Source organism: Callorhinchus milii, unplaced genomic scaffold (genome assembly GCF_018977255.1).
Source record: "Callorhinchus milii isolate IMCB2004 unplaced genomic scaffold, IMCB_Cmil_1.0 Scaffold1, whole genome shotgun sequence".
NCBI lineage: Eukaryota > Metazoa > Chordata > Chondrichthyes > Chimaeriformes > Callorhinchidae > Callorhinchus > Callorhinchus milii.
In genome coordinates this window covers 79559845-79631933 of record NW_024704742.1, presented here as the reverse complement: position 1 = coordinate 79631933, position 72089 = coordinate 79559845, and the positions used below count along the sequence as shown (strand labels likewise).

The following is a 72089-nucleotide window of genomic DNA, read 5'->3' as shown; positions in this document are numbered from 1 at the left end:
GGAGTGCTTAGATAATTGGAGCCCTCGGAATACTGAGAGCGCTCATATAGATTCAAGTTGATCTTATTGTAGTTCAGCAAATGGGATTCAATATGTAATGAATGATAACACGAGTGATTAATAGTGACTGAATTCCAAATAGTATGTCCCAAGTTCTGTTATTCGTGACTTCTGTTTCTAATAGATTATTAAGACCAATATAATTGTGATTTGCATTCTGTCCTTCTGCTCCTGAAACTCAGTTCCTCATAGGCCATTTTGCATTGCTTCAAAGTACTGGACTGATAGTGTAATCGATTTATGTACTATAATACCTAGGTCAGCACGTTGTAACAATGCTCTATTTAACACATAATCCTTCATTTGGTTCCCAGCTCCCATACTAATTATTTTACACTCAGTCACATTGAATCACATCTGCCAGCCATCAGTTCATTTTCCCCAAAGATTCAAATCTTCCAGATCCAAGGACATTAATTTCCTCTGCTTTCTATTTTGCAGCCTGTGAACGGAACACCTAATGATGTTCAATTACACCAAAGTGATGTTATTACAACTTACTCAGTGACAGTAGCATATTCCTTAATTAACTTGTGTCAAAGTGTTTAAAGAGGATTATGATGAGAAAATGGAAACAAACAGTTATCAAATTGCTCATATCTGTTGTGTCAAACCTTTCGACTTTCAATACTCAAGCCAAGCATTTGTGTGCTTCAGAACTAATGGCTTCAAAAAGACTTGGCTTGACACAGAGAGCCTGAAGAAATGCAAGAAGAATGTAAATGGAAATATTGTTTAGCACAAAGTATTATGGCCACTGTGAGTACACAGAGGCTTGGCCAGTAATCAACCCTCTCATCAGCCTGGAATCTGGTTCAAAGTAACTTGAGTTTAGAGATGTTAGCACTTGCTGAGCACATATTAATGTTACCCGTTTCTTATTTTTCTCAGTTTGACTCCATTGAGATCTCTGTGGAGTCCAGTAGTTCAGTGGTTAGAGCACTCGCTGGAGTCTAGCAACAACTAACCAGATAAAACGGCATAGCTTGACATTGATATTCTGTGAAGCCATTGTGGGATGTATTGGTAAAACACATCATTAACCTAACCTCCGGGGGAAATGCATGTTGCAGGTTCAAGTTCAAAAAGGATGGTTTTCCACAACAGGATGATAAACCTGGCTGCAGATCTGCATTATTAAGGAGGATGAAATTTAACACGGTTCAAGCAATCCTGATCAAGTCTACGTTTCTGCCATGAGCAGTGGGGTTTACTATGCAGCTGCCAACAGAAGGCTTGGATTTCCTATTACTGGATGGATGTAGGCTTAGTGAAACCTGCATATTGCTGAAAGTGGGACTCACTCACACTGCCAGCAAATACAATGCGTGGAAATTTCTTATTGATTTCATCTGTACCAGTAAGGTCATTTTTTCCCCCACTTTTCAGCAAAGCTGATGCCCGCACAACTTTTGCATACTCCAGTTGCAACATTTTCATACCACTCCTTAATAGCCGTTCTCAACATAATTTCAGACGAATAGATATGAATAAGGCAATGACCTCTGATTGGCAACTTGGTGAATTTAGTATTTCTGCAGGCATCACTGAACAACAACAAATAACAACTGATCTTATAAACAATCTCTTAATTCTGAAACTTGACATGTATTATTGAAGCCCTTACTAAAAATAATAGTTCAACTCTCCTCTGCGATATCACAGACCACAGCAAGAGTGGTATGAATTATTAGAGCAACTCCATTCTATTTGGTGGGCCCCGATTGGCAGTTAATCTGAGGTCCCATGTGTCCGGAATATACATGGACTGGCAAGTATTCAGAAAATATCCTATTTAAAACAGGACAGTCAAAGGCAACATTGGCTTGAGAAAAAGGTGAAATACCAAATGTATCTCAATCTGCAAAAGTGAGAAATTAAAGCATTAATTCACATTGAGTGAGTGTTTTACGAATTAGCTATTCAAGGCTATAAACACAAGCACACATTATTCTTGCTGCATTTATGCGCTTAATAGAAATTGAATGTAGAATTAATGCAGGCTGTGTGAAATCTCTATATTTAGCAAGTGCACATATTTGTCTTTCCCTGGATTCTGAAATTGAATAAAATGTACTTTGGAGTGAGGAATCAGACAAATCTACTGTTTGTTGATGAAAATGCATTACTCTGTGAATGGAAAGTGAAACAAAGACTAGGAAATGTTAAATTCCCTGTTGATATTTATTTAGGGCTTCAAATCTCCACAAATCGATAGATTAATACAAAATGGAATTACTGTGTGCCTTTGGACTGGGTAAAATAAAATAGCTTCAGTATTGCTCTTTAAAAGTAGGACAGTCTTTATTGAATGAGGTCAACAAGTAGCAGAACAAAGACTAGACCCATAAACATCACAGAATTTAGACTGCAACCTGCACAATGGGTCTAAAGAAAGAAACTAGTCTGAAATGCATTAGAATAGAAAAATCCTGATCTGGAGTCTCAATTGTTGACTTCAGCTTTTTACATTATCACACACTAGCTGTATCTATTGCAGCTTCGCTTGCAACCCAAGTATCTAATATGGAATGTAGATTGACACACAGACAGACATTTTATCTTTATTTATACTCATCTGGGAGGACTCTTGTGGGAGGACTTCGCTCTGGAGTTTCGTTTAATGGTCCTTCTCTCTTTTTTCTAGCATTACTTATCCTTTTTGATTTTCACTTAACTGTCTTTATAATGGTAAATAAAGATGTATAATTTATAATCACCGGAACGTCCTCCCGACGTGAAAGGCACTTTAAAAATTTAATTTTGTCTTTGTTGCCATGGCTTAGCTTTGTCTGTGTTCTTTGTTTTGTTCCCACTGCTTGGCTACATGCGTGCTCTGGGCTGCAGGATGCCACAGCACAACTTTGACTTGGCAGCCACCAGGTGTAACTGCAGCAAAAAATACAAAACTGAAATAACTCAAATAATAGGAGATGCCTGAAACAAATATGCCCATGTCACTCTCAGTTGCAAGACCTTTCCGATGAGGTATAAATCATGACTCTTATGTCAATCAGTTATTGAGATCCTTCTTGAAGCACAGACAGAAAAAAAAGATAGGTAGAAGAAAATATATAGTTACTGTTAGCCTCTTAGAGAAGGAGGTAAATAGGGTCATATTGGGGCTGAATTGGCTCCAAGATGACAATTCTAGCAACGAAAGATTAGAATTGAGTCAAGCCTCTATGGCAATCTTGCCAGTCTCATACCTCAGTCAGGCAGGTCCACAGAGGAACCAACACATTATCTTCAGTGTGTGGGGTTGCCAGTAGGCTATACTTGATGCGTTAACCTTTTTCAGTGTAAGTCATTTCATAGTTGAATCTGTACAGCCTCTTGTTACACTGGTTCTAAAGGCACAACATTTGTGCCATGGTGTGAATTGGAATTTGAATTCCGCTGGTTATTTTAAAGTGTAGAAGGAGTGGAGTCAAATCCAATGTGTGAACATTTCATCACAAATTGAGCACCGCTTATGAGTTCAAATCAGTTTCTGCCACTTCTCGCCTAATTTGTAAAATCTGCACTTAAAGGGTAGCTGTTGAACCACGAGAATTGAAAAGCAAAATTAAAATAGATTTGACAGTAGGACTGGGTGCTAAATGCACTATGAAAGACATGGATACAGGCAAGCAGATAGATAGATAAATAGGGAGAGAGCACAGCATAGCACAACAGATTGCAAACAGAAAGAATCAGGTTACGTATACAATTACAATATGAGATGTGTTTCAAAGCTACTGCTATGTAGCTTGTTGATGTCTTGAAAAATACATTTCAGATGCTTCTGTTCTATAATATGGTTGTTTAAAGAGGATTGAACAGGGACTGTAAAGCATAGAGCCATGTGTTTGTGTTTTATAGCTGTTAATAAACTGTGCCTTAAAAACAAAATCTGTGTCTATTTTTCCATTCTTGCTGCTGCATAAATGAATCCCCTTAGACATTGGTAGTAACATTTCTTTATAAAATCCAGCAACCATTCAAAATTATAAATATATTTTGTCACAACACCTTACACTTATATAGCGACCTCCACACAGGATAACATCTCAGAGCGCTTAACAGTGGCGAAGCTTGACTCTGAGCTGGAGATGGAGAGGTGACAATAAGCACAGTCGAAAAGGAGGGTTCTCAGGTGGGACTGGATAAAGGGGAGAGAGAGGGCAAGGCAAAGGGCTTGAGGGAAGAGTGTTCCACAGTTTCAGACATACTTGCTGAAATTGCGATCTCCAATGGTGGAAAGGAAGGTGCGAGGGACAAGCAAGAGGCTGGTGCCAGTCAAGTGGAGGGCAGGATGGTGGATTGGGAGTGAGGAGGTCGGAGAGGTAGGAAGGTGCCAGGGTGTGAATGGATTTGAACACGAATGTGAGGATCTGGAAGTTGATCCATTCGGTAATGGGGAAACAGTGGAGCCTGGCCAGAACTGGTGAGATGTGGGTACGGAGTTTGTTCCGGGTCAGTATGCGGGCAGCAGAGTTCAGAATGAGCTGGAATTTTTGAATAGTGGAGCTGGGGAGACCAGCGAGGAGTGCATTTGAGTAATCCAGGCGGGAGGTGACAAACGCAAATACGAGGATTTCAGCTGAGTTTAGGGTAAGGTATGGTTGAAGGGGGGCAATATGGCGGAGGTGGAGGAAGGCTGTCCTGGTCAGGGACCGGATGTGGGGAAGGGGGGGAATCTAGCCGCCTAGATTGCGCATTGGTCTGGTGAGTGTGAAGGAGAGCCCACGGAGGTTAAGGAGTTCAGAACCACAGGAGTGAAGAAGTTATCCAAGGAGTATTGTTTCTGTCTTGTGCACATTCAGCTGCAGGAAGTTTACACTCATCCAGGCCCTGTTGTATGCCAGACGAGCTGATAGAACATCGGCAGACCTGAAGTCGATGGTGGTGTAGGCGAAGTAGATTTGTATGTCATTCGCATACATGTAAAAGTTTACCCAGTGTCTGTGGATGACATTACTAAGAGGAATCATATAGTTGAGAAAAAGAAGAGGGCCAAAGATGGAGCCCTGGAGTACCCCAGTGACTGAGTGGGGTCGGGAGGATAAACCATTTGCCAAGGAGAAGTGGGGATGGTTGGTTAAGTAGGATTCAAACCATCTGAATGTGGTCCCATTAAGGTGGATGAGGGAAGAGAGGCGGTGAAGGAGGATGGCGTGGTTGACTGTGTCAAATGCGGCAGAGAGATCCAGGAGGATGAGCAGGCAGAGGGAGCCCTGATCACAGATAAAGCCCTGGTCACAACACTAAGTAACTGACAGTTCTCATGTATTATTTGGAGTCCCACATTAGGGTATTGATCAATATTATAATTTCCCTCAGATTTTACAAATTAGGTGTTAATAGAGACTCACTGTATTAATGATCCTGCGATAAAAAAACACTACAGGTGGATATAGATGATTTTATAGCATGACCAAAAGGATAAATAGAAACAGTAAGGGGAAACCTGGCAAATCTGGAAAGTTTTGCAAGACATGGGTGCTAACTTAGAACATGCTTTGTATATGTTACAGAAAAACATGTCCTTAATTTCCCTCTTAAGTTGATCCTGAAAAAATAAGATACACGGCACGTAGGGGAACATAGGGAGCTCATTGAAACAAAAAATTGCTAGACTTTCCAAGCATAGCAGAATAGACCCGTATCCCATATTAACAAATTACTACATGGAACACACTGAGTAACAGAGTCCCATTTTGCCCTGCCCTCCTCCCTCCCCTCTTCCCCATCTCCCCACAAGCTCCACCCACCTCCCTCCGCCCCCGCATAACCGCAGACAATCCTCCCGATCACTTCAGTGTGATTTTTCTGTCTTCTATCTCTACCGTTCACTTGACCTTTCTGAATGCTGGGCTAGATGATGGGTAATTTTGTGCTTTCAGACCTAAATCCATTGGGACCTGGATTGAGTCCTCCCCAACTCAATGCATGTAGAACTCTTAAAACATACAGGTAAAAAGGTGCCTTTTATTCCATCACATCTTAACTGGATTAGAACCAGGGCCCAGAAGAAAAAAGGCAGTGTGCAAATCCATGCCACAGAAACACATTATGAAATCAAAAATATGAACTTAAATACAAAACACATTGTAATGAATATTTTTGAAGGACATAAACTGAAGCCCAAACCACTGAGCATTAGCAATTTAAAAATTAAGTAACATTTCTGTAGGTTGTATTAGTTAATGTGACCTATGCAATATAGAAGCCTTTCTAAGTATGAATGATTCTAGATATATTGACAATGAAGGAGCTGCTGTTTCAAATAAAATTCATTAAAATAATAATGTAACCATCTTAGGTCTCACAAAGTTCATTGTCACAGACGTCCTTTAGAGCATAGAAACTGGCGGTTACAGCCAGCGATTCAATAAAAGCTGATTTTACTTCCACACAATAGTCCAAGTTGTAAGTATGTTATTTATATATGACCATATAAAATGGACAAGGGCATGGAATATTGTGGCTTTTACAGACTTTGAGTAAGGTGGAGAAAGGAAGGAAGGGAACTGGTGTTATCATAATCTATTAAACAACTTAATTACTAACTCAAAATTAGTGACCCCTTAGGTTCAGAAATAGATATATTGGGGTAAATGTGCAATATTCTTAGAGTGTTCATTATGATCATTACTCAAATTTAGCACAAGGACCAGACATTAAGAAACACCACAGATGTTCCTCCACTCATGGAATGAAATGTTTTCATTTATTTATATGTGGAGCAATAACAAATCATGTGAAAACACATGATTTGGTTATCTGCATGTTATGAATTTGTGATCACAATGATGTAGATCTCCAAAGGCTCTTCTGCCTCCTCAAACCAAATAATAATAATAATAATAATAATAATAATAATCCTTGCATTTGATATAGCTCTTTTCACATTGGGAGGACGTCCCAAAGCGCTTCACAGAACACACTGTAAAGTGAATTGACTATATTTGTGGGCGAACGCGGCAGCCAATTGCGCACAGCAATGTCCCACAAACAGTCGTAGATTGAAAATGACCAATTTATTATTGTTTTGGAGGGATTATTATTAGGCTCTGTGTGGAGTAAGAAAACTTGCCCAAGGTTTCGCCCTCTGCCTGGAATTGAACTCAGGACTCTCGCTTACAAAGCGAGTGCTCTAACCACTGAGCTACAGGACTCCAAAGAATCTGAGTTAGAGCAATATCTCATGAATCAGCTTGGAAAGGCTCTTTTTACCATAGTCAGCCTTCTTTTAAAGACTAGCTTTTTATTATAATAATAATTGAGAGGACATTTCAAAGAAGTGCAAAATACCTATTTCAGAAATTGAAATCTGAAAATCTGCACATTGCACAAAATACAAATTACTCTTCTTGAAAAAGAGACCTCAGCTTGCAACTCAGAACTCTTCAAAAGAATTTTGAGAGGATTTTGTAGTGTGGGGGTCACTTTGTCATTCTGTGTCATTGTGGGAAGTTTGAAAGTTACACAATTCAGGTAGCAGGGCAACTTTCCTGCAATTTGATTCAGAGGCTGTGTGTGCATGGCGGGGCTGGAATTGAAACAGAAAAAAAATGAAGTGTGTCCATAAGTCAAATATTGATAACTTCTAGCTTATTATGTTATGGGGGATAATGTCCAACATTGCAAAAGCGCTTCACAAAGTTCTTTGTAAAGTAGTTATTTTGTAAGTGAACCAGACAGCTAATTTGAACACAGTAATGTCCCAGAAACAACAATAAAGTGAATGACCAATTTTAGCTCAAGTTTTGTTGTCCAGGATGTCGGGAGAGACTGCTTCTTTGTTTTGAATAGTGCCATGGGATTCACTTGCACAGAAAATCTCAAATTAAGAAAACAGGCAGTTCTTTACAGGTCAAGAAAAGTGTGCGTGTGCTGCAGCTATTAAACTCATGACAGGATATTTGTTCACTTAAGGAAGATATGTGCTATTTTTGCTGTTTTTGTGCCTGTATATTCGGTTGATGTAGCATATGGTGACTATCCACATAGCATACTAGAGTCTTAATATAAATCTCTTTTCCATTAATGTTACCAAGTAGTTCCCAGTTAGCTGGTGCTCTGCACCATGCTTAGCTCCATACCCATTGTATTACCCCAATAGTTCCTGTGTTCTGCATTATGATACTTGCATTTGATGGCACACCTTATTACATCGTTGAGATGACTTAAAGCGCTTCACAGAATATATTGTAAAGTGGATTGACTGTGTATTTTGTGGGCGATTCACTGCAGCCAATTGCACACAGCAGTGTCCCACAAACACGAGTGGATTGAGTGACCACATTTTTTTTTCCAGGGATTATTACCCCTGGAAAGCGATCTGACAAACGACTAACAACCGGGTTCCTGCTTGCTGGTAAACAGAGGTGTGTGGAGCAAGGAAACTTGGCTAAGGTTTCACCCTGCCCGGCAATCTAATCTGTGTCCTCTCACTTGCGAAGCGAGCGTGCTAACCACTACACCATAGGATTCTGTATTACTGCAGCACCTCTGAAACAGAAAGATTTTAGGGGAAAAGCAATGTGATATATAAGTACTAATAATTCCAGCCCAGAGCTGTCTTTACTTATTAACTGATTTCCAGTGAGAAACTCTTTCTCGCTAACACCCCTGCTTAATGGCCCAATAGTGTGGAGTCCTGTAGCTCAGTGGTTAGAGCCCTCGCCTTGCAAACGAGACACCTGGGTTCAATTCCAGGCAGGGCAAAACCTTGGACAAGTTTCCTTACTCCACACACCTAATAATAATCCCTCCAAAAAAACAATAATAAATTGGTCATTTTCAATCCACGACTGTTTGTGGGACACTGCTGTGCACAATTGGCTGCCGCGTTTCCCCCACAAATATACAATCAATTCACTTTACAACATATTCTGTAAAGCGCTTTGAGACGTCGAGAAGAAGTGAAAAGCGCTATATCAAATGCAAGGATTATTATTATTATTATAGTTTGGCCTATAGCCAGTTTAACCAACCGACCTCTGCTATTATCGTTAACATTGTGTGACCTGAATCTGAAGCAGGTATAATTTTTGGTGATGTGATAATTAAAACTGATGTTATTTTTCTCATCTCAAATTGTATTTCTCACCCCATTCAAAGTAAGCACAGCTGATTCTCAATCAGCATCAATCGATTTGCTCTGAAAAGTCGTCAGATCTACCAGAAAACCATCTGTCTCATTTGATTCAGTGCCATTGACCTCCTTCAGAGCCGAGAGCAGGCGAGACCACCGTCCTACCTGTCTGAGTTGCTTCAAGATGAAACATCGGAACAAATCGGAAACTTTTTGACAAAATACTTTCACTTTATTTCAACATGCGGTGAACAGAATTATTCCAACATGTTATAAGCCCAAATACACTTGAGGTTCACTTAATTGGTGAATTTTACATTTCCACATCTATTTCATCTGCACTGAAATCATCTGCAGATGATCCATACTTTCACGCAAACAAGCTTCCTCTCAACGGATTTAGACTAATATACAAAAATAACCAACTGCATAACAGACTCGGAAGCAATCTTGACAGCCAGTAGGAATTTCAAAAGTGTTTTTTTTTAATTTTCTGCTAGATCATCTTATTGTTTATCTTGAGTTGGATCTTAATTGTAATGCAACCCTTTCTGAACTGGTGCCACACACCAAACCCACCGTATGTTTTAAGGAGATTTCTATGTGGTCTACATTTGCACACACCCTTTCTGAAATTGAATGACACGTTGAGGTGGATAGACATTTATAATAATAATAGTAATAATAATATATAATAATCCTTGCATTTGATATAGCGCCTTATCACGTCTTCGAGACGTCTCAAACCGCTTCACAGAATATATTGTAAAGTAAATTAACTGGATATTTTCTGGGCAAAACACGGCAGCTAATTGCGAACAGGAGTGTCCCACAGCAGTCGTGGTTTGAGTGACCAAATTATTATTATTATTTTAAAGGTATTAAGGGGTTTGGGAAAAGGAAGGGAAATTAGGTTAAAAGATCTGATAGGATCTAATAATCACAAATTGTCTTCTTCTGTTTCTATCAGTACCCATTACAGGTGATTCCAAATAAGCACCTTTATTTTTCTCAATCCAACTGGTTGGCTGATGATTAAAATAACCTTTAAGATGGACTGTACCACTTCATGAAACAAATAGATGAGATGAACGATGTAAGGCAGCGGTTTTATGTTGAAAGATTTGATCTTTTAACATTTCTCCCCCTCTTATTCTACTGGTGTCAATTTATGCTGTCTACATTTCAACAGGCACCATCTGTCTACTGGTGATTTTCATGCAAAACAATGAATTTTAACAGGCTAAAAAAAAAGTGTTTTTTTGTGGGGGTAAGAGAGAATATCAGTTATATTCTGTCCTCATCCATGTCAATTTTCCAGTGAGATTACTGGATAACATAACAATCAGGTGTGAGAATGTTGGCTGAATGTTAGATAACCTTGAGCACAGTGATGGGTTTCCATAAGTCTCAGACACCTGACTGACCAAAAGAAAGGCGTTGATGAGGCCTAATGTAATCTGTTCCCAACCCAGTTCTTATTCACTAATCAGCACGGACCAGAAAGTAAATGTACAATGTGCACCCAAGGAAGCATCTTTACTCAATGAGCAGATCTCTGGCTCACTCTCCATAAAACTATACCTGACTAAGGGTGACTCAAGTCTAAATTGACAAGTCTTACCTCTTGTATCTTTTAATGTGTTAGTGACCAGCGCAATCTGTCTGTCTCATTTTCAATGACATTTTGGAAGGAACTTTTCAGATCAAGAATGTTTTAATTACTTGTTACAGAGCTTGACGAAGAATTTGTGCTATGGATTAAGTTTGGCAAAGGTCTAATTTTAAACAATGATTGAGTCTCCAATTTTGTTTTACAAATTATAGTGCTGTTCACATTGGGAGGACATCTCAAAGTGCTTCACATTGCTGGATAGACATCTGAGCTATAGGTAGGATCCAAAAGGTATGGGAAGGGGAAAGAAGGGGAACTGAAAGTGTGATCACAGAACTATGTTTTGAAAGGTGCATTGAAAGAGGGAACGAGTCGGAGGGACTCCAGGATAAAATTCCAGAGAGCGGGGGCAGAATAAAGAGAGGTGGCTGTTTCTGTAATGAATCTTTGATACAGATGGCTGCTGAAAGAGACTAACTTACATAACTGTTTTATACCAGATTAATTTTTAATGTATGGTAGTTGAAAGGCAGTTGTTTTTTTTTAAAAAATTGGATAGAATTTGAATCTTAGTTGTGGTTCTCAACTTAACTAGCAGGTGACTGTTGGCTGGGGTCATGGTTAGTTAACTCACAGGATAACAGCAACCACAAAATTACATTTGTATAGTGCTTTTCACGTCAGGAGGATGTCCTAAGGCACTGGATATAAAAGGTATCTCATAAAGTTTATTGGGGAAGCACATGGCTATCATATTGAACTGCTTCATAGTGTAGTTGAGACTTTGTTATTAACATCTTGAAGTAATGGAATGGATCAAACCATTGCAGATTCTTTTTGTTTTCCAAACCATTTTAAAACGTTATTTGAAATGAGATTGCATTTGACTTGGGGAGTGGTGGGGGTTGAGAAGTTATTTCCTCTAAAGATCTAGGATTAAACCATTCTTTACATTCTGTATGAGTAAATAATCAACAGTGCAAGCACTGATAGAGTGAATTGCAACTGGCTCATCACTTTGGTGGGATGGAGTGTAATTCAATCAGCAGCGGCAAAGATTGGATTCAATTAAGATTGTATTATTCCAAATTGAATTCAATCTCCTTAGTGTTTACACTTTGCCATTTTTCCTCACAAAGCATTTGATGTGATGGACATTGCATGATAACTAAGCCCATCCATGACCTCCGAGAACAGCAAGGATGTTTCCACTAGCTTAAAGCACTAAGAGTAATCTCACATAGCAGTCTAGGGATGTTTGATGATGATGTGTGGAGAGCAGGAGGGTGTTGTGGAGAGGTGTGGCAGACACTTGGATTCTGCTTTCCTTATAGTTTTTAGTATGTTCCTGATGGAAGATTAAAATTTATTTTAAGTGTTTCCAAAACAAGCTGAAAATTCCATGCATCCCACCTACACCATGGAAAGGTTGCAGGGTTAACAAAAGTCGAGTGGGATTAGTCCCTGCCCTACCCCGTGACTGGTTTGCCCTTCCAGGATCTGCTGATGAGCCCAGCTGACTGTGCTGTTATGAGCAGTCCCCTGGAATACTGTGGATCTGCCTGGCTCAGGAACTGGACTACTGAGTCCACCCCAGAGGGTTGGCTCGATTCCACCATTCCATTGCCAGGCATGTCACCTTGGAGCCAATTCAGCTCCAAGGTGACCCCGCTTACCACTGCTCCCCTAGGAGGGAATAAAAATGAAGGTTAAGTGGTACTCTGCATCCACTACACAATACATTTTTTAATTCAAGGTGTACAGATTGAGAAAGAACAAGTATTCAATTCCACTGCAAGTGGAACTAAGTAGACAGTAAGTAATGGTACTTTAAATCATAAATTTGCATTCTAAACATTGTTGCTATATTTGATTCTCTCCCTTCCAATTTTATTGTATTTGTTTTGAAGCAATTCGAGAAAAGATTCATATTGGTCATTAAATATATTACAGTGAATTTTATTTCCCAATAACGTTCCTGACTTGTACTTAACATACCAGTTCATTGTTCTGGAAGAACAGGTACTAGGCAAAAATCAAATTGTCGCTGGTCATGGCATGATAACATGGTGTGGCTCCCTTGTACAGGAGAATACAATACAAGATATTAGCTCTACGTATGCAGAGAGAATCCCTGCTCTACATCTTCTCCAGAACTTGTGTGTGATGGGTGTCAGCTACATAAGTGTAGTCGTTTCTAGTGACAGCAAGGAGAGTGAGAAGCAGACATACTTCTCAGAAGATACAAGGTTTGCATAGTGTGCTCCACATGTAATCCACTTAAAACGTGGACATGAGAATGACAGAGAAACATTTGCCAGAAATTGACAAGGAATCAAATGGTTGATGGATGATGATGGAGTAGTGGAAATAATAGATCATAAAGATAGAAAAACTACAGCAAGGAGATATTTAGATATAGGGTTCATTTTTAGTTCAGTTTGTTTCTGTATCCAGGTCTAGACCCTTTAATTGTAATTTAAATTAAGAAATACCTGACCCTCTGAGACCTAAAAATTGTTGCTGCGCGAGAGGAAGCTTTCTCTGTATACTAGTCACATTAGCATCAGAAATATTTTTATATCGCAGAACAGCATTTTATGGTGACAACTAATAGCCACATTGCCCATTCCTCATAAACTCAAATCACTCTTTATGTCACCTGCGGGCACAGCATCTAGGTAGATGGCTTGGGTTTTGCAGGAAATAGAAATGCAGCAAAATATATAATGATGTTTGGTAGTGTGCAATTCATTTTCATGTTTGCTGTAATGACCATAATAGCTAGGAACATATTGCAAATTTATATCCCATTTTGAAAAGGTTGTTGTTGTTCAAAGTGCAATTGAAAGAGAATTGAAATTGAATCTTTTTGTTTCCCCATTTGCTATCGGAACAGAACAGTTATCCAGAAAATATATAAAATGCAGGAAATGAATTAAGATTTCAATGTGTTTGATGGTGACTACAACAACAATGCACAGTTGAATTGGGAAAATCCTGTTTATTGAAAAAGAAAGCCACCTCATATTATGAACAGGCATATCTAATGGGATTGGCAATATTTTACTCACATACATTTGCTATTTGAACAAACAGGTCTGCTGGCCGACGTACTTAAGACTAGCAAAACAAATTAATGTCTCAAAGAACCAAAGTGATGGCCTCACCAATTTATTGGGGTAGAAAAACACAACACTTTTTCAATGTGATGATTAGCATACTAAAATCTGTTCGGAAAAGTCACATTTTTCACCTCCTTCGATTTGACATTCAGAAAACAGACTGAGGTTTTCTAATTATTCAGGAATTGAATTTATGAACATAGGGATGGGAAAACAGGAGAAGACCATTGCTGCTTAAAGTGTTACATTTAAAAGAAAATGTTTCCTTTGTCAACTGAGTTTCAATGCACCAACAGAAGTGCAGTAATTCAGGCTCATATACATCCACATTTACATTCCATGGCTCTGGACAAATCTCATCAACAACATACCCTTTATTCGTATCCTTTTTTTTGGAGAAGCAGCTGGTTGAATCTCCCCACCTTAACTCCTTCTCTTATAACATTGCACCAGACTTGGATTTGCTATTACCATTTCTCAGGACTGATAAACATGTAGTTTCCATTTGGGTAGAATTCAGGCTTTTTTAACCCACCTCTCTATTTCTGATACACCAGTAGATTTACTAGTTATATCATTTGTTAGCCTTTCTGGTTTATCTTAAGTTGTGAAATGGAAACGGCAATTTCGGTCCTGTCAGCAGAATCATTTGGCTCATATATGGGTCATATTCAAAGAGGGAGCACACCGTTTCCTCATGCCTGCCACTTGGAGTCATTGATCTTGGTTGAAGATAACAAGGAATGAACTTGTAAAACATTATTCTGATTGTTCTTTGAATATTGCTGACCTCTGAGTTGCCCATTTGGCAGCCAATTCTTTCACCTTCATTCGCCCACCTCTACATTTCCTCTCACTCTTGAAGTGCTAACTCATGCTGCAATACGGTCTACCAAAGCAGTCGTCGTCTGGCGACTCACTGAACACCTTTTTGTGCTGTGTTTGCCAGGGCAATGGTAATGTTATTCATAGTGGGCAGGGGCATTTCAAAACCAAGCCCAATATGTCTCAGCTAGGGTAAAAGAAACCAATACCCCACAAATTAATCTCAGAGACCCTCCTTCACATTAAATAGTAGAAAAGGATCATTAAAACACTTCCCAGAAAGTAACTATTCAGAAAGGGGTTGACTAAGGGGACACTGACAAGACCCAAGTGAGTGTTCTCCTTGTTTACATATTTTATACCTTTTCGGTTTGGATGACTCAAAAGGTTACTGGTCATTTACAGATTAACAGTGTTTATGCTACTGCACACAAATTCAATGCAGAAAATAAATCAGCAATAATACCTTTTAACTCAAATCAGGTTTTGAGTTGATTTTTACCCCTGTTTTCAGTTTTTGTCTTGTATTTGGATAGGAAAGTTTTCTTTGTGTTTAAAATATAATCAATATTAGGACCAAACCTGTAGGTGTACAAAGCATATACTATGAGTATCAGCACTGCTTCTTCTGAAAGAACTAATGATGGCATATGTTTATTGTACACCAATTAATCACAACATTATTCATATTGCTTAAAAAAAATCCTTTTCGTTAAAACAAATTCCCCCCACCCTCCACACACAAACATATATGCCTTTCTCTCCACAACTTTATCATACCTCCCCTCTCCACTAAGTAATCTGCAACATTGAATTTTTACTGGTGCAATCCTTCTCAAATCATTGTCATTCCAGTACAAATTCACTGGCATGTAATGAAGAAGACTTGAATCCTCCTATTCATTCCTATCGGAGGGTTGTGTTGGGAGGGAGGGAGGGAGGGAGTGGGGAGGAAGAGGGCAGTTGAAATATAAAATGTAGAATGATTTTCTCTTGACTTGAGCAAGCGGTTCACTTGTGAGATTGGTCACATTTGAATGTCTGAAATACTGGCCGTCATTCAAGCCGGGTCTGTGAAGACATCCAGTGTCCTATGCCACCTTTTCCATTACCTCAAGGCACAGGCACTGTGAAAGCAACTCCACTTCTTGCCCACTGCTGCAATAAATCTAGTAGTTGTTTTTGTTTATTTTGTACCATCGGCTGTAATCAGGTATATCCCCTGGCAGTCTGTCGAGCCAGGCCGCATCATCACACTGTAGATGTAGCCCCATAACCAGCAAGAGACAACCTGATGGGTGATTTAAACAAAAACACCATGTTGCTGCTGACGTTATATCATTTTCATGTTGAACCTCCTCGGGCCTCCTTGATCTGCATCAGACATGGCCCCGTTCGTCTTACGGGGGATGTACTCAATATCAATGTTGTTCTTGTGCTTGCCCTTCCCCCGACTCCATACGAAAAGGAGCAGGAAGCAAAACAAGACGACTCCCAGAAAAGTGAAGCAGCCCATGGCAGTGGACACCAGGATGGTCTTAAGGTCCAGCGCCACCGTCATGTACACATGAGTACCATTTGAGTGGGTGTTGTTCAGATCAATCATGTACTGAGAGGTGCTGTTTCCGTGCAGATGCTCGGAAAATCCCTTGACGAACAGCGTGGCCGACAAAGTGTCATTACCGGCAGCATTGCTGGCGATGCAGAGGTACAGCCCGCTATCCTGAACCTGGGCAAACCTGATCTCCAAGGTGCCATCACCCAGGACTGTGGCTCTCCCATTAGATTTTACTGTGATCATCCTTCTGCGCGGGGACTGCCAGGAAATAATTGGGAGAGGGTCCCCATCTGCCCGACAAATGAACTGAGCCACCTGGCCCTCCTCAATCAACAGGTGTTGAAGCTTCTTCTCTTGGATGTGGGGCTTCTGGCAAGTGAAGTAGCTGGAGAGGAAAACGTCAGCAATCTCCTTGAAGGGTTTGCCCTTCAAGCTCTCCGGTGATGTGCAGACGGGCTGCTCCTCCGCAAACCTCAATGCCTTCCTTCTCTGCATGATCCACAGGAGGCGGCAGTCACAAGCCAGTGGGTTGTTGTCAATGGCCAGCACCTGTAGGCTCTTGAGCGACTGGAAGGCGCTCTCCTCCATTGTGTCCAGCAGGTTGTGTGAGACATTCAGCACCCGCAGGGCACGCAGCCCTTGAAAGGAACGGGGCTCGATGGTCAGCAACTGCGCTCTGACCAGGTGCAGCTCCTGCAGCCGCACCAAGTCCTGCAACAAGCCCGATTCCACCATGCTGATGGGATTGAAGGACAGGTTCAAGTACACAAGATGGTACAAATGTCTGAATGCCGTGTAGGGCACTGCGGTGAGGTTGGTGTGGGTGATGGACAGGAAGGTGAGGTTCAGACCATGGAGGCTGTTGGTGGGCAGGACATCCAGTAGGGGCCAGTGGTCGATTTCCAAGCGTTTGAGTCGGTAGAGTTTCTTAAAGGCGTAGGTGTGGACGGAGCTGACGTGGAGGTGGGAGAGCCGGAGGCTTACCAGATTGTGGAGGTGAGAGAGGGCTTCTGTTGGTACTGCTGTAAGGTTGCACTTCTCAAGGGTAAGTTGCTCCAGTCCGAGCAGGCCATTGAAGGCTCGGTGCGAAATGTAAACCAGATCATTGTCTCCCACTTCAAGAAACTTCAAATTGTGTAAATCCTGAAACATGTAATCCAACAAAATGACTATTTTGTTCTCACTGATATCCAACCTGGTCAAATTAGACAACCCTGTGAAAACACCCAGGGGGATTAGTTTTAGACGATTGCTCTTGAGACGAAGGGAACGCAAGTTAAAAAGGTTATTGAAAGAGCCAGGTTCCACAGTTGTTATTATATTCTCACTGAGATCGATTTCTTCCAGTAAAGAGTATGAGAAGAACTCGTCCGGGTTGATGGACTTTAGCTTGTTCTTGCTCAGGTCCAAGATTTTGGTTTCGATGGGAATGCCCTCAGGAATCACAGTCAATCGTTTGCGGTGGCAAGTGACGGATTTGTTCTGAGCAGCACACTCGCAGCGAGCTGGGCAGCCCATGGTGGAGCCCACGAGAGCAACAATGAGAGCCAAGCTTAGGATCGGCTGCCAGCACGAGATGGCTGTGTGAAGCATGTCTACCATTCGGTAAAGGGCCTGCAACAGAAGGAAGCAAGGCATGAAAGGCCTTTAATTATTTTAACATCAATGAACATCAAGGTGTTTAATTGCTAATCCCACAACAGGAGATCTGCACACAGTCTGGAGATCCAAAAATTGCTAGAGGTTTTCCTTGACAGACAGCAACATTGCACAAGTACCAGGAACCAATAATCTCCATGTTGAAAGAAATGCGTTGCCTTGAATTTATTGAGGTGTAAAATATACTAAATGGATTAAGTAAACCAAGAAAAATAGGTTCAGAAACACCAAGCCAGCAAGGCAAGAGGGCACAGATTCAAGATTGTGAGGGTTATTTTGGAACAGCGACAAGGTAGTGTTTCTTAGCGCAACAACAACAACAAGATTACATTTGTATAGCACCTTTCACATTGGGAGGACATCCCAAGACACTGGACAGTGTACAGCATTTCAGATGATTCACAGATGATGGTTAACAGCTGGACCAGGTTATTGGTTCTTCAGGACAGAGTGTTTTTGTGGATTTATTTTTAACAGAAAATGACTATTATGTGTGTTTTATCTGTATGTTTGCAAGCCTCTTTGCTTGTGGAAGGAATGTTTGGGAATTTCTTTGCGGTGGGAATATTTGGGAATTAGTTTGCTGAGGGAACACCACAAATCTCTGTTTGTGGTGGGAATGTTTGGGAATCTCTTTGTTTACGGAGGCAATGTTTGGAAGCCTCTTTGGGGTGAGAGGAGAGCCTGACAAAGCATGACTGATTTTTAAGGGGTTGAGATCAGGTATTTTAATGTCATTGAAATATTTTTTTTAATACGTGGGAAACTTATTTGCCAGAATGATCAGCAACTCTTGTTAATCTTCAGTGCTACGTGTTATTTCCCTCTCAAATCCTTTCTTTGCCTCTCTTTGTTAATACAGTGCTCTGAGACATTCTACATGAAGGTCTCTATACAAATGCAAGTCTGTGTAGTTGTTGTAACACTGCCATTGTCATTGCTTCCTCTGAACCTTCCTCTCTTGTTTCCAATTTACAAAATACAGTCACCACACTATACAGTGGATCCTGTGAAATGCTGACACGAGAGGGACTATATCAAATACATGTTATCAAGTACTATGAGATGCTATCCTGTGTGAAGAGCACACATAAATGCAAGTTGTTGTTACATGTCATGACTTTGAACTCATAAAGTCTAAGCTAACACTCCAATACAATGCTGGGGATGTGGTGCATTTTTAGAAATGTCATTCTTCAGGTGAGACCTTGAACTGAGGTCCTCTCTGCATGTTCAAGTGGACGTAGAGATCGCTTGACACTATTCAAAAAAGAATGGGGAGATTTTTCCGGTGCCTTGACCAACAATTCTCCAAATAAATGTGATCATTTACTTCGTCTAATTTGGGGAAAGAGCTATGCGCAAATTGCTTCTGAGTACTCCTTGAAAATAAGGAGTCTACACTTCACATATATCCTATGAAATATTTTGAGACATCCTCTGAATGTGAAAGGTGCTATTGCACAAGGGTTATTAATATTATAAATAAATTTACACTATTGCTGGGCACAGTTTTGTTTACTCACTACATTTGAGAATAACTATTGCAAAGCATTTTGAGACAATTTGCAGGATAAAGCACTTTACAAATGCAAGTTCCTACTCTTTCATTACATTGTTTGTAGAGTCGCTGAAGAAAATCACAGAAAGCTACTTCAATACAATAAATGTTGAAGTAAAACTACATTACAAATCCACATACTGAGAGCTCCTGCTCTTAGTGATAACCCAACTAATAGAATACAGCAGTAGTATTGCTGTAAATAAGTAAGTACAATCCCAGGACCCATCCAGATGAATATATACTGTTTTTGCCTGTATTCATTTCTACTTTTAAAAATTGCTAATCTTCGCAGAATGAATATTTTGTTCTTAGCTGACTGAATATTTATCTTGAACTTTTAAGATTACATTCTGCATAGGAATCTTCATGTTACTGCAGTCAGTCTTGTTTTAAAATAACAACAATACCAATTCTTACATTTCATATAGTGCTTTATCACATCATTATAAATATATTATAAAATATTATATTAATTTATATATTTTATAAGCAAAAAATAGCAGGGCTACGGGACTAGTTGAATAGCTCTTTCAAAGAGCTGGCACAATGGGCCAAATGGCCTCCTTCAGTGCTGTAAGATTCTATGATTCTATATTTATATATTATAAAATGTTAGATGTACAAGAAAGATTTTAAAATTCTCTGTGTCCATTGACTAACAATTGCAGTCTATTGTAATTAACCCACAAGATTGGTCTAGATAAGGAAGGCCCATGAGCCTTTTGGATTGTGTCCTTTCAGAGTCCTGGCCTCAAACATCTTTTCCTGGTAACTCATGTTGTTTTCCTTCTGTGTTAAGAAATACATTCCTCTGCCTGCTACGAACTTTCTTGTCACAAGCCAGAACCTGTAATCATTTATCGCCGTGCCTTGGCATAGCTGGAAGAATCAGGGGAAGAATCAGGGGAAGAATCAGGGGTCCCCAAATTCCTGTTCCAGAACTCAGCAATAGAAATAATGGGAGGGCTGGCAGATGGCTTGGTTTGGCCGAGGCAAAGTTATAGGTTGTTCAATTATTTAATCCACACTCAAATTTAAATGGTTTTGAGTTGCCGTAGCAATTTGAAACACTTCAAGGACTGACACTTTGTTTATCATAAAGCTCAGGGGGCTGTAGCTGCATGTTCCCAACCACACATACATAATAATAATAATAATAATAATACATGTGGTCAAGCAGAATAGAGGGAGGGGAGGTGAGGAAGGGTGGAGACATGTGGAGTATAATCACAAATATGGACTAGTTGGGGGCTTAATGGCCTATTTCTGTGCCTATGGCCAGGTAACATACAGTGAAATGATATTGAGACAGGTCATTCAGCCAAACTAGTCTCTGCCAGTGTTTGTACTCCGCACAAGGCCCTATCCCTGCCTATCCCCTCTCCTATATTTTTCCCTTCTCCATCATGTACACATTGTGTTTTCTTTTAGATACTTTGTTGTTATTTGCTTCAACTACAGCTTCCAGTATTGAGTTCCACAGTTGTGTGTAGCATGACACGAAGATATGCCCAACGATACCCTCTGTGCAGCAAAACCCCACTTAATTTGTGTTTCCAGAGAGCTAAAGAAAATCTGATATCTGAAGTATCATCAATGAAAGAAAAAGAGAGATTGATTTATTACTCTGATATCTCTGGACATATTGTGCAGTGTCTCCTTTGCCCCATCATATTCTCCTTTCACCAGGCCTCTCTCAAGTCTGCTCTCCTTAGTAAGTCACACACATTTGCGTTCCCCAACCTCCACAGAAGACATTGGGATAAATAATGTAAACTCGTGTGAGCAAACCAAACAGGATTTATTCCATTGTCTGTTGCTGGGTGGGGTGGTGTTCTATGCTCGTCGTTCACCTCCAGCACCTCACCCACTGGTCTTCTTCAAGTGTGAGCAAGGACCGTAAATACTGGAATCTAAGGCTTGTATTTTTAAGGTTTGTAGTTATTCCATTGCACTTACCAGGGTGGTTTCCCTATAGGACTGGGAATCTTCTGGCTCTGAAATTTGACATTTCATGTTTACATTGTTAAAGACTATTGTGTGTCACTGACTGAAATCTAATTTAATGTGGATGTTATGCAAATTAAGTACAAATAATAAGTTATTGATGAAACATTTAACAGACTGCAGTTATTTATTATTTATCAAAATCATGCCATAAGTGCACTGCAATGCTTCCATGTTTGGACTCTGTTTAGCTTTTCCACAGAACATTCAGAGAAATGCTTGTAACTGCACAGAAACTTACTTTTAACTTTTTTAAAAAAAACAAGTTTCCCTTTCTGGTGTGTAGTACAGTTTGATAAAATACCAAACCAGACTGAGAATCCCGGCTAATAAAGTCAGTCAATAATAATTATGAGCAAGCACTTCACAGGATTTGCTGTGTATTTTCTGAGCAAACTTGCAGACAGTTTGTACACAGCAATGTCTTGCAAACAGCCATGAAGTGAATGATCATTTTTTTTAATGAGGCATTGCTGGCCAGAACGCTGGGAGAAACTCCTCTTTCTGAATAAAAGGCAAACAGGATATCCATTTCAAACCACGTCCAAAGGATGGCACTTTGAACGTCATTCCAGCAGCACTGCATTGGCGTGTCAGTCCAGAGGATGTGAGTTCCAAGTACTGGTGAGGGGCATGAACTCACAGCCTCGTGGTTCAGAAGTGAGATTGCTACCAAATGAGCCAGTTTGACCCCTAAAACTCAATGTCAAGGTCATCTTACAGTCATGTCTGGATACTTCCCTGACGTAGAGATTCTTTATTGTTAAAATGTAAGATTGAAGTATGTATATTAAGATAGATACTCATGCAGAATGAGGGTACATTGAATATGTTCTAGAAAAATAAAATTGATTTCCAAAATCAAATTGGTTGTGTGAGTAATCTTTTCAATAGATTAATCATAGCCGGCCAAAAATAAATAAATATCCTAACGTCATCAGTGAAAGACAATTTGCCAATGCTTTTGTAGCAGAGAAACTAACAAACTCTCCCCAGCCCATCGCCTTTAATATGGTTTCTGCATGGTTCCTGATGACAGCATTTCAGATAAGCATGACTGTACTCATTTATAACGATGGTCTGGATTCATTTATTCACTGATGCAGGAGTTCTGAGTTTGATGAATACAAAGTGGGCATAGCAATTATACAGAATAATAGAGTGATAGAATGACTTGCTGAATCTGAGCAAAGGCATTGTTGCTTCAAAATGCAGACCCATTTTGGAAAGACACCACTCCACTTCAGCTATTTTCATTCTAAACATTTTTGGTCCAATATCCTATTTGTCTCGAACAGCAAATTGTGAGCGGGAGGAACTCATAAGAGCAACATCTCTGTGCAAGTTGTGCTGTTGTCGTTTTTTGACAATCATCACAGCTCTAGACGACGTTATTACAAAAGTTCCTGTACTTCATCAATGATCTTCCCTCTGTTGTCAGGTCAGGAGTGAAACTGCTTTCCTGATGACCACACGGTTCAGCTCCATTCTCAAAACCTCTGACAATGATGCAGCCCATAGCCACCTGCAGTAAGACATGGAGTCTGATTGTCTGTGGCTTGGGAAGGGAAGGGGTGGGTAGTCCAGTGAGCAGTTGGTATAGTCTTGTCTGGATGTGATGCATGCATGAATTAGAGTCTCTGCGACCTGAGGGTGAGAGGTAGTGATGGAGACAAGCAATGTTAAAGAGGTGGTGGAAGCTGAGCAGGTCAGAGTACGAATATGAGGATTAAAGCACAGATAACAATCAAACAAGACACAGAGGTTCCCCTCAGTCTTCGCAAGCTTCTCTGCAAATAACTGCTTAAAAGCATTCAGGACATGAACTGAAAGAAAATCTGGAGAGCATTTTTTTCCAGCTTCAGAGTACAACAGATCTGAGTAACAAGTGTTTTGTGGCAATCCAGATGGATTATTTTGCTGTAGTTACCCTTTCAGTGCAAGGCTTGCCTTCAGCTTCAACTATTTTCTTTTAAGTTTTACTGACAGGAGGGAATATGATGAGTCAGAAGGACACAAGTCAAACTCGTATCTTAAATCCATATTAAACCATTGATCTAAAACTCATAAATATAGTGCAAAAAGAGATGAAAGGAGAGCGAAACCCCTTTTCATTTTTCAATAAAAACTGTACGGTATGTCTTTGAAGTTTATGGAGTATCGGAAAGGCTGTTAAGCATATGTTTTCTGTGCAGCAAAGCTGTGAGAATTCATCACTGAAATCTGCCAGTACATTTCTTTGTTTTTGTATTTGCATGTATGAGTTAAGCCAAGAATGCCAATAGCTACAATAGTCCCACAATGTGCTTTTGGTTATCTTTTTCACCCTGTCAGCTGCCACCCTCCACTCCCTGCTCCGACGCTCAACTAGGATCTCGAGTCCTTTTGGAATATTCTCTCAACATGAAATAAGTGTAGGAGATCAGAAGAAAAACAAGTACAATTGGAAATTTTGTGTATTAAATTGGCAACAATTTTTGAAATGATCAAAATGTCATTCAAATGTCACTGAAATTCTCCCCACATAAAGAGAAATATCCTAATTTGCATGATTACATCTGAAGTCGACGTTGACTCTGGCAGCAAATATTTTACTGCTGGCCACTTTCATTCTTTTTCAAAAGGACCAGATTAGGAACTTAATTTGTTGGATTTAAAATTTTTCACTGTTAGTTTTGGTTTTAGGGCATTTTTGGTGCAACCTTGATGGTACAGAGAATAGAAACTTGTAATGAGCTGATTGCATTCCTCAAAACAATGCCCAAATAAATGAGGGTTGTGCTAGCAAAATAATAGTTTTCCTGTGAAGTTAGACATGATGTTTATTGTCATTTTCTTTTCAAATTAGTTTTTTTCTAATCTCCTTGTTACCATACAGCGGGAAGCAGCCTCTAGGCTGCTGATAAACAAGTCTTAACACTTCAAATACTATTAATAGTAGTTAATATTAACCAATAAATAATAGTTAATTAACTTTCTCTATTACTATTAACTAATAATTTTGATGCAGCACCTTTCACATTGGAAGAATGTCTCAAGGCAATTAAATTTATGATTTAAATATGGTAACTGTTATTTGGAGCAAACATGGCAGCCAATTTGCAAATGGCAAAATTGGTCAAGTGAATGACCAATTTTATCATGAGATTGCTGTTCAGAAACTAGGAGAGCATCCCTTCTTTTGTCAAACAGTGCCATGGGATCTTTAACAAGCAAATGGGATCTGGCTTAATATCTGAACCAAAGGATGGCAACTAGTCTTCCCCTTTATCATTAAAATTATTAGGTCTTTAACTTTAAGATTGAGCAAAATTGTGGCAAATTCTTAAAGTCAATCTTAATTTGTAGTTCATCTTACCACAGTTAGCAGCAATAATCAAGACAAACAGGATACTGATCTATATTACTAAATCTGTTGAGTTGAGATACACTCCAACATCATATTCGAACTGCATAGTGCGCTTGTAAGGCTGCACCTAGAATACTACATACAGTTCTAGTCACTCTGAGTGCTCCGAGACGCCATCTGGCGTGAAGATTGCTATATAAATGCAAGTTGTTGTTGTCACTGTAGCATATTCCACAATTATAGGCATTTTTTTATTTTAAAACAGGTTAAGACTAGATAAGGTTTGGGGCCTCACAGGCCTAAACATACAACCTCCAACTCCATTCCTCAGCATTACTACATCATCACATTGGATGGTCAACATATGTATGGACTGTGATTGAGCATGTTGGCTTGGCATGGTTAAATCAAAAGGTGCTTGAATTAGAATAGCCACTGTGAGGAAGTCATTCAATCACAAAAGGATAGTTGAAGCCTCTTTCACGTGAGCCTGAGTAGTATGACAAATTGCATTGTTGGTTGTCCACAGACAGGGATTTTCAAACCATGAGTCTTCAACTTCACCTCAGAGATGAAAGGACAGTCTTTGTCCCTCTATGATTATTATAGCTGAATTTGTAGCTGTAATAAAAAGCAACGCATTTCTAGTTGGTTAAACTTTGCAGTTAAACCAGCCCTCACTCTGGGGTCCCTAAGCTTCAGTTCTCAGGGTGCATTCCTCCATGAAGAGAGTACGTATTATATTGTTGTACTCACTAATCATAGACATAGCATTATACAGCACAGAAGGAGGTCATTCGGCCCATCGTGCCTGTGCCGGCTCTTTTAAAAGACCTATCCAAATCAATCCCACTCACCTGTTCTCTCCCCATAGCCTTCCAAACTTGTCCTCCCCAAATAATTATCTACTTCTCTCTTAAATGTTGTTATCGGGTTGGCTTCCACCACCCTTTCAGGCAATGCATTTCAGATCCAAACAACTCGCTGTGTGAAAAAAGTTCTTCTCACCTCCCCTCTGTTTCTTTTAACAACTATTTTAAATTGGTGCCTTTGGATTACCGACCCACCCGTCAGTGGAAGTAGTTTCTCCTTCTTCACCCTATCGAGTCCCCTCATAATTTTGAAAACTCCTATTAAGTCTCCTCTTAACCTTCTCTGCTCTAAGGAGAATAATCCTAGCTTTTCTAGCCTCTCCTGATAACTGAAGTTCTTCATTCCTGGTACCATCCTGGTAAATCTCCTTTGCACCCTCTCCAATGCCTTGACATCTTTGCGATGTCTAGAAGACGTGAAAAGCGCTATATCAAATGCAAGGATTATTATTATTATTAATTATTATTATTATCCTTCCTATAGTTTGATGCCCAGAACTAAACACAGTACTCTAGCTGAGGCCTAACCAGTGTTTTATAAAGGTTCATCATAACTTCCTGACTTTTATATTCTATGCCCCTATTTATAAAGCCTAGTATCCCGTATGCTTTTTTAACAGCTTTATCTATCTTGATCAGTGAGCCCAGCAGCATAAGGAGGTAACTGAGTGAGGTGGAACAGAGTGAAAATTCTGTTAAGGAATTTGGTGAGAGTGGAAATTCGATGCAGAGGGGTAAAGAGGTGCATAATTATAAAATATATAATAGTTATATAAAATATGTCTAGGAATATTGCAGGGCAGCTGAGACCAGTTACATGCACAATGTGTGCCATGTGGGACCTCCAGGATACTTTGTGTGCCCTGAACAAACACATGTGTAAGAAGTGCCTGTGGCTGCTTGAGCTCAGGGTTTCTAAGCTTAAGGAGAGCTGTTGTCACTACATAGCATACGGAAGGCTGAAGAGTTCATGGAATGAACATTTCGGAAGGTGGTCACCCCACAGAGGGTTCAGAAGGAGAGTGAATGGGTGACCATCCAGCATGGTAGTAAAAGGGGAGATGGGCAGTGCAGAAATTCCCTGAGAGTGTGGCATTCACAAACCGGTTCTCTGTACTGAATACCTGTGAGGTTGATGACACCTCTGGAGAGGGGATTCAAAAGCAAATGGATGCATAGGGGGACACAAGAGTGTCAATGCAATTGTCATTGGGGACACAATGGTGAAAGGAGTAGACAGGCGTTTCTGTAACCAAAGACGTGACTCTTGCATGGTACGTTGCCTCCCTGGAGCCAGAATTGAAGTCATCATGGAACGGGTGTAAAACGTTCTACAGGGGGGAAGGGAACATCCAGAAGTTGTGGTCAATGTTGGGAGCCATGACATAGGGGTAAAAAAGGGCTGAGATCCTACAGGGAGAGTATCAAAAGCTAGGGAAAAAGCTAAAGAGGTGGTGATCTCTGGATTACTCCCAGTGCCTTGTGCAAGTGAGTATCAAAACATCAGGATCAAACATATGAATAAATGGTTGGAGAAATGGTGCAGAAAGGAGGGCTTCAGGTTCCTGGATAATTATAATAATAATCCTTGCACTTGATATAGGCTTTTCACGTCTTCTAGACATCCCAAAGCGCTTCACAGAATAGACTGTAAAGTGAATTGACTGTATATTTGTGGGCGAACGCGGCATCCAATTGTGCACAGCAATGTCCCACAAATAGTCGTAGATTGAAAATGACCAATTTATTATTGTTTTGTTTTGGAGGGATTATTATTAAGTGTGTGGAGTAAGAAAACTTGCCCAAGGTTTCGCCCTGTGCCTGGAATTGAACTCAGGTCTCTCGCTCGCAAAGCGAGTGCTCTAACCACTGAGATACAGGACTCCACGATCAATGGAACCAGTTCTGGGGCAGGTGGGACTTGTACAAGATGGATGGGTTACACCTGAACGGGGCTGGGACTTGTGTCCTTGCAGGGAGGGTAACCTGTGGGGAAGGGTTTAAACTAATTTCGAGGGTATCCATGCAGTCACTGTCTCTTTAATACCGTGGGCTTCTATTTTGCTTGCAAGTCTCTTATGTGGCACTTTATCAAATGAAAATCCATATAAACTACATCAAATACACTAACATCATCCACCCTCTCTGTTACTTCGTAAAAAAACCTTTTACAAATCCGTGTTGTCTGTCTTTTATTAACCCATATTTTTCTAAGTGAAAATATATTTTGTCCTGGATTTCGCTCACAAATATACTGTCAATTCAGTTTTACAGTCTATTCTGTGAAGTGCTTTGACACGCCTAGAAGACGTGAAAAGCCCTATATCAAATGCAAGGATTATTATTATTATTATTGTCTCTAGAAGTTTCTCCACTACTGACATTAGGCTGACTGGCCTTTAATTCCTGGGTTTATCCTTCTGCCTCTTTTTGTATAGGGGAGTAATATTTGGAACCCTCCAGTCCTCTGACACCACCCCAGTGTCCAAAGAGGATTGAAAGGTTGTGGCCAGAGCCTCCATTATTTCCACCCTTGCTTCCCTCAGTAACCTCGGATGCATCCCGTCCGGACTGGGTGACTTATCTTCCTTGAGCACCATCAACCTTTTTAGTACCTCCTCTCAGTTTATTCTTATCTTGTCCAATTTCTCTACCCTCTCCTCTGAAACTGTGGCATCAGTACTCATCCAATACTTTTGCCATGTACTCCCAAAACACAAGTCCCGGTCATTTATATAGATCAAAAAGAGCAGTGGTCCAAATACCGATCCCTGCATCCACAGGCAGATTTCCTCTATGTTCCCTAATTGGATCCACCATACCTTTGACTAACCTTTTATTCTTTATATACTTACAAAATACCATAGGTTCCCTTTTATGTTACCTGCTGATCTTTTCTCATATTGTCTCTTTGCCCCTCTTATTTCCTTTTTCAGTTCTCCTCTGTACTCTGTTCTCCTCTATGGAGTCCTGTAGCTCAGTGGTTAGAGCACTCACTTTGCAAGCAAGAGACTTGGGTTCGATTCCCAGCAGGGTGAAACCTTGGGCAAGTTTCCTTATTCCACGCCTGATAATAATCCCTCAAGAAAAAAAATCAATAATAAATTGGTCATTTCAATCCACAACTGTTTGTGGGACACTGCTGTGCGCAATTGGCTACCGCGTTTCGCCCACAAATATACAGTCAATTCACTTTACAGTCTATTCAGTGAAGCGCTTTGAGACGTCAAGAAGATATGAAAAGCGCTATATCAAATGCAAGGATTATTGTTATTATTACTTTGTATATTCTATTTGATTAACTTCTGTATGTTGGACCTGACATTTATCATAAGCCTCTTTTTTCTGTTTTGTTTTAATTCTAATTTCCTTAGTCATCCAGGGAGGTTTGTGGGAATGTATTTGTTCTGTCCATGAACTATCTCCTCCTTGGAGGCTTCCCATTGCTTGTTAGCTGTTTTACCTGCTAGTCTTTCTTTCCAATCCACCTTGGATAGGTCTCTTTTTAACTCACTGAAATTAGCCCTTTTCCAGTTGAGTATCTTCACCTTTGATTGTTCCTTGTCCTTTTCCATAAGTGCTCTAAACCTAATGATGTTGTGATCACTGTATATAATTGTAATCCTTCCTAAATGTATATGGCTGTTTAATCGACCAGTGTTAAGTTACACCTGTGACTTTCACAATGCTGCTGATACAATCAGATATGATCAAGAGTTTCATCTCAGCTAAAAGCAATTTTATTCCTCACCCTTCCTTTTATGACCTTATTGAATCCTTTCGGAAATTAACACCGTGGACTTGAGAGCATTATTGTTGTTTAGTTCAGTGAATTATATCCTAAGGGAATCAAGGGAAGAAAGGGGAAGCCTTAGAGAAATGAAAAACAAAATAGGCAAGTTGAAAAATGTTTGATCTTTTACCCAATTTGTGTAAAAACTATTGGACATCAATTCGTTCCCTAAGCACCTTGTCTGTCTTTGCTGAGCTCTTGAAGCCACTGAAAGTATCAAGCGACTGGTTACTATGATAAGCAATTATCCCTGGGAAGATAAAGTGCTGGAACTGATAGAAGGCAAAGATATGATTTATTTTTCTCCCCCCACTCCCTAAAAATGGCACAATAGTGCAAACTTTAAATAATGCAGCAGCAATAAATAAAAAGACTTTGGAGATCATTTCTTTCATAATTAAAGCTTCTGATATGTTTAAACATTTTAATAAAATGCTGAGAAGTGAAGGAAACAGAAAGGTAATGTCAGCAGAGAAAATTTTTGCACCGAAGCTTTGCCCGTGTGTATTCATTCAATGTGACACTGCAGTTAGATGAGACCTGACTTTAAGAACCAGTTCACTGAAAGCATTGTATGAAAAAATAAACACATTTTTGTTAAAATCTAACTTCACGGGCTTCACCACAGTGGATGTCCTGGGTCACCTCAACTACATTTCAAGAGTTAATATTGAAGAACACAAATCCATTAATTGCTCCCATTAGAATTGCTGATATACTGATATTGACACAAACTGCCTGCTGATTACAATACTCTAATATCTAAAATATATGATCTGAGTAACATATTAGAAAATAATTCTTGATACCATCATTATTCTATTTCATGCAAATCAGTAAAAGAAACAGAACATCCATTATATGTCCCACATCAGGCCTAATGGACTAGACTGGAACTGCAATACAGTGCTGGGGAAGCTCTGCATTGTTGGAGGTGATGTCTTTCAGATGAAACATTAAACTGAAGTTCGGTCTGTATGTATAGGTAGACAATAAAGATCCCATGATACTATTTAAAAAGAGAAGTGAGTTTCTCCCAGGGTCCCAGTCAACAGTCTTCGAGATACCATCATCATTCATTTCATGCCTATTTATGGGATATTGCTATATGCAAATTGGTTGCCATTTTGCCTTCAAGTACACAACCACTACACTCTACAACCATTCTTGTGAAGCGCTTTGAGATGATTTGACTTCATAATAAATCCTTGCATTTGATATAATGCCTTATCATGTCTTTGAGTCATCTCAAAGTGCTTCAAAGGATACACTGTAAAGTGTAGTGACTATATTTTGTGGGCAAAATGCAGCATCCAATTGCATACAGCTGTGTCCCACAAACAGCCATGGATTGAGTGATCAATTTTTTTTATATATAGGTGCAATATCAAATGCAAAGATTATTACTTTAGGGGTTAAAATTTATTCTTAGGCTTATTTCAAACTGTTTTATCACATAATAATTGATTGAACGACTGGTAATGTTGCACTCGTACACAAATGCTGCTCATTTCAGATTACTTAATGTTGCTAAATAGAAGTTGGTGGTTAATAATGTTGAGTTAAAATCAATTATCTTTCCGCTGTGCATCAACAATGCAAACTGCAAGCACACATGGGTGATTTCGGCCATGTTAGTAAATGAGGAATAAGCTAATTATGAGGTCTGTTCCTCTGGGTTATTGTTTGTGCTTCAGTTGAGTAGGCAGATGCTTAAAGTCAGAGCAAGGTCAATCTAAAGTGTCCGTGAGAGACTCCAAGCTCTCTTTATCTGTGTTTCTCACAACCCCACTATTGATACACAATAGACTTACTCATTTATTACAAAGTGTTCGTTGAATTCACACTGCATCTCAGCAATGACTTCTTTCCTTCTGCGCAATGATGAGATTGTGGTCAGGCTGGTTAATGAATTGCATTACTCTTTGGATCCCTGAAGTGTGCTCAAAACAATGGTGTATGATTTTGTTTTGCACTTGCATATGAGGGTTCAAACCTTGCTTGTAAACTACAGTAAAGGAGAAATGAATCATTGTCATATATGTAGGGAAATAATGGAACCTCACGGTAAGGATATGGGTCATTTTTACTTTTTTTTTCTCTTTGTTTTCTTTTTCTTCTTCCTCAATTTTAATTTCTCTTGTTTCAGAGTCTGGATTAAATCAATAATGACTGGAACTTAGTCTGCAGTAAATGGTATTATGAGAAGCTCTTCCAGCGCCTTGGGACGTGCTCCTTACGTGAAAGGCACTATACAAATGTAATCTTGCTATTGTTGTTGTTGATGTATTAACTGATGTAACACATCTCTGGCCTTCAATTTAATAGAATGAAAATTGCAAGGTGCAGTTATGGTAATTTAAACCCATGGTGTTATGCCATGGAATTTACTGACCTTATGATATTCAACACATTGACTAGTCCTTGAACTTGCTAAAGGTGCTTTCCCCAACTTCCCCTCCCCTCCCGCTCCAAAACAATAGTTCTCAATATTATTCCATCCTAGCAAATTGTAATCAAAGTCTTGCTGAAATCTTTGGCTTTGACTGGGCCTCGACTGTAGTTTGAGAGCAAAGAAATGGGTTCTCTGCCTTATTCACAGGATTCTGCCCTAACACAGATTGAGTTAGGCCATTCTAAAACTAGGGCTTGTAGTCTCAAGATTAAGGGTCAGCCTTTTCGAACTGAGTTGAAGAAACATTTCTTCACTTGGAGGGTGGTGAATTTGTGGAATTCTCTATCCCAGAAGGCTGTGGGTGCTCAGTCCTTGAACATATTCAAGACTGAGGTTGATAGATTTCTAAAGGATAGAGGGATTAAGGGATATGGGGATAGGGCGGGTAAATGGAATTAAGTTAGAAGATCAGCCATGAACTTTTTAAATGGCAGGGCAGGCTCGAGGGGCCGAATGGCCTACTCCTGCTCCTACGTCTTATGGTCTTATTTTTCCCCTGGATAAACTCGGAAAGCCTGTTTTTCACTAACAAAAGATGAGCATCACATTATTTTACAGTATATTCCTTAAAGCGCTTTGAGACATCTTGATGACATGGTAAGGCGCTTTACCGTTTGCTTTGAGATAGCGCCAATGAGCGCCAATTCAAGAATAGGATAATTTTTCAGATGGGTTTCGGCAGTCCTCTTATTCAAAACACATTTTAACAGGGTTCCATGAACATGGAATGTGTTTCGGAAGACCATAACTTCGACCCTATTAAACCATATAGTATTAACTATTTTTGCTTTAAATCCATTCCACAGATCCACTACTGCATGAGAAAAACAATCCTTCCAGTCTCTAATCGTTATTGAGGCATTTAAATAGTTACACTGTCTTGTAACTCTGTTCTGCCAGCGAAATAGCAATCATATGGTGGAACCATAGGTGTAGAACATTTTACCCCACTGGAGTCTATCATACTAGCCCTGTGATTCCATTATAGAGGGAACTAGGTCAGCAGGTGAGAGGCTGCAGTGGTAAACTGTACTAAACAAGGATTCATACAAATCAAAGCGACATAAATCATAATCACAGCTCCCATGAATAATTTATTGACTTTTGTACCTGTAATATTGTTTCAAAACTCATTTGACATATACTATAGAAAGAAAAATGCACTCCTTTTCTTGTGTTGGCTGCAGAATTTCCAATATTTATAATTTTCCCTGATATATAAAAGCTGGTTAGAATCTGCTGCTAAAATACAAGGTTTATAGACTTCTCACCAAAGATATACAAATAAAATCCTACTCTGCAAATAACAATCCTAAGGGATTTGTCCTCAGGGATTGTTTTCTCACTGTTACAACCTTGTAAAATCCTTGCCAAACCAAACTTGGTTGCTTCTCGAATGAATATAAAGTTGTTTGTCACAAATTGATCAGACCCTTACAAGAACCTCATCTAGGTCTGCAGAAGGTAGAATGTCAAACAAGCTGTAAAGAAATTTTGTGAGGGCCAGCCTCTGCAATATTATCGTGAAACCTCACCACACGCTAAGAATAAGCAGTTCAGATATTTCTCAAACGAAATAAGTGAATGTAATTGCTACATAATTGATTAAAAAGGCCTGAAGGATAATTCAAGTGCTTTTTAACCTCACATCTTAAAGCACTCATTGTACAGTCCAGGGGTCATTTATCCACCTCAAATTATAGAGCTTGCTGCTCTATATTATTGTCTGCTTGTTTAGTCATGCTATTCTGTCCAGTGATGCAAAGCAAAAGGATGCTGTTGAGATCGGTAGTGGCTAGGGGAAGCCAAATTTCAAAATGATGTCAAATGTTCAAAACCCTTTTGAGGCTAACCTCAAATTGCTTTGAAATTCTGTCATAATAGACAATTAAAATGGATTGATCCTTCTGATCAGGTGGAGTTTAAATATTCCATGGCACTATTTGAACAAAGGAAGGAAGTTTCCCATGTTTCCTGGCCAGCAAACCTCGAAATAAAATTGGTCATTCACTTCCTGGCTTTTTGACGGTTATTGCTGCTATTGCCCACAAAATACAGCCCCTGAGTTTTACAGTAAATCCTGTGAAGTGCTTGGAAATGACCTCCTGATGTGAAAGGCACCATAACAATAATAGTCCTTGCATTTGTTATAGTGCCTTATCACTATAGATGTCACAAAGCACCTCACAGATTATATTGTAAAGTGTAGTAACTGTGTATTTTGTGGGCAAAATGCATCCCACAAACAGTAGTTGATTAAGCAACATTTTTTATTTGAGGGATTATTACCCCGATAGAATGAGCAAATCAGATAATGTTCAAGCAAAATTATTTGGCATATATATTCGATATACTATATTTTATATATATATATGAGCAGATATATCAAATGCAAAAAAAAGCACTGAAATATGAGAGAACTTCATATAAAGCAATAAAAATTTTCACTTTGTTTTTTCCCTGACCTGAAATAGCTGAATCCCTTCGCCCACAAAACACACAATGACTGCATTTTACAGTGAATCTTATGAAGGTCTTTGAGACGTCCTCCTGACATGAAAGGTGCTACACTAATGTATGTATTATTATTATTCTCCCGAGAACGATACGGTAACAACAAGGGTGGCCAGCATGCTCTTGGGGTTGGGGATACATTGTTGGCTCCAAGTTGAGGAAGTGTTAGCATCCATTTGAATCATACTAAACCTAATGTGTTTGACAATAATTAGATTCTTGTAGAATTATAGAATGTTGTAACATAGAAGTTGGCCACCAAGTCTGCTTTGGGTTTTTCTCAACATGATATGCATAATGTAATTCCTAATTCCACCCAATCCCACTCTCCTGCACTCTCCTCCTACAATAATTATTCTATTTAAGAAAATATCTGATTCCCTTTTAAAATGATTTATGTAATCTGATTCAACAATGGTTTTGAGCAGAGAATTCAATATTCCAGCCACCTTCGTGTAGAGAATGTTTTTCCCCTAAACTACCCTTTTAATTCTTTTTCTCATCACTTTATATCCATGCTCCTTCATTACTGAGACATTGATCAGAATGGAAATAATCCATTCCTATTTAATTTACCATGACCCAAATTCAAAGAGGAGGCATCCTCCATTCTTCAACACTGACAACCCACACTCAGCTGAGAATTAAAATTCACCGAGAAATGCCTTTCTTTTAATGACGTACATCGCTGGATATAAAAACATAGAAATGTTCCCCTCAGGGTTGAGGGGAGGATAGGGTACATGTTCAGCCCATTGCATCTGAATCACTAAATTATTCATGGCTTTGTGGCCGCAGTAGAACTTTTGATGTATGCTTATAATGGGATTCCTTGCTGCAGTTGGCAAACAGTGCGTGATAACCTCCATTAACATGTTCCTGATTTTTATATATTTGAGATAATTCCCATGGCATGACAGATCGCGTTATTAAACGTAGCATCAGCAACACAGCTCACAGGAGTCATTCGGCACAATAAACTTGATGGCACAATAACATGCAAACATTGCTTAACTGCCATGATACTCCAAGAACAGTATTTTATCTCTCACTGAAACAGATGAATCGGTCATCCATCATATTGTGTTTTGTCAGATGTTCTTGCGCAGATTACCTGCCACATTATCCAACATAACAGCATTTAGCAGTAATTCACTGTGTGAAGTACTTTAGAACATTTTGACGTGGTGAGATCCTATATCAAATGCAGATATTATTTATCTATTACAATAAGAGAGATTTCTGTCAGCACTGAGAGACTCTAAAGTGCAAAGGTATGTCTTTACCTTCTCCTAGCGCCATTTAGATTTGCTGATTCTTGTTGCAGTTCGATGTTTACAGTAGCAGCGTACAATGGCAAAAGAGAGATCTGATTAATCTGCATTGCACGGACTAACATCCTGAGTTCTTGATGTGAACTCAGAAGTCAAACAGTCAGAATGCAGAATTTCACCATTTCTGAAGAGCAACACCGGATTGCCACCGAGATTACTGACAGCAGTTAATTGTGTTGTTTTGTAGTAAATCACACCGAACAAACAATAGGGATAGATTGTTCCATATAAAGATTGAAAAGGTTATGATTTTGTTGGGTTTATGGTACGAAAGGCTGATTGTGTGACAGTTTGAAGAAAAATGTAGAAGTACATTTTGAACAAAATATCACAATGAGTTGACATTTACAGCAGTAAATAGTAAAGGTTTTTTTAAAATAAGAAAGCTTTTTCATATAAATAAAAATCATATATTCCTTTGAAATGTTAGCACTTTGAACACTGACATTTTTTTTCAAGATGTGTGGTTTTTCCAATGTTACATCTTAAATAAAAGTGATGCTTTCAATTTCTAATGCTAGATATTAGTCACATTTGAGAATAATGCAGAACCAAAGAACATATGCATTGAATCAATCTGAATGCTGTAGTTCCAACCAGTCAAATTCCAATGTTTTTGATCTGGATTTAAGAAGTGGTTACGTGATATCAGGGGTTGCCTGCAATCTGGAACCTACCTGCATACATTTTAAATAGTTGTCGTGGTTCACAATTTGATTTCTATCCCCACTGGTAGGTGAGTTGGTAACGAGAAGACTTAAATTTCACATCATTTATTAAAAAAAACAAAGTGATGTGGTTAGGGCATTTGTGTTACAGAGTTATTAGGACTTGGAATGCCCCACCAAAATTGTTGAAGCAGAATTCCTAACAGGTTTTAAAATGGAATTAGAGAAAAAATTGAAAAGGCAAAATATTAAAGTTTATGGAGAAAAGGCAGATAGGTATAACAGCTGGCATATACATGATGGGTTAAATGGCCTCCTTCTGTGCTCTTAAAATCTGGTTCTCCCAGCACAGTCGATAACTAAAGACAATACTTAACTGAGTTACAATGGTTGAGTTCCAAACTGATTCGTAAATCCACAGCATTGATTTGCCGGTTCATGGGATATCGGCTATTACCAATACTTTTAAATCAGCATCCTGCTAACCTGCAGTCTGATGTACTGTCTTAGCCACTGTCATAAAAGTCAGGAGCATGGCTTTCAGTTATCGACTGTGTATACATATCAACTGTCTAATTATTAACGAGATTTGTTGGTCGCATTTATACGCCATATGAAAATTATCACTAGTCTTAATTAACATATCACAGATTTTGAGCCCAATGTTACCTCACACTACAGGAGAAGACTACATAACTGCCCATCGATTATCTGTGTGTCTGCTTATCAATAATGGAGAATCCATGTGGAAGTGAAATAGAGCTGGGATGTTGGGGGAAAAAAATAGCCGCACACAGAAGCGTGACATTTCCAGGTTTGCAATTTACCTGAGTGGAACCGTGATCCGACAATGAGAGAAACCCGATCCAGGTATATACAGGATTAAAGAGAGAGAAACACACTACACATATACATAGTTACAGAGAGAGAAAGCAAACGCACAGTTAGAGAGAGACAAGATTTCCATTTATATAGCGTCCTGCATGTAAAATAACATCTTTACAAGGGTGGGGCTGGATGCCGAGCAGGGAGGGAAGGAGGAGGTGACCATAGAAATGGTCAAGAAGGTTAATTTTGAGGCCGGTACTTGAAGATAGATTAAAAAAGGGGCCTGACAGAGAGGTTGAGAGAGGGAGCTCCAGAGATTAGGAGAGTAGAATTGGAAAGCTCAGTCACCAATGGTGGTGCAGGTAGGGTACTGAGTTATCCCAGTGGTGGTGGCAGGCAGAGGAGTGGGGTAGAAGGAGATTGGAGAGTTTGGAACAAGTGCTCGGGCATGAAAGAATTTGTACTTGAGTGACGATCTTGAAATCTGTCCATTAAGAGATGGGAGCCAGTGGTAAGGACTGGGGTGGTGGACATATGGAGTTTGGTGTGAGTGATGATGGAGTTTTGGATAACTTGAATATGGATGACGAAGCTAGGGATGAGTGTGTTAGCAAAATCCAGCCAAGAGAATGTGTGGGTAAAGGGGTTTTGGTGCCAGTTAGTGTAATATTGGGTGGAAGCAGTTGATGCAAAAGGTGAATAAAGCAATGTGAGTCAGTATCACTAGATGTGAGAAAGAAAGGAGAGATCAGAATCGAACCAGACACCAAGGTTGCACATTGGTTGGGTAAGTTTAAGAGAAGCTTGGGAGGTTGAGGAGATCAGAGCCAAAGTGAGGAGATGTTGGCATTAGCCAAGATGGCTTCTCTCTTGTTCATGTTTAGTTACAGGAAATTTTAGCTCATTGGGGCCTTAATGTCTGACCAAAAGTTGAAGATTTAGGCTGTTAATACACATACATGTGGAAGTTAACCCCATTAACATATATAGAAAGAAAGACAACACATACAAACTGAGAGAGAGTAAATACACAACCAGAGACACACACACAAAGTTAGAGAGGTAAAGCGAGATAAGCAAACACACTGCAACCTAATGACCACAAGGTGGATGTTTACAATGCAGCCAGATCCAATAAGTGCAATTACTGGGCTTTGTACTGTTCAAATTTCAGTCCTATTCTTGATTGCATATTCATCCCGCAAATTGATATAGCCTGAATTTCTTTGCATGTTTATCCCATTTTACATATTTATTTGATAGCATGTTAATTAAAACAAAGAACACATTATCAGATACCACAAACTTAATTCCTTACTTTATGTCACCCACTTCTGTTTATCTAATAGAAACCTGCCTTATAATGTGAGAGAAGACATGAACCCACTGAAATACACCACACATTCAAAATCACTACATGGCAATTCACCTCTTACTTGTGAATCACCTCTTGTGAATTGAGCTAGGCCTGTAGCTCAGTGGTTAGAGCACTCGCCTCTCAAGCGAGAGATCTGGGTTCGTTTCCCGGCAGAGCGAAAACTTAGCCAAGTTTCCTTACTCCATATGCCTGATAATAATAATCCCTCAAGAAAAAAACCCAATAATAAATTGGTCACTTCGGTCCACGACTGTTTGTGGGACACTTCTGTGTGCAATTGACTGCCTCGTTTTGCCTACAAGTATACAGTCAATTCACTTGAAGCGCTTTGAGACATCTAGAAGACGTGAAAAGCGCTACATCAAATGCAAGGATTATTATTATTATTACAAAATGCACAGTTTAGCTTTATATCAAGGTTTTATTCGAAAGGGTGCTGTGGTTTTTATTTGAGTTGTCAGTGCAGTCAATAATAGTCAATACACTCTTTGCTGCCATAAGGCATCATAAGAGCAATTGTTATGCTGTGATGTTATTACTGCAGACTTACTGAGGAGCATTCTGCAGTGCATGTTCAGTGTAAGCATGTGTTCAGTCAGAATGCTACAACTCGATTTGGCTGTTGCCTTTCATCATTTATCCCAAATTGTGCCTGTATTTATTTTACGTCCCTTCTATTTTGTTCCCAAATAACAGTAGCAACATTTATTCCCATCTGACAATGACAGTGATTCATGGACTTCTCACCATGTTTAGTAATGGCTGCCTCACTGCTGTACAACTGAATCACAGTTTGCTGGAGAAAGTTGTGACTGAATGGCCTAAGGCAGCTGTACTCACAATAAAGCTTTCTTCCCTTTCTCATTGGCCCTCCAGTTACTTGCTGCTCCTTAACGTTACTGGTATTTCACTGCAGTCTGCCCAGGTAGAAGATATTAGTGAGGTGACAAATCAGTTCTGCTCACTCGCATTCCAGTGTTCTTCGGTAAAAAGAGAGCAAGCCAAGGCTACTGGAAGGCACAGTCCAACCCAACATCCATTAACAAAAGAGAAGGCCTGCGTTAAATTTAACAACAGTAACTTGCATTTTTTCAAGATGGGTGGAGACAAAGACATGAATGAGGTTTAAGTGGCATCAGGAGGTGAGCACCACAGGTGATCAGATGTTGATCATAATTCAAAGAACTATGCAAGATAAATTCCAGATGTAGGTTTATTTTCTATTTTCTTAGCTTTCCTGAGCATTGAGAATTGGGATAATTCAGCCACTGCTCACTTGGTATGACTGAGGTAGGAGAATGCCATTTAAGCAATAGTTGGAGTAAATCCAAATCCCCATCACTCAGTAGTGTAACATGTTGGAGTCTAACTGAAAGTGATACACGGGAAAGACACGGCCTGGGATTGTGTCCCTTGACAAAAAGTTGGCCTAACCTCTCTGCAATTGCAATGTTTTTGCTCCATGGCATCCAGATTGGTGTTTGATAACAGGTCCGGGTTATATAACAGCTCCTGAATAATGGGGGGTAGGGGCTACCTCCATAAGACTCTTCAAAAACTTAAAGTATCAGAATATATTGCTGTGAAACACACAGCCCCTTCACTACAAACACAAGATTATAAATAGAACATTGATTCAGATGACGAAAACCCTTTGGCACATTTGTTTTCATCCTTCCTGAACAACCATCCTTTCCCACGAAGCTGTCTGACACATGCGGAAACCCATCACCATACTTAAGTGTATCGAACCTAATTGAGAATTCCATGCATCCTACCTATACAAGGAAATTCACGAGATATACAAAAATAAGGAGGTTATGATGAACCTTAATAAAACACTGGTTAGACCTCAGCTAGAGTACTGTGGTCAGTTCTGGGCACCACACTTTAGGAAGGATATCAAGGCCTTGGAGAGGGTGCAAAGGAGATTTACCAGGATGGTACCAGGAATGAGGGTTTTCAGTCATGAGGAGAGGCTAAAGAAGCTAGGATTATTCTCCTTGGGGAGATTTAATTGAGGTGTTCAAAATTATGAGGGATTTGATAGGGTGAACAGGGAGAAAATGTTCCCACTGGCGCATGGGTCGGTAACCAGAGGACACAGATTTAAAATAGTTGCCAAACAAACTAGAGGGGAGGTGAGCAGACATTTTTTAAAACAGCAAGTTGTTCAGATCTGGAATGCATTGCTTGAAAGAGTGGTGGAAGCCGATTCAATGACAACTTTCAAGATAGAAGTAGATAGATATTTGGGGAGGACAAGTTTGCAGGGCTATGGGGAGATTACGGGGAGTGGGATTCATTTCAGTGCTTTGGGACGTCTTCCCGATGTGAAAGGCGCTCTATAAATGTAATCTTGTTGTTGTTGAACAGCTCTTTCAAAGGACCGGCACAGACACGATGGGTCGAATGGCCTCCTTCTTTGTGTATAATTCTGTGATTCTATGATATGCATTGAAATGAAATGCACACTCTCTCCCTGGAGGGATACATCCTACTTGCCTAATTCCGGAAAGTATTAGGCACAGGTTGGCAAGAGCCAAGGCTTGGGGACCCCAGAATGTGCATTGGGGTAATGCTGGAGTCTAACCAGCAAAACCACATAGTTTGCCATTGAAAGTAATGTCTGGGAAGTTTTTTCACTGCTTGCTTAGCTAAGCCCACCCTACCTGTTCGGGTTTTGGCTTGCAGGGTTAACAGGAGCTGAGTTGGAAGAATCCCTGTCCCCAGTGACTAACTGCCTTTCCAAGTCCTGCCAATGAGCCAAGTTGGCTGTGCTGTCATCATCAGTGCCCTGGAATACTGTGGACCTGTCTGGCTCAGGGTAGGGGCTACCGAGACCACCACAGAAGGTTTTTTCATCTTGGAGGTTGCTCACCTCCGAAGAAACCAAGCTTCCCTTCCCCAAGGGGGATAGTCACTGTGGTAGTTGGTCAATTCTGTGGGCAAGATATGCAATGGATATTGTATTTATTAACCAATGTTAGGACTGCTCTGCTCCACATGCCGGTATTTGCAAGGAATACAAAAATAAAGTCACTAGGCTTCACAGTATATCTGTGATGTGCTTTGAGACATCCTTCTGACACAAAAGCCACTATATCAAATGTGTGGATTATTAATTATTTTTATAATATCTGGAGACATTAAATCAAGTTGTTAATCATGCTGTGGTGGCAGCCTGGCAAAGTTGATAGCATGCTTGCCATGGATTTTGAAATAATACAGTCTAAAACAGGGTTGGTCCAACCTTTTGGCTGCTGAGCGCCAGATGCCCTATTTGAGAAACGGCCATGGGCCACGTAAGCAATATTTCTGTGTTTCCCTTCCAGAAATACAACAACATTTATAGGTTATGGAGCAAGCAGGTGGGCCAGATGAAATGGAGTAGTGGGGGACCGGATGAAATTGGCCCACGGACCGCCAATTGGCCACCCTGGTATAAGATGACACTTCAATGTAGGTGTGCTGCATTGACAGAAGTGCTGTCCTTCAGATCAGACACTAAACCCAGGTCCCACCCACCTGTCTAGGTGGACATTAAAGATCCCCTGGCACTGTTCGAAAAGTGATGGAATTTTCTACCCATGTCCTAACCAATCCCAGACAAATGGGAATTTTAGTTTTGCAAGCCAGAAATTCCTAATTCAGGCTCTTCAATGGGACTCTTAAGATGTGGTTTGCTGCTGATCCTCTAATGATTGGGTCAGGCTGGCCAGCAATTTGTAATGAATTAACCAATACTCCATGGGCGAAGAATGAATAGATTGCCTTTCGTGCAGTCTTGGAACAGGCCTGACTGTTTGTCATTAATAAGCTGACATTTCTATTTTTACATCATTGTGTCTTTACTTTTATGGTTTCTCAATCTTTACAATGCAGTATAAAAGTTATATTAAAGCTATACATCATTTCCACTTTACTGTTCAAATTTTTTGCCCTGTGACTGCATTAACCTAGCTGTAACCTTGCGTAACACAACAGTTAAATTAGAAGCGATTAGTTTTGTGTTAAACACTGCACACATCATAACAATAGACTGATTACTCATAAGGCACTTTCAGCTAAGCACATTTATACAGTAAGCTAAGACCATGTAAAAGATATTGTGTTTACAATATATATGTCAAAAACTTATTTAAATAAAAAAAAGCAGCAGGTTCTGAGTTATAATTGCTAGCTCTGAACTATGTTTTCTGAAAATTAATTTCTGTTAGGTTTTGCTTTGTCCTTTGAAATATTCTTTTTCCACATTGTATATTTTGATAATGCCATTATGGCTATTTGTGGGACACTGCTGTATGCAAATTGACCGCTGCATTCGCCTACAAAATACAGTCACTAGGCTTTACAGTATATCCGTGAAGTGCTTTGAGATGTCCTCCCAACATGAAAGCCACTATACGAAATGTAAGGACTATTATTTATTATTATGTTTGGAAACCTTGAAAGCCTGAAGCTCCTATTTCCATTCAGTTCACTCATTAGTTCTTTCACAATATGGTAGAACCAGAAATACAATGATCAGTAAAGAAATAGCATGTACCTCTTCCAACTTCACTTGTCTTTCCCTTACAATCTGTTTGTCAGCATAATGAAATGCACCAGCTGCTCAGAGCACCAGGTATCAGCTCCCTTTTTTTGTGATCTTTTAATTCCTTTGGTTTTCATCAAACAAAAAATTGCGCAGTTTTCCCAAGTCAAGCATCTTCCCACTTTGTCCTGGTGGAATTCTGCTGCAACTCTGATCCCAAAGGGGCACTTTCTCCAGTCATTTCCAGAGCTGTGTGTGTAGACGGAATCTTTGCAAACACCGGCATGTTAAGCAGAGGAGTTCACACATTGTTTATTTAATACAATATCAACTGCATGTCTCTGCCACAGAACTGAGTAACCAAATCAGCAAGAGGAATGGTAAAATATACCACCTACAATCCAGCTCTTATTCAACAGAACAATAGAGTGCTTTAGGATTGGTGAAAAATTCAAGTGATCTGTCTGACACACAGACCCGGGTGTTGCCTGAGTCTCTAATTAACCCTTGGAGAACTGATTTTCATAACTCAGATTACACATTGTAATAGGGTCTGTGGGGTCCCATAGTTTTCCAAAGGAAACTGGAACTGTCAACAATCTTTTGCAATGAAACACCAGCAGTAAACAACTCCTCGTCCTCAAGGAACACTTTAATTAATGACTGGAAAATTATGAGAGCCCACAAGCTGTTAACTTAAGCAAATGAACAATGCAAAGGTGTGGATCAGGTGACTGCAGGTGTGAGTTGGAATGAATTGAGGCAAGACATTTTTCCCCTCATGGAAATGGTTCTCCATAATTCCTCCTCGACTGGAGTAGAGTTCTAAGGATACAGGTCTCCCTCTTCTTGACTGTGTTTAGTGGATAATCCTTCCGCAGGAGGCATCATAGTCCTGTCCTCACTCCAACGTCCAGAGAAGTGGGTTTCTGGCTGATTTTCCTTGCTGTGCCCATGAACACTGAGGCCAACTGTAACTCTCAAACTGCTGTATCACACAAGATAATACTCCTTGAATTTTCATATAGCCTTTCACTTCAGCAGGATATCGCAAAGTACATCACAGGGTCAGCTATCTCACGCACAGATTGAGATTGAAACCTACAACCTTCCAGCCTCTGTGGGTCAATCCTTGATCAACAACAAAAACAAGATCACCTCTCTTCCCTCATTCACCTCTATAGGACTATACACTCTTGGTTCCAATACTACTTGACCCACGGCCTCCACTTTAATCCTCCAATGGTTTCTCCTCCCAGTGAATTTACCAAACCTGGACGGTATGCTTGGTGAATTTGATGTGCTTGGTCATCCACCAAAAGCACTGGCGACTCAGATATCAATGCAAATAACTCATTGGAATACTGCAAGCACTCTGAAGACACATTTAGTCTGCATTATAAACAATATGCACCTCAGTGTTTGTTTCGTAACCAGAGCATTGTTATAAATCTGAAATGGATGATGGTGATTCTGCCTCTGGCCATGGATCTTGGCTACAACCTTAGATCTGGGTGTGTTTAATGCTGACACATAATTAGAGAGATGGAAGAATTTATTCTATTTTACAGCAAGGTTGAGTATCGCAGCACAGAGAAATAACAATAAATTGCTGGTGGAATAAGATTCACGCCAACACTGCCTTTCTCAGACAAGCCGTGGTTCATAGACAAGCAAAGGCCACGCATTTCTCCACAGAGAGCTGGAGTCTTTTACAACAAATCTCAGTGGCTCTGTTTGAATGCAACTGGTGTCTGATCTCTCCTCTTCCCTTCCTTGAGATCAGATTATGAACCCTGCATTTCTGTTGCAAAAGTTGGAAAAGAATGAGTCAAAACATTTAGTGTTTCTCTTTCGTTTCCTGGGTAAAGGTTTTGTTTGACTGTTTCACGGATCAGATTAGTTCAGTATTGCTGCATGTCTCACCATATATTAACATGCTTTGCTGAGTATTTCTGCTACCAAATGGGCAATGTCAATCTGGCTCAGTTGGTCGCACTTTCACCTCTGAATCAGACGGTTGTGGGTTGAAACCTCATGTTGGGACTTTGAACTCAAATTGCTAGGCTTTACACTCTAATTTAGCACTGGGTGGTGCTGTATTGTTGGAAGTGCTGTCCTTTAGATGAGATGTTAAACTGATGTCCTGCCTGCCTGTTCAGGTGGACTATAAGATCCCATGGTATTATTCTGCTGGTATCTTGGCCATAAATCCCCCAGATAAAATTGATCATTCACTTCATGCTTGTTTGTGGGATATTGCTGCATGCAAATTGGCTGCCACATTCACCTAAAAATCATAATACACAAGCACTACAGTTTACAGTAAATCCTGTAAGTGAAGTGTTTTGAGATTCCTTCCTGACGTAGTAGGCGCTATTGCAAAATAATAATAATAATGTAATAATAGATATAGCATTAGATATAGTGTTTTATCACGTTGGAAGGATGTCTGAAAGTGCTTCACAAGATTTTTTGTGAAATGGGGTCACTGTATATTTGTAGGCAAACGAGGCAGCACAGTTACACACAGCAATGGCTGCCACATTTCGCCCATAAAATATACAATCCATTCATTTTTCAGTAAATTCTGTGAAGCGCTTTGAGGCCTATCAATGACATGATAAGGCGCAACATCAAATGCAAAGATTATTATTATTATAAAGTTAATACCCACATACAATTCTACTTAAGGTTATAGTTAGATTAACTCTTGTTCTATAAATTATCTATCCAACTCTAAATCATGTTGAGGCATCATAATATCTCTTTAACAAGGTATAATCTTCCAAGTTTCATTTGATTCATTTGAATTCCTCCACTGCCTTGCACAATTAACTCTGAAATCTACCCTGCTCTCCCATTCTTTTCGCTAAAATAGGCCTACTCCATGTCCCTTTCTGTCCCACTGTTTACACCTTTATCAGGGATTAGGAGCACAGATTCTTTAGAATAATTGTGTCTGTGCTGGCTCTTTTAAAAGAGCTATTCAAATCAATTCCACTCTCCCACTCTCCTCATATCCCTGCAAACTTGTCCTCACCAAATAATTATCCACTTCTCTCTTAAAAGTTGTTATTGAATCGGCTTCCACCACCTTTAGTGGACTCAGCTCCTCTTAACCCTGCAAGCCAAAGCCCTAATAGGTTTGGTATTCCTAGCTGTACAAGCAGCAGAAAGCTTGCCAGACAATGCTGTCAACAGTAAGCTATGCAGTTCTACCTTGTCAAACCAGCAATATCCAACACACACTCTGAGGTCCTCAAGCCTGGCTCTTGTAAACTGAGCCAAAAACTCTCCAGAACTTGGTAATCATGATTTGTCAATCCAGGGAGAGATTTTGCATTCAATTATAGATACAGGGAAATTTCTATGTGTAGGTGGCAAACATTTATCAAACTCTCAAGCAGGCTGATGGTTTTTTTATGTGTCAGACCTACGCTTGACCAATCTTTCCCCCTCCCCGGCTTTCAGCCACTACACATCGTCCCAAATCCCTTCATTCTCATTCTCTGCTTTCAAAATTCTTCTTCTAAAAAAGCTCTCTTAAACCAAGCTTTTCTCAACTTATCTCTTCAACAGGGCCTTCTTCTTACCACACTTTGCACTTACTCAGATTTTAATCCACCCTGTCTCTGTAAAGTGCTTTGAGATATTTTCTCCTCTTGTAAAAGGCACTTTGAAGTGCAACATGTTGTTGATTTATTCCGGTGAAGCAGGGAAGAAGATGGACTGCCTGAAAAAGTTGGGCGTAATTCATCTTGATGCTCTGTTTTCCCAGTGAATGCCTCTGATTACAAAATCTTTTTCTTAGCATGTCTACTGCAGTCATCATCAGGATGTCAATTGTACTGCCTTTCATGTGTAGAGGTGGCTGAATCACAACATCACTGGCTGTCAAAGACATCTTTTTATGCCAAGGACTGGATTCAGGTTGAGTTCTGTTTCCATGGCCACAAAAAAAAAGCTGAATGCCATTTCCAAGCTTTGTTGTTCTGTCGATCTGTCATTTTTTGTACTCTACCTTGAAATGGGTTCCAAAAATATTTTGACTTTTGGCACAAGGCCGTTTTACCTCATTCCTTGCGACAACCACTACAGAGAGTCTTTGAGAATGATAATATATGTCTTAAAAACACCAACCAGGTTGTTTCATGCGATGTGTGGGTGTTTAATTGGAAGAGTATAAAACATCACAGCTCTATGACAGTAGATTTGTTTTCCTTAGATTCAAGTGAACCATATTATAACAGCCTTCAACAAAGCAATAGCTTGCTTATAACCTATGTCCACTGTAGACTCACCCTAAATGACAGCCTGGCTTCTGTTGCTGATGAGCTAGTTCCTGCATTAAAATAGCTGCCTTTTCGTTATTGGGTCATCACTGATGTCACATCCTGTGCATTGTGCAGGAAGTTTCCAAAAGTGTTACTTTCCATACATAATGAGCATGTGCGCGGTGCATAGAAAATGATGTCAGTGACAACCTGATGACATGCAAGTTGGATGCTTTTTCCTAACTTACTTACAATGTGGCGATGAGATATTGAATCTAACCGACTGTTTCATGTTAAAAGTCCTGAATAACATTTCCATGTGCAATATTTAACTACAGTACAGAAATCATTGCATTCTCTGGACTATTTGCTCATTCCAGTCTTCACTAAGCCCAATATAATCCCAGAAATACCCTCAAGCAGATACTGATTATTTGATGGAGTTAAATCATGGAACCAAATGTTTTTAATTTCTTCCATTTCACAATAAATCCATAGAAAAAAAATCAGCCTAGATTTACTCGATTTATGCAGCATTTCAAAAAGCCCCAAAATTGTTGAATTTAGTCTTTAATTTTGAAGCCATTTTTTTGGAAAGTTTAAGAATTGGAAAAAAAATAGCTTGAAAGTTAAGACTGAATTCAAGAATTTGCCGAATTCTGGGTGCTCTGAAGTGCTACATAAATAGAGTAAATCTACTTATCAGGACTCTGAGTTCATAGTCTAGGTTGACATTCCAATGCAATAGCAATAAGAATTACAACGAAAAAGCAACAGGCAGATTGTCATCGCTTCCTCCTCCTCCTCCTCCTCAAATGAATGTTATTCTATTACATGTGAAGCAACTACAACAACACTTTACAATGATGTAAGAAATAGCTTTTTATTTGAAGAATTGCCAATTGAGTCAGGTGGAGTCAAATAGTACAATCCTGTAGCCTTGCATGCGAGAGACCTGGGTTTGATTCCCAGCAGAGTTAAACCTTGGGCAAGTTTCCTTACTCCACACGCCTGATGATAATCCCTCAAGAAAAAAAAAACAAGAATAACTTGGTCACTCAATCCACAACTGTTTGTGGGACACTGCTGTGTGCAATTGGTTGCCACGTTTTGCCCACAAATATGCAATCAATTCACTTTACAGTATATTTTGTGAAGCGCTTTGAGATGTCTAGAAGACGTGAAAAGGGCTACATCAAATGCAAGGATTATATGTTTATATATATATCAACTCTTTCTATTATTTCCCAAGGAATTAAATCCCAGGGTCATACTGCAGATTGCTTTTCCAGTGGCACTGATGATACGTATACTACAGAAGCTCAGAACATCAATATTACGGTTCAAATCTAGTATCTCCTGAAACATTTAGTTCATTTTCTAGCTTTTCACCAGGATTGCATTGGCACTGGACTGGTCAGGCTTTTGGGGTGTGCAACAGGAGGTCAGGCTTAAACCCAGGGATTTAGTCATTAGTACAAGTAAAATAGTCAATTCCAATAAATATCTCTTGAATTTCCATGTGTAGGTGGGATGCATGGAACTCTCAGTTTGGTGTGATAATTTTAAACATGGTGATGGGTTTCTGAATTTTTCAAACACCCGGCTGATCAAGAATTCCTTTTTCATTCATGAGAACAGGGAGCTGAGTTTTGTATGTAAAATGGCTCTGTGCTTTCACAGCCACCAGGGCAGGCACAGTGCAAATAGAAACTGAGCATGGTAAGATCCGGTATAAAACTTTAGACTGACTCCTGGCCAGCCCCCTTTGATCCAACTCTGGCTCCTGCTTAAATTCAACTCAGGATCCAACTTATCTTGAGGGTTTTTTAAAAAAAATTGCTGGGTAAGTCAGAGATTCAGGCTAGTGTATGTTATCAACGTTGAACACAGCAATCCCCTCTCATCTTAAATCTCATGTTTTATGATGCTTTTTCATCCTCCTCCACCTATGTTCCATCACTGCAGTACACGTATATGCTTCTCTCCATAGGGCTCATTAGCCTGCAGGTCTAGTTTAATCTTATGTCAGCATTCAACAGCGGTAGTGATGAAGATGCCAGTTGCAGGTGGCAATGGAGATTTACAGCGGAATAAAAATCCATATATTACCAAAAAAAGTACTGGAAAGTTGAGAACAGATTACGGCAAGTAATCCAATTCATGCATTCATAGAATAATAAACTGCTCAGTCTCTGGTCTCACACTTCTAATTTCATCTAAAACCTTCCCTCCCAAACTTCCACCCCATTGTCCACATACCTCTCGAATCCAATACCCAGCTCAGGTGCAAATCCTCGACTATTTTGGGACCTTCTCTCAACGTGAAAGGGTTATATAAATGCAATTTATTGTTACTTGATCTAATTAGTGCCTCAGAATCCTGCGCTATCCTTGCAGTGCATACTCTTAGCCTGATCACAATTTAGCATCATCCATTTAACAACACCTTGTATTATAAAATGACAGAATGTAAAATGGACAACTGACAACTAGTGACTGGGGGTGGGGGGGGGGGCGGGGTGAAGCAGTGGGAAGATTAGTATTCTGAATGATCATCTGTTCAGCTTTAGCTCCAGTAGTACCCAAAGCACATTCTGGAGTCTCCAAGCTTGATGTAGGGAAATTTCCATGTGTTGGTTAAACTCTCAGTCAGGTTTGGATACCCTTAAGTATGGTGATGGGCTTTGTCAAGTATTGGACATCTGACTGGATTGTTATTTGGTGGTCTGTGTAATGTGAATTTTTTTTATAAGGTAATTGACATCACCACACATCAAAGCTTTTCTCAGCTTTGAAGACAAATGTCTTAAAATATGGTAGTTTTTATTTTATGCAGAATTTGAAATGCATAATCAGGAGATTGGTTTACCGATTTTAGATTATCAGAATTAAGCATTTCAATGTGATTTTAAGGATCCGTTAAAACTCAATTGAACAAAGGTGATCTACATGCAACAACAACAACAACGAGATTACATTTGTATAGTGCCTTTCACGTCGGGGGGACATCCTAAGGAACTGATAATGTAAATTATAAAACCCAATATAAGCCACGCGAATTAACAAATTCATAATGATTATCCAATGGAGCTCTACTCAGTTAGACCACTGAGGGGACACTGCAGGCATCAACATTGGTTGGTCAACAAATACTATGATCTGTTTTACACTGATCACTAAAAATAGCAAATGTTTTGTGATAGCTTTATTATTCAATCTCCATTTTGGTGATTAAAGGAATAATAATAAAATGCAACCCTATTATAACTCACTTTACTATAACATCAATTTGTTTTAATCCAGTTAGACTGTGGTTTCCAGTAACTGGATATCTGAACTCTATCTCCTGCGCCAGCTTGTGCGCAAAAATGGCCGACTTCTGGATCATAAGATTGTCATAAGCCACAGCTTTTCCTGCACAAAACAGGAAGTGGTGCAGATTTGGCCTCATGACCCGGGAGTTAACTGTTTTAGCTCCTGAACTATAAACTGGATAAACTGGAAGGTGAAGGCTGGATTATATTGCACATCATTAATGTTATTAGATTTGGTAACCCAAAGGATTTCTGCCCCTGGTATACATGTGCTTCTCTCATATAATAAATCAAGCTATTACTACTTGTCAAACAAGAGTTGCTAGAGGCCCAAACAATGAAACTGCTAAGAAACATATATGTTTTTCGATATTATAAATACCAACTCAGCAGGAATATGTGTAAGCACACAACACACCTGTGAGTTCAGATCTGTGTCGTGTTTCTTCACTGACCAAGAGGAATGAATCATCAATAAAATCTTTCAGTGGGAATCCTCAGACAATAACTTAAAGAGTTGTGAATTTGAGATGAGTTCTTGTGAAGGACATAAGCGGCTGCCCAAGCACTAGAGCCAGTAATGAGGATGATCCCTAGTTTTAGAGGAATGAATTATGATCAATAATTAGAAGACCTGGGGCTCTTCAATCTTAAAAGAAAGCTTCTCAGAAAAGACCTCATACAGGAGTATAACATTTTAAATGGGATTGAAACCATAAACCCAGACTAATACTTTAGGATCCACCAAGTGTATATTCTAATTCATCATTATAGCACACAAACGTTAGATATTAGATAACATTGTTTAAATACTTTTTGTATGGTGGAATGGATAACATAGATGTAAGATGTAAGTAAATTATTTAACTTGTACTGAAAGAATTAGAAAGGCCTAAGGATCATATTTTTTTTACCCACATCTTATTTCCATCCACTAGTGAGAGCAGAAAAACTAGATTGGGAATTAATTTTATTTCCAACCGAACTTCACCGTCAATGCTGACAGTAGTTGCCTAGTTCCGGTGCTCAGACCCAAGGGCTATATCAAATGCAAGAATTATTATTATTACAAATCTATTGGCTCATCTTTACTGTTGCTGATAAGTGAATGCTCAAATTATTAATAATAATCCTTGCATTTGATATAGCACCGTATCACTTCATCAAACCATTGCCAAGTGCTTCATAGAGTTTACTGTGAAGTATAATGCCTGTGTATTTACACAGATTTGACCCATTAATTTCTTACTCCAAGGCAAGAGTGCTACCAACTAAGCCCAGCTGACACCTGGTACTGGCTGTATGGCCATTGCCAGTACAACCACAACTTGCATTTGCAGTGCACCCTTTACATGGGTATCAGAGCTCTCTGGGATGCTGCCCTGTGTGTAATTGCAAGTTGTTGTTGTTGTTGTTGTTGTCATATGGTCTCAGTGTCTTAGTAATTGTGAATGGAAAAAATTGAATTGCAATTTCAGAAACAAAAGTTACAGAATGGGTAAAATTAAATAGAATTAATTAAGTAAACAGACAGAATTGTCACTCTGGTCCAGTTGACTTTTCTTTCTGAGTTTGGTGTCAGGGCTGAGCATGCTGGGCAGAGCAGAGTTGGAGTTTTCGTCTGCTCTGACAATGATACATCTGCTCTGGAAGAGCTTGAAGCTAAGTATCTGTGCCAAATGCAGAAAGTGTACAATTGTTAAGCATGGATATCCCTCAGCTCAAATGAAGACAAACATTCCCAACAAAAGACCTTGTGTTATTATGGAGGAGATGTATTCACTTATTATAATTCTAATCTGGGGAGGGGAAGGATTAGGATTTAGTAACCAAGTAATAACTTTTTATTTTGTTTTAGACATGGATCTGAAGGAAGGATGTGTAGCAGCACAATACCAGGAAACCAAGACATCAGCACTTCCAGATGTGCTGAGTTTTCTCAGAATTTGAATTAGCAATACTACACTGCCCAGTGTAGAAACCTCAGAATGGGAATAGTTTGCATATCCCTGATGGTGAATAATTAATAAATCTCAGCAGCCCTGACCAATCTCAGTTTCATTTTGAATGAAATACTACTGTAATATCCTTGTACGTTGAGGTAAAATTGTTTCGTAATTTGTTTCTAACTACCGTACATTTTATGGAGTCAACAACACTTTCCAGTCATTTTTGCAGCACTGAGTGACTGAAGTCTGCTGTTTAATTGCAACAATAAAGTCAACCATTAAGGATGATCATTTGGAGTTTCATTCACAAGAGATTTTGAATATCCAAATTTGCTTATAAAGCAGAATGGACTGGCGGCACAATGAGGGTAACAAGCTTCCTTAGACTACTTGTAATATCAGCACAGTCCTTTTTCTCACTCACCATCACTTACACCAAACAATCATGTCTATATAGAATTTTGAATTAAAATCACTGCATTGTCTGAAGATTGCAGGCTGGATACAATAAACCCCCATTATAACAACATATGTGGCTGAGGTCCATAAAATGCCAACCAGTGCTATAAAAGTGTGCAATTACTGAAATCCCTTCCCCAACGGCTCAGTGTATGCACAGAAAGCTGACCAGCTTTCACAGGATTCACTATGAAGTGTAGTAACTGTGTATTTTGTAGTTGAACATTTACGAACATTGAAGGTGACCCAGTAGTAAAAAATGTTTTCATTGCATTCTGTGCTACATACTATACTACATTAATGTTAAAGCAACTACATATTTTGCTCTTGCGCATGCTTTAATAAGTCCTCCTGGGTTAATTAATGACTCTATACAAGCTAAGGCATTCAGATGTTATGGCCCTTACATACCATCATGATATTCTGCACTGCACACAGGGAAGACAATTAATTCTTTGTATCAGTTTAATGTGCACGCACGCAATGTTTTGGCAGGGAATCACTCACCAGCCGATCGATTGCAACCGTGTTTTGCCCACAAATATACGGTCAATTCACTTTACAGTCTATTCTGTGAAGCGCTTTGAGACATCGAGAAGACATGAAAAGCACTATATCAGATGCAAGGATTATTATTATTATTATTATTAACTGACCTGAAATTCACCTGGGTCAACATTTACAGTATTTCCCTAGCATTTCAGATTGTAAAGAATTTAGCATATTTTTAAATAGCCTTACTTTTTAAGCTGGTTTTCTAAAGCTTCCTTTAACAACTGCAGTAAACTTTGAAGTTAAGACAGAATTTAAGAATTTGCCAAATTCTTAATACTTTGAAATGCTAGGAAAATTGTGCATACCTAACCACACCTCACCCTCCCTGCCCTCCATCCACCCCGATCCCAACACCCCAGCTCGGATACAAATCCCTGACCGTCGAGCACCTTGGGATGCCCTCCCGATGTGAAAGGGCTATACAAATGTAATTTGTTCTTGTTGTCTAGACCATGGTAAATGTCTTGCCCCCTGGTCACAAGGCAGAAATCTGCTGTTTTCTGCCATAACTCAATTCCCTTGACTTCCTGATTCATTCTGGGCAGAGTCATGATTGGAAAGCTAATTGATGTACACAAGCCACCAGCTCTGATTTATGTAAAAATCAGAAATGTAAGGCATACTCTGCTCTCACATACTTCCTTATGCTGCTCCCAATGCTTTACATGTCCGGAAAACAGGAGTCCCTGCTGGGTTTGAGTTATATAGGTTGCGATTTACAAATGATTGAAAACTGCAAAATGAGAAGCAACTTAACAACAACAACTACAAAATTACATTTGTATGGCGCCTTTCATGTCAGGAGGATGTCCTAAGGCACTGGACAGACAGAGTTTCGGTCCCAAGGTGGGGTTGGGATCGGGGAGGGTGGAGGGCAGGGAGGAAAGCAGGGTGGTCGAACGCACAGGAGGGCCTTGAGGTGGATCTTGAAGGTGGCGAGGAAGGGGGCGAGGCAGAGGGACTGCGGGATGGAGGTCCAGAGGGTGGGGGCAGAGTGGCAGAAGGCCCTCCTGCCAATAGTGGCGCGAGTGAGGCTGGGGGCATGAAGCAGGCCGGAGCCCGCTGAGCGAAGGGAGTGAGCAGGATGGTAGGGGTTTAGGAGGTCGCAGAGATAGGGGGAAGCGAGACCATGGAGGCTTTGAAGGTGATGACCTGGATCTTGAACTGTATCCTCTGTGTGATGGGAAGCCAGTGGAGTCAGGTGAGGATGGGGGTGATAGGGTCACGGAGCTTGGTGGGGAGCAAGACATGGGCTGCAGAGTTCTGGATGATCTGCAGCCTGTGGAGGGAGGAGTTGAGGAGGCTGACAAGCAGTGAGTTTGCATCATCAAGCCTCGATGTAATGAAGGCATGTATGAGGGTTTCGTCGACCTGCAGTGTGAGACAGTGGTGGAGCCGGGTGACATTGCGAAGGTGGGGGAAGGCAGAGCAGATCGTGGCACAGATATGGGGTAGAAAGGATAGTTGAGGGTTAAACAAGAGCCCAAGGTTCCGGACTGGCTTAGCACGGTGGGGTGTGCAACCATGGATGGTGATGCTGTCAGTGCATGAGATGAGGAGGCTCTGACGGAAGCCAATCAGGAGAGCCTCGGTCTTGTTGCAGTTCAACTGAGGAAAGTTAGCTCTCATCCACGACTTGATGTCTGACAGATATTCTGTCAGAACAGCAGTGGTCCTGGAGTCAAGGGTGGAGTCAGAGAGGTACAGTTGGGTGCCATCCGCATACATGTGGAAGTTGACCACTTAAGGCTAGAGTGTAAGCTTCATCTGTAAATTCTCAAGCTTGTGAAATGCTGCAGTGTGTTTGAAATACTATCTATTATGGAGTTTAATTTTTTTGTAAATATCTTTGTAGTGTTTGATGCTTTACTTTACAGCAAAATGAAATTGGTCAGTCACTCCATTGCTGATTTTGGGACATTGCTGTGTTCCAATTAGCTGCCGTGTTTGCCCTCAAATGCACAGTCACTACACTTCACAGTAAAATTCTGTGAAGCTCTTAAAGATATCTCAACGATGTGATAAAGTATTACATCAAATGCAAGGATTATTATGTATTATGACAATGTATTTTGCTTGAAAATGACACTGCTAACCAACCCCTGGCTCAATACTAGTAGTGTACAGAGGGCTCTATACTACAGATGCTGAAATAGTTATTCAAGTTTATGAAGCGTGACCGCTGAACAGCACTTCCCCAGGCACTGCTGGTAAAGGTATTTGTTGTACCCATGTTGTAGACTGGTAAGTAGTATTATAGATTATTTTCACTGATGGCTGAGTCAGCAACAGGGATGTTACACCTTTAATATAGTCCACAGATAAATTGGTCATGTGAAAATAAAAAAAAATAAGGTGCTTGGTTTGCAAGGAGAGGATTAGTTGAAAGCTGAATAAAATCCTCCAATAAGAACCTTATGTGAAAGGCATGATATGAAATCAATGATGATTATTATTATTATTATTATCATCATCATTAGATGCTATCCTTCAGATGAAATGTTAAACCAAGGTCCCATTGACCTGTTCAGGAGGACTTTTAAAAAAAAATGGCATTTTCAAAAAAGAGTTTCACCTAGTTTCCTGGCTGACAATCCCCCCAAATAAAATTGGTCACTTCATTCATGGATGTTTGTGGGACATTGCTGTGCACAATTTGCTCCTGTGTTAGCCTATAAATACACAGTCAATATACTTTACAGTATATCCTGTGAAGCACATTGAGATGGTTCCCTAACATGAACAATGTTATATCAAGCGTAAGGATTATTATGTTTTTAGATTTTGAATCAGTCTCTCCTCAGTGCCCTGGGCCGTCTTGGATCATGTTTGTGCTATAGCACAAACTTCCTCGAATCTAAAATCGAGGGGATACATACATGGAGTTGAGGGTCAGCCTGTTCACAGCCACCCCCATATCATCTCTCCCTCATGACCCACCCCCCACCCATCGTCCCCCATACTCCTTCGACCCTATCTCTCCCTCCTCCCTCACCAAGACTGTCCGCAAACTCAAACCCACCACATGCTCCCTCGATCCCATCTCCACCTCTCTCCTCATCTCCCAGCTCCATCTTCTGGCACCCCTCCTGTCCGACGTCATCAACCTCTCCCAGTCCACCGGTTTCATTCCCACCCCCCTAAAAACAGCTGTCATCACCCCCATCCTGAAAAAACCTTCCCTGGATCCATCCCTCCTCTCCAGCTACCACCCCATCTCTAACCTCCCATTCCTCTCCAAGGTCCTGGAACGAGTCATCGTGTCCCAGCTCCGTTCCTTCCTCACTCTTTGAAGCCCTCCAATCCAGCTTCCGAGCTGCCCACAGCACGGAAACAGCCCGGGTCAAAGTCACTAATGACATCTGTAATCAGGGCTCCCTCTGCCTCCTTGTCCTCCTCGACCTCTCTGCTGCCTTTGACACTGTCGACCACTCCATCCTCATACACCGCCTCTCCGCTTTACTCAATCTTCACGGATCTGCCCTTGTCTGGTTCGATTCCTATCTCTCTCACCGTCTCCACTTCATCGTCTCTAACGGTTTCTCCTCCAGCCCCCGCGTTGTCACATCTTGCCTCCCCCAGGGCTCTGTACTTGGCCCTCTCCTCTTTAATATCTACATGCTCCCTCTTGGTGACATCATCCTCAAACATGTATGCGGATGACACCCTATCTTTCTGCCTCCACCCTCAACTCCAGGACCACTGCTCTCCTGACAGACTGTCTGTTGGACATCAAGTCCTGGATGAGGGCAAATCTCCTATAGTTGAATGTGAACAAGACTGAGGCCCTCCTGATTGGCTCACAACAGCGCCTCAGCACCTCAGCTCTGGCAGCATCAACCTCCATGGTTACACACTACAACTCACCAAGACAGTCAGGAACCTAGGGGTCTTGTTCGACCCTCAACTGTCTTTTCTCCCCCACATTCAAGCCATGACCCACTCTGCCTTCCCCCACCTCCGTAACACCGCCCAACTCCGCCACTATCTCACCCCTCAGGCCACTGAAACTCTTGTTCATGCCTTCATCACATCCAGGCTCGACTATGCAAATGCCCTGCTTGTCGGCCTTCCCAACTCCCCCCTCCACAGGCTGCAGATAATCCAGAACTCTGCAGCCCGCGTCCTCTCCCGCACCAAACTCCGTGACCCCGTCTCTCCCACTCTCGCCTGACTGCATTGGCTCCCTATCTTCAGAGGAGCCAGTTCAAGATCCTGGTCCTCCCATACAAAGCCCTCCATGGCCTCGCCCCAACCTACCTCTGCGACCTGCTAACCCCATACCAACCTACCTGTTCCCTCCGCTCAACCAGCTCTGGTCTGCTCCACATCCCCTGACCCACCCGCCCCACCATTGGCAGGAGAGCCTTCATCCACTCTGCCCCCAGTCACTCCGCCTCGCCCCCTCCTTAGCCTGCTTTAAGTCCCGTTTCAAGACCCTTCTCTTCAACCATGCCATCGGCTAACTCCCTTCCCCTCCCCTCCCTTACCCCCCCAACCCCAGCTCGGGTCTCAAATGCTGCATTCTGTCCAGCGCCTTGGGACGTCCTCTTGACGTGAAAGGAGCCATACAAGTGTAATCTTGTTGTTGTTGTTGCCGTAGCAGAAAGCTGCCTGCCTCGCTTTCTTTAACGCTCTTTGCTGGTTGATATGAATGAGCTGTGCAGAAGAGACCTGGACACATCTCTTGTTCTCTGATTTTTTTTCGATCATTCCTTCTCATGGCGAGGCAAGTGTCCTTTCCTCCTCATCTGCCTAGAGTAGTGCAGTTGAGAACATAAACAGCAGAGACTGGGTATACAAGCTGCAGTGTGTCACAACTCTCCATCAAGCAGCCATTGGTCTGACCACCTGCGTCACAGCACAGCAGCTTTAACAAGAAATGTTAGAGGTTTGTTTCTAACAGAACAAACTCTACAACAAAAAATGAGATAATACAGCATCAATTAAATGAACAACAACTGGGTGGTGGAATGGGGGTTAAGCAGGTGGGATAGGTAGGGAGGTGCGAAGGCATGAAGGGATTTCAAAATAAGTGAGAGGATCTTGAAATCAATTTTTGTTCGGTGATTGGGAGCCAGTGGAGCAAGAATGTGATAAACTATCCTAATCCTCAGTGGCATAAATAGACCCTATAATAATGCTGCATTATTCCAGTATGTAAAATATTCTTTGCATTGCGACAGATGCTGTGAAGTAAACACATAGTGCGTTGATGAAAATAACTCCATTAGTTTTGTTGTTATTTATGTCAACAGCTTTTAAATAATAATAATATTAATCCTTGTATTTGATATAGCGCCTTATCATGTCTTCGAGATGTCTCAAAGTGCTTCACAGCATATACCTCAGTTTCAACTCACGGGTGAGTGAGTCCTTGGTGAGTGCTTCAACTCACCAAACTCCGTGACCCCATCTCCCCCACTCTTGCCCGATTCCATTGGCTCCCTATCCTTCAGAGGATCCAGTTCAAATCCTGGTCCTTATGTACAAAGCCCTCCATGGCCTCGCCCCACCCTACCTCTGAGACCTCCTAACACCCTACCAGCCCGCCCGCTCCCTCCGCTCAGCCGGATCCGGCCTGCTCTACGTCCCCCGACCCACCCGCCCCACCATTGTTGGGAGAGCCTTCAGCCACTCTGCCCCCAACCTCTGGAATACCATCCCCCAACCACTCTGCCCCTACTTAGCCTCCTTCAAGTCCCACCTCAAAACCCTCCTCTTTGACTATGCCATTGTTCACCCCCCTTCCCTTCCTCTCCGTTCTCCCCCCTGACCCCAGCTCAGGTCTGAAATGCTGTACACTGTCCAGCGCCTTGGGACGTCCCCCCGATGTGAAAGGCGCAATACAAGTGTAATTTTGTTGTATACTGTTAAGTGAATTGACTGTATATTTTGTGGGCGAAACGCGTCAGCCAATTTTTTAAATCTTTAAACATCTTAAATATTTAAATATTCAAATACTTAAATATTTACATCTTTCATTCTTGAGTTAGAATGCATAAATTCAAAGAGCAGAACTCGCTGGGAAATGCTCCTGTTCAGGAGCACCGTTAGCATTCCTTTTGCAGTTATCTGGTTGTGAGCAGAACATATTCCACATGTTTCTGCTCTCCATTCATCACATCTAGGCTCGACTACGCCAACTCTCTGCTTGTCGGCCCTCCCAATTCTTCACTCCACAAGCTGGCAGATCATCCAGAACTCTTCAGCTCATGTCTTCTCCTGCACAAGGCTCTGTGACCCCATCACCTCTACCCTCGCCTGGTTCTATTGACTCCCCGTCCCCCAGAGGATAGAGTTCAAAATCCTCATCTTCGCCTTCAAGGCCCTCCACAGCCTTGCCCTTCTTACCTCTGCGATCTGCTGACCCATATCAACCTATCCTCTCCCTCTGCTCAGCAGGCTCTGGCCTGCTCCACATCTTTGGGACATCTTACCGATGTGAAAGGAGCTATACAAATGTAATTTTGTATTGTATTCTGCTGGGTTGGTACCAGTGGACACTTATTCAAGCACAAGAACATTATTACTGTATGCCATTGGGCTCGCTCAAAAAAGGTTCACTTGACACACGTCACATGGAGAGTATGCAGGCAGAGTTGAGCAGACATTTCCTAAGCCTGACTGTGACCAACAACATGATTTGTACAGAGCAAGGCTGCAGGCCCAAGTACCTCATATGCAAAAGTATCTATTGCAACTCTTTTGGTATATGAAAAATGGTACAAGGAAGAAATGGACTCATTATCCTTAGAGGAAGTATGGTGGTTTCTAAAACCCTAATTTTGTTTTTAAAAAAATGGATACAATACTGATCAATGTATACATGTTCAAACCCTTTAGGAAAATTTGAAGGGAAAGTTTGCGGTGTTTCATAACTCTCACTGTGGTTAATTATTGAGCACTAGGTGGCAGTCCAACACTCCCAACAAATAGTTTCTCTCGTCTCTGTTCATTTTTGGGCATTTTGGGGCAGAGAGAGCACGGATTTCACCCCTCTTTCACAGATCAATTGGAAAAATAAATATTTACTAAAACAAAAACTAAGGTCATTCTCGAGCCTACAACGTGCAGTACCATTCAACATCATTTCTAAACAAAAATACCAGACTTTGGATCCGAAAAGGAAGAAACTACTTACAGGGAGCGTTGTGCTGTCATCTAGTGGTCAATCATTAACAGGTATAGTCCTGAAATACAGAAAACTTTTACGCAAAGTCAGTCTGGGTCAAAATTGAGCTTACACTTTATGCTGACACTTCAGTGTATTGCTGGGGTGTGCTGCATTGTTGGAGGTGACGTCCTTTGAATGAGATGTGAAATAAGGTTCATTCTGCCTGTTATTTTGGACATTAAAGATCCTATGGAACTATTCATACAGAAAAGGCAATTTCTCCTGATGGCCTGGCCAACATTGCCCCAGATACGTTGATCATTCATTTCATGGCTGTTTGTAGGGCCTGCTGTGGGCAAATTGGCTGCTGTGTTTTTCAATGAATTTGTAGTGAACACACAGTGACTTGCCAGAAATCACCTGTGAAATGCTTTGAGACATTTTGACATTATAGACGTTGTATCAAATGCACAGATTATTAATATAGAACACCATTGCAAATAGTACGAATGGCTGAATGGTCCTCTTCTATGCTGTCATTGTATTTGCCTATTTGTACCTAAGTTGCCCTATTCCCAGCATTTGCTACCCTGTGCAGGTCCAGAGTGCCATACTAGAGATGACACCTTTAAACGGTCAGCGGATGGTGTCCCTTGGGAGGGACACCATCCCAGAGGCCTGGTTCAGTAACTGGCTAGAATGCTGGCACTTTTAGCTGATCAATAAAACATCACCAGCCTTCCCAATGCAAATAAAAATCCTGTTTCAACACATCATTCAAACATTAACACTTAACAACAACAAGATTACATTAGTATAGCTCCTTTCACGCCGGGAGGACGTCCCAAGGCGCTGGACAGAGTACAGCCTTTCAGACAACAATTTCAGACAAAAAAAATACACCCTCCCCCCCCAACCCCCACCCCCACCCCTCACCCCACACTCATATAGACATAACAATGCACTACACTGCAGCAGAGTCATATGCAGTAACGTATGAGCGCAGTTGATGTGGTCACTGGCTATAAAGCTGAAAATACCCCCATTCATACCGTGAGAGCACATATCATTTAACAAACAATTGGTTGTGGCATTATAGATATGAGCTTGGTAAGCATTCCCTTTGCTGGATTTCTGCGCTCTTGTTTACTTATCTCTATAATTTCTTGGCTCTGCTTCATCCTACTAAAGCTATGACACCAAGAACAAATGATAAATATCTGCAATAAGTATTTTAAGGTCCTGTAGATAAACGTCGTCATGGAAGCATTTACACCACATTAGTGAATAGAAAGCAAAGACAGGACTTGTATTTCCTGAATAAGATTGTGCTGTGATCCATTTTCGAAATGACCCCTGTCCTACCAAGAGAAAACGACTCAGAAACTAGAGATAAGAATACCTTCAGCTTACAAACCAGTGCACAATGGTACTGCTATTAAACAGTCCAGGGCTGTAATTGTAGAAGGTGGGCTTCATATTCAGTGGTGGCAGGTTTAAAGCCAAACTATTTAGGAGATGTGCGACAGCTTTTACCAATGATCTCCTTGGCCTCTGAGTGTATTACAGAGCTGGAATTTCTTGGGTACAGAATTTTGAATAAAAGAGTTACCAACAAAGTCATAGTCCAGTGTAGATGGTGCAGGGATAAGTCAATTGGAAATCCGTGACTTGCCAATCAGTAACCATTTTTTTTGCAGAGTTAATTTCATTATATATTAAAGTTATTGCGGTTGCCAATAGTTTGTGTTGTGTTGTGTTTTGCTGTCTAATGCACACGCATGAAAGGAGCTCACCGTCACTCTTGCATCAGAGCTGTGGATGTCCACACTGTTCTCCTGGCTGAAGCTTTTCCTTGCTACAGAGCCTTTTCAACAGTGCCAAGGAGCATGGCTCTGCCCCAGCTTCCAGAGTAACTCTGATTTCTCTGACCTAGACAGTGAGGAGAAGCAAAAGGAAAATGCAAGTGAGAAACTGGCGGAGGAGAGGCAGAAACCAGAAAAACTGAGATTAGCCACAAAAAGACAAGTGCAGTTATAAGGAAATGGGATTGCTGTTAATTCTATTTGTATGCAAACCATTGAGGAGCGCAAATTGTAATTTACCACTGCTTGTTGCTCTAAGACGCTGTCTAGCATGAAATACATAATAATAATAATTAATAATAATAATCCTTGCATTTGATATTGCGCCACATCACTGAGACACCTCAAAGCGCTTCACAGAATATACTGTAAAGTGAATTGACAGTATATTTTGTGGGCGAAATGCGGCACAGTAGTATCCCACAGAGTCATGAATTGAGTGACCAAATATTTTATTTATTTATTTATTTATTTATTTGAAGGGATTATTGTCCCAGAAAGCAATCTACCATTCAAATAACAGCCGGGTTCCTACTTACTGCTAGGTAAACAGATGAAAAGTAAGTTTGATAATAAGTTTAATAGTTTAATTAACAGTATGTTCATGATGATGTTGAGTGTGATGTGCAGCCCAGAAAGCAACAACATATGATTGTTAACACACTCCATAGGGCCTACAATTTAAAAACAAAAATCTACAGCATCAGAGCAGTAATGGGGGATGAGCAAGCCCTGTGGGAGGGGTTGCTGCCATTTATTGGCTGGTTCGTGTTTCACACTCTGTTCAGTGGGAATCATGTGATATTTACCATAAATATTATTATGTGTGGTGATAATTAAAGCCGGCATTAATTTAATGTCTTGGCAACAGCACCCATTTTCACACACAAAACCCTAAAGGGAAATATGTCAAAGCACCCACCATCCAGTAATAGTTAAGTATTTTGCATTTGAAGTCAGAGAACTTCTGAGACCAGCTCCGAGCACAGCTATGAACTGTTGCCATGGTGACGAGATATGCAAACACTGAGAAGGGCAAGCATCAATCCAAGTTGTATTGCAATATATTTTTGCAATAGAGATATTCCTGGAAATATCACACGTTCGGCTGTCATGTCAAAATCTCAGTATGAAGATCCCATGGTTATGACTCACATCTATTATAAATAAAAGCCTACAGCAGGTCAACAATTCTGCCATTCTTATATTTCACAAATGACACAATTTGCAATGCAATAGAATACTAGACAGAGCAAACTGGGCTTGTATTTAAGTGACTTGCCCCTAATCCCTCCCCTCTTTTAGATCACAACTGAAGACCTTTCTCTTTGACTGTGCTTATTGTCACTTCCTCCTCCCCATCCCCCCATCCCTGCTCGGCGACAGGCTCCAAAACTGTTAACTGCTCCAAGACGCTTCCACTCATGAAGGACGCTATATAAACGTAAGTTGTTGTTTCAGTAGGAGACTTTTCTTTGGTAAATACAATATTTTTATAGGAGATAAAACGATGCTTAAAATACATGATTTTTCAAAAGGAGTGAGTGGAGGAAATCTGTCTTTCTCATTGAATTCATTAGAGTTTTGAACATTAGCAAAACACATTGCACAGTCCAGGTGAGGTAAGTTTAGAAAGATTGTCTAAGGTCCTACAATATAATTTAATATTTAATAACTACATAAAGATATTTGTTTTGTTAATTCTACACCATAACCTTGCTTATTTCTAAAAAAAAGTTACTTTTCCACAGTTGATCTTCTGAGGACGGTCAAAATTCATATTCTCTGATCAAATATAGAGAATTTACCAATCGCCCCAGGAGTCTTGAGACTAACCCACTCAGTGTATCTCTATAGGGAGTGCAAAATGTTTTTCCTATGAAAATACTGGACACCCACACTCCAGGACTTCATCTAAATAGGCATGCTCCAGTGTGCTAATAGAGGCAACATATTAGATGAAAGGGAAAGGAGTAAAAAGGAGTAAAAAGATGTCATCTTCTCCTCACCCGGTACCCACACATGAGCATTTACCAAAAGTTGTCACTGATAGTAATAACAGACAAGAACCCACATGGATTTCCCCTTTCCCTTGTCCAGCCAGGAGATTTGAGACTACTGAAGCAAGCTTGCAAAATAATAATAATAATCCCTGCATTTGATATAGCGCTTTTCACGTCTTCTATCTTTTCACAGAATATCCTGTTAAGTGAATTGACTGTATATTTTGGGCGAAACGTGGCAGCCAATTGCGCACATCAGTGTCCCACAAATAGCCATTGATTGAAGTGACCAATGTTATTTTATTTCTTTCTTGAGGGATTATTACCAGGAGTGTGGAGTAAGGAATCTTGCCCAAGGTTTCGCCCAGCCGGGGTCTCTCACTTACGAGTGCTCTAACCACTGAGCTACAGCACTCCTAAAACAATTATTGCATCTGAATATGTGATTAGACATACAGTTTGACATAATGTATTGAGTGAAGCACTTTGAGGCATGATTAAAAAAAGAACATTTCCAGCTGCTTGTTCTTTGTTACACTGCATGAGGCATTGATTGTTTTAGCTATTTATTTTGCAAACAGTTCTGCTATGAAAAAGTGGTACTTTAGCATGGTTAAACATGCAGTCATAATATGACTTGAGGCTGATGCTGGGTGATAAGAAACAAGTGCATGTTATTGATGTTTGAGTTGATTTTCACCTAGATAAAATTATTGAAGCACACACATTATAAATCTGCATCAATTATTCTATCTGAATATGTGATGAGATATACAGTTTGACATTACTTATTGAGTGAAGCATTTTGAAGCGTGATTAAAAAAAATGTATCAAAAAACATTTTTTCAGAAGTTTTTTCATCTAATTGAACACTTTAATATTCATTGCCTGTGAATTTGCTATTATTTCTTCATAAAGAATCTGAATTACGTAACTGTAGTCTGTCGGGAAGCTGGAAAAACATCATCCCGTCTGCTGGGAATTCCACTCTGACACAATGTATTTCCAGAGTGGAGATCCCACATGTCGATGGGAATACAAAGGAAACCAGTTCAAAAATATCATAAATTAAACCCCATTTTCTGCAATCTTTTGAAGCTTTGATTTGTCAAAGACATATAACATTTTAGTACATAATGTTGTCTCTTGCCACTCAAGCTGTTATAATAATAATCCTTACATTTGATAGGCGCCTTTCATGTCGGGAGAATGTGCTTCAAGGATATATTGTAAAGTGGTGTGACTATGTTATTGGTGAACATGACAGCTAATTTACAGACAGCAATATCCCACAAACAGCCATGGAGTGAATGATCAATTTTATTTGGGGGACTTTTGACCAGAACCCTGGGAGAATCTCCCTTTGCTTTACGAATAATGCCATAAAATCTTTAACATCCACCTGAATAGGCAGATGGGGCCTCAGTTTAATGTCTTATCAGAAGAACAGCAACCTCCAACAATACAGCACACCCCAAGGACTGCGTTTGAGTGTCACTTTAGACTATGTGAGTTCAAACTCCTGACATGGGTCTTGAACCCACAACCTTCTGACTCAAGGCTTCAAGTGCAATCAGCTGAGCCAGGTTGACACACTGTTAAATGGAAGGGCAGACTCTCTTCATAATTTTAGTTAGGGATGCTTCATGGTTAGCCCAGAGGAAGCAGGTGTCTGGTATGATGGGAGAGGTGCAGCCCAATATTTTCCTCTTATCTACAAAGAGGCAGCGTAATGATTCACGTTGTGTCCTTCACTAGCTGAGTCAAAGATGGTAAATAGCTGCAGCATTGTTTGTTAACAATAAGGCTGGTGTGTACAGAACTAAGTACTACAGTAGACAAATTTGCATTTTTTACCATGCCTGCAACGTATTAAAGGGCTTTAAAGAACTTATGTAAAGTGTAGTTTCTAGTAGGCAAAAGCAGAAGCATTTACACACAGCAATATCCTACAAACAGCCCCGAGGCGAATGATCAACTCATCTGCTAGATTGTTGGCCATGACACCAGAAGTTGTCAGCACTACACTGGCGTGCCGGCCTAGACCACGAGCTCAAGTCCCAACATTTCAACTCACAACTTTCTGACCTAAAGGTGCAAGTGCTACCAACAGAGCCAAACTGTCACCTGCATTTATTGCTGTACAAGTCAGGTGATGTTATATACCCGTGTTCACACTCCACTTTATTACCTCCTTTCATATGCATAAGAATGCCTCCCTCCATTATATAATTGTGACCAATGCCTCTGTCTCACAATTATAGAAACACCCTTAAAATCTGTAAAAGATGTAATAATAAACCTTTTTAAAAACCTACTTGCTTTAAGCACTCTGGGGCGCACCCTGCATGAGGGGCGCTATATAAATGCAAGTTGTTGTTGTTCTTTGACTGTGCTTTTGATCATCTCCCTTCTACCAAACACACTCTCCCTCCCTCCATCCCCCTCCCCCATCTTCTACCCCGCTTGACTCACATTTCAGTAAAGCATTTTGAGATATTTAACTATGTTTATAAGGTGGTGTATAAGTGCAAGTTGTTGCTATAAGTAATAATAATAAATAGTAATCCTTACATTTAATATAGCGCCTTTGATACTGGTAGGGCTTGTCAAAGTGCTTCACAGCTTATACTACAAAGTGTAACGATGTGTATTTTGTAGTCAAACATTGTAAATGGCTGGTAGTGAATGCAAAAGTTTTAAATATTACTCAGTGTTCTGCTGATGTTTGATTCTCAGCTCTCCTTCCTTCCGCATGTTTGGTCCCTGACCAAGACCGCTTATATTCACAATTGCCGCATTACCGACATTTATCCCTATCCCATGTAAATAGCTGCTGAAACCCTTCAGAACTCTGCAGCTCGTGTACTGTCCCGCACCAGGCTTCGCGACCACATCACTCCCACCCTCGCTCGCCTCCACTGGCTCCTCATCCCCCAGAGGATCGAATTCAAGATCCTCATCCTCACCTACAAGGCCATTCACGGCCTTGCTCCCTCCTACCTCTCCGACCTACTATCCCCCTACTTACCTGCCTGTAACCTCCGTTCCTCTGGCTCCGGTCTGCTCCACATCCCCCGCCCCAACCGCCCTACAATCGGTGGCCGGTCCTTCAGCCTCTCAGCCTCGAGGCTCTGGAACTCTATCCCCCAGTGCCTTCGCCGCCTCCTCCCTTTTCTCCTTCAAGGCCAGTCTCAAGACCTTTCTCTTTGACCGTGCCTTGAGCTCCCCTCTCGACTCCCTCCCTTCCCTCCCCTCACCCTAACCATTTCCCCCCTACTCGGGTCCCGACCCAACTGTACAGCACCTTGGGACGTCCTCCCGACGTGAAAGGCGCTCTATAAATGGAATCTTGTTGTTGTTGTTATTTAAGTCCCAACTCAACTTCTTCAATACGGTCCTCATCTGTCCCCAAGTTTCACCATATACAAGCTTATTCAAAGCTCCATCACCCACAAGCCCAAGACTCCAATCATCATTCAACAACAACAAAATTACATTTATAGAGCGTCTTTCATGTTGGAAGGACGTCCCAAAGCGCAGTTAGGTGTCGGGGCCTGAGCATGGGGGAAGGGTAGTGTAGGGATGAGGGAAGGAAGAGAGATGGGAGGGAAACCAAAGGCATTGACGAAGAGAAGGGTCTTGAGACCGGCCTTAAAGGAAGCAAGGGAGGAAGCGAGGCGAAGGGTCCATGGGATGTAGTTCCAAAGTGTGGGGGCAGAGAGGCTGAAAGCCCCACCGATGGTAGGGCGGGTCAGGCAGGAGACATGGAGCAGGCCGGAGCTCGATGAATGGAGAGTGGGCAGGTTAGTAGGGAGTCAGCAGGTCAGAGAGGTAGGAGGGGGCAAGGCCATGGATGGCCTTAAAGGTGAGGATGAGGATCTTGAACTCGATCCTCCGGGGGATGGGGAGCCAGTGGAGTCGGACGAGGGTGGGAGTGATGGGGTCGCGGAGCCTGGTGCGCGAGAGTACATGAGATGCAGAGTTTTGGATGATCTGCAGCTTGTGAAGGGAAGAGTTGGGAAGGCCGATGAGGAGGGAGTTCCCGTAATCAAGCCTTGAGGTGACGAGTGCATGGGTGAGGGTTTGGGCAGCCTGAGGGGTGAGTCGGTGGTGGAGTCTGGCAATGTTGCAGAGGTGGTGGTAGGCAGTGCCGGTCATGGCGCGGATGTGGGGGAGAAAGGACAGTTCAGGGTCAAACAAGACACGCAGATTCCTGACTGGCTTAGTGAGGTTGAGTGAGCAGCCGTGGAGGCTGATGCTGCCAGCGGCATTCAACTCCACTGTCTCTTTATCTCCCAGTGCATCAATTTTAAGGGTGCTAAACCCTCCCTATCTCTATGATCTCCTACTCCACTCCTCTGCTCGCCCCTCTGGTTCACTATATCAGGCTTGCAGTGCGCCCTGGCTTCCTCTGCCCGTCAGCGGTGGCCAAACTTTCAGCTATCCCCCTAACCTCTGGAACTCCCTCCCTCCATCTCACCCCTTTTTTTAATCTGTCTTTAAACCACTGCTAAACAAAACAACATCTTAGATCAATCACCTCCCTATCCTCCTCCATCCTTGCTTGGCATTGAATCCACCCTGTGAAATGCTCGGAGACATCATCCTATGTGAAGGGTGCTGTATTAACATACGTTGTTGTTATAATGTTCATTTAAATACTCTAATTTTATTATTGTAGGTTAGGAATGGAATCAGACATACCTCTTGTATAGATTAGCCAATTTAATGATGAAAGAGGAGCTGAGAGAAACACCAATAGCTTAACCTTCAGGACACTGAATTTCTCAGCTCAATGTCACAGCTCCCCTCCAACAATGTCTAATTTTTCATTTGTGAGGCTGTGTGCTGACCCTACAGTGATAAGAAGCAAACTGATTAATATTCTTCCTCTATAGATAAAGAAGTATTTATTCAGAAAAAAATTCAGAACATGAACATTGCAGTAACTCTCTTGCAAGAAGCAAAAACTCAACTCAATGACTGAGATTCTCTATTAGGGGAGAAGGAGCCAAGATGGTGGCAAATGTGTGAGGATTTTGCAATTTTATTTAAACTTTTTCTTCCATTGTATAACTGCAAAGTCCTTTTGCTTTATTGGTGCAATATTTTCAAATATTTCTCATTTTAAATGCATCGCCAGAGCCTCCTTACACAGCTAAAAATAACCCAAGGCACAATCCTGTGATTTATTGCCGATATTTCTAACAGTTCTCTGGAGGCCTGAATTAGGGGCTGCAAACCTTTACAAGCCATTATTTATTAGACCTAATTACTTAAAAACTACTCACTTCCTTATAATCCAGTTTTAAAGTTTCTTTTCTTTTAAAAATTGAACATTAATTTGTGTTTCAAGCCAGGATATAATAAGCTTTTGTTGTTTTCTTTTACCTGGTGCAAATGATTGATACCTCGGACATATTATTAATGTTCTCTTTTGACTATTCTGAATGTAGCCAGTAATAATGCTGTCAGAGCACTCTTGGGTATGATTATAAAAGGACCATAAATCCAACATCACCCCACGCTGAACAAAGAGAGTGGGGACCCAAGTTGCAGATATAAATTTTGAATCTCTTTGCTGTTGGCTATTTCTTAATTTGGCACTGAAAAATTAATGGATATGAAGTCAGAGCTTAGTGATATGCTGCCAACTCCTGTGTCATGGCAAATATATTTATTGGTGCAAGTATGGCATCTCTGACAAAATACCCTAACAAATAAACTATTGGTGCCAGCTGGTCTTGCAGATAAGAATAAGTGATCAAGTCTATTCATCCTGATGGATCATGTACAATTTGTGCTAAATCCTCCCCTCCTCCCTGATCCTTAATCTCTTCTAGTCCCAGTTTCCTGCTCGCTTCTTCTACTCTGCAAACTCAGGCCTGCTGCACATCCCTCGACTCTTTCTTACCACCACTGGCAGCCACTATGCCCCCATCCGTGGAACCCTTCTAAGAAAGTATATTGCTTAGCACACTCGCTCACAATCGAGAGGACCCACTTTCGATTCGTGGGCAGGACGAAACCAAGTTTCCTTATGACACATGCCTCTGTATAAATGACCTATTTAATGCTCTGTAGAAAGCTCTTGGGCAGTTGGATGTTTCAATGTAAACAGGAAGTATGAACCCTGTTGCAAGTTGATTAGTTTAATAATCCCTTAAAAAAAAGTTATCACTGAATCCACGATTGTTTGTGGGACACTGCTGTGCACAATTGGCTGCAGGGTTTCCCCCACAAAATATACAAACAATTCACTTTACAGTATATTCTGTGAAGCACTTTGATATGTCTCAACAATGTGATAAGGCACTGTATCAAATGCAAGTATAATTATTATTATAACCTCTCTCTCTGACCATGCCTTTGGTCATCTTGCTCCTACACCTACCATTTCCCAAATTGTCTAGCTTTCTACACTCTCATTATAAAGCCAGTCAAGACATTATAATAATCTTGCATCTTCTATAGCATCTTTCACATTGTGAAGCCATCTTAAAGCTTGACAGGATTTATTGTAAAGTATTGAATGCATATTTTGTAGGCAAATGAGGCAGCCAATTCACACACAGCAATAGCTCACAAACAGCCATGAAGTGAATAACCAGTTGTATTTGGAGGATTGTTGGCCAGAACAAAGGGAGAAACTCCCTCCCCTCTTTGAATAGTGCAATGTGATCTAAATGCTCACCTGAATAGACAGAAGAGAGAATGATTTATTGTCTCATCTGAAGGATAGCATCTCAGACAATACAGATCATGACTAGCATTGCATTGGAGTTACAGTTGAGATAAGATTATCTAATGATAAGATAATGATAATGATAAGATTATCCAATGATAAGATTCAAAATCCCAAAGTGGCACTTGGACCCACAACCTTCTGATTCCAAGGTACAAGTTGTATCAAATGAACCAGGCTGGCACCCAAATCATCCTTTATGAAAGTTGTGTACAATATATTCTCCCGACTTAATCGATGTTGTGACAGAAGAACCCAATGGTTACAAGTAAGACTCCCCCCACAAAAAGTACATTTTGTAAACATTATTTCTCGACTCGCAAAGCGAGTCAAGCAAATTTCTAGAATATCAAATTCATATTGCAGGTTGAGTAGACATAAACCTGGATGGCGTGATGTGTTGACACAGAATTCTATTACCTCTGGGATCCAAGTTCAATTTTAACCCAGACCGATTAAATGAAAGTACCTTTTGCTGCTGCCTGTAAGATTCTATTTAGATGATTTGGGGGCATGTCAGTGAGGCTGGAGTAGAGAGAACATTGCTCTACTACTAAGGTGTATGAGTTACCT

The 72089-nt window shown here is 40.6% G+C and overlaps 1 protein-coding gene across 1 annotated transcript; it reads right to left on the bottom strand.

Moving 5' to 3' along the window:
- Nucleotides 1-15865: 15865 nt before the first annotated feature.
- On the bottom strand, nt 15866-62733 carry LOC103177712 (leucine-rich repeat and immunoglobulin-like domain-containing nogo receptor-interacting protein 2). The gene is made up of 2 exons (XM_007892018.2): nt 62697-62733; nt 15866-17882 (listed from the first exon to the last, which is right to left on the bottom strand). Exon 2 carries the CDS (start codon nt 17868-17870, stop codon nt 16044-16046), a length of 1827 nt encoding a protein of 608 aa, XP_007890209.1. The 5' UTR covers nt 17871-17882; nt 62697-62733; the 3' UTR covers nt 15866-16043.
- Nucleotides 62734-72089: the final 9356 nt, after the last annotated feature.

What these genes read in the sequence shown, in the direction of transcription:
- LOC103177712 (XM_007892018.2), bottom strand. Translation starts at nt 17,870, where the DNA reads ATGGTAGACATGCTTCACACAGCCATCTCGTGCTGGCAGCCGATCCTA.